This window comes from Electrophorus electricus, chromosome 14 (assembly GCF_041902795.1).
Source record: "Electrophorus electricus isolate QZ-2024a chromosome 14, ASM4190279v1, whole genome shotgun sequence".
Lineage (NCBI taxonomy): Eukaryota > Metazoa > Chordata > Actinopteri > Gymnotiformes > Gymnotidae > Electrophorus > Electrophorus electricus.
The window spans coordinates 20432224-20483836 of record NC_137510.1 but is presented as its reverse complement, the minus strand read 5'-3'; the positions used below and the strand labels follow the sequence as shown (position 1 = coordinate 20483836).

General features: G+C 39.1%; 2 protein-coding genes across 2 annotated transcripts; both read right to left on the bottom strand.

Annotated features, from left to right (window-relative positions):
- Positions 1–12456: 12456 nt before the first annotated feature.
- Positions 12457–24431, bottom strand: si:ch211-113g11.6 (semaphorin-7A). Its single transcript, XM_027006680.3, has 14 exons — positions 24159–24431; positions 21793–21932; positions 21433–21495; positions 20743–20838; positions 20148–20253; positions 19824–19931; positions 17872–18011; positions 17318–17493; positions 16997–17105; positions 16665–16866; positions 15647–15762; positions 15155–15327; positions 14983–15038; positions 12457–14538 (listed from the first exon to the last, which is right to left on the bottom strand). The coding sequence occupies exons 1-14, from the start codon at positions 24244–24246 to the stop codon at positions 14192–14194; spliced, it is 1920 nt and encodes a 639-aa protein (XP_026862481.2). The 5' UTR covers positions 24247–24431; the 3' UTR covers positions 12457–14191.
- Positions 24432–31989: 7558 nt separating this feature from the next.
- On the bottom strand, positions 31990–50409 carry lingo4b (leucine rich repeat and Ig domain containing 4b). Its single transcript, XM_027006703.3, has 3 exons — positions 50257–50409; positions 35676–35791; positions 31990–35278 (listed from the first exon to the last, which is right to left on the bottom strand). The coding sequence occupies exon 3, from the start codon at positions 35264–35266 to the stop codon at positions 33443–33445; it is 1824 nt and encodes a 607-aa protein (XP_026862504.2). The 5' UTR covers positions 35267–35278; positions 35676–35791; positions 50257–50409; the 3' UTR covers positions 31990–33442.
- Positions 50410–51613: the final 1204 nt, after the last annotated feature.

The window sequence follows — 51613 nt, the reverse complement described above, 5'->3', positions numbered from 1 at the left end:
ATTGAATTTAAGGGATGTGGCAATATTTCTTTGATTGTTTGAACTATGAATCCAATCAGTGACCCCCATTTTGACTTAATATCCATGTATGGTCCAACAATGAATTGTGATATACATAACAGTCCAAGCACACTTAATTTTGAATTAAATCTAACTAGCCATCACCACTCAACTGTTAAGAGACTTCCTTGCTCTAATTTTGTGTTAGCTTTCCTTCTGTCTTGACCCTATTATTGTATTATTTGCATGTTAACCTTACCACTTGTTACCACTAAGTGATTACCTCCTCATCTCAAGTATAATAGACAGAGGACAAGTATTTGAACTATTAATATTAGAACAGTTATAATCATGCTCTCTATCTTTCTCTGTGTCTGTTTTATGTTCTTCTATCTTTCTAAGTCACGCTTTCTGTCTCTAAGTACTATGTCCCTTGATAAAAATGTAATGACATAACTAATAATATAATAATTATAATTATAATTATCTTATATATAGTTGTGTGCTTTATATTGCTTATAAGAACATCTGCTCTTCAGTTAGAAATACGCGGACCAAGGGATCAGGGAACTTAGCGGACTACTATAGCTATATAGTATGACATCAATAATTTGATTTACTTATTAATCAATAAACTTCACATTTATTCATTAAGTTGGTCACCATGGCAACTATATTTGAAGCAATAGTATTTGGTCACTGCACAAAATATGAACTAATACAGAAATGAGACTTATAATGTTAATAAACTTTCAGTAATTAACTGGTGATGGATGACAGCTGTTTCCCTATATTTAGGCCCCCTTTCAATCATTCATAAAATGATGTATTTTTGCTACACTCAGTTATATTTAAAAAAAATCATTTTTATGGATAGGGAGCATAAAATAATAAACAGTCTTCTTAGACAATAGCTGTATTAATACATGCATGCGATATGAACACAAACCAATGAAACCATGTTGATAATATATTTTACTTTATAACACTAAAACAGGCTAGGCCCTCATCTTGTGTGGTCTCATCCAACGGACCTAGCATAATGGGTTTGAGAAGGGACACAAGGAATGCACAAGAGACTTGATAATGACTAGGTAAATGAAGTTGGTAAGTAACTTAATCCTTTTAGTCACATCAAATGGACCAATGCGTCTGGGTAATCATTTCTTACTGGCCTGAAAAAATCTGAAGCCCTTGATCAACAACCAGACACAGTTGTGATCACAATATGATGAGTCACTCTCCCATACTTCCCCATTCTGCTGTATCCACCTTTCCGTGGCTGGAACATCACAAGAAGCTGACCAGGGCATAAACGGGGTTGATATCCTAGAGTACACTGAAGCCTATAAATCTGTAGACAAGTGAGTTCTGAGCCATTTTAGCCCAAGGAAGATAAACAAAAAAAGTCTTAGGAAATTTTCCCAATTCTGGTTTGCACATTCACATTGAACATTAGACTGTGTCTCATAGTCAGAAGTAAGGTTAACAGAAACCTCCAAGTATTCAAAAAAGGCTAACCAAAGTTGGAATCACTATATCTTTTGGGATACTAAAAGAAAAAAAAACTGTTTTATTAGAGACTAGAACTTTGGGTGCACCCAGTCTCATATAGAAGCACAAAAACAATTTTTCAATGTAGACAATGGGAGGGTGAAACATAATGGGAATTTTTCCATGCTTTAATGTCACATATGGTGGTAATGGAGTGGAAAACTCCCAAGGAAGTTTTGAACTTTTTTTGGAATTAAGAATCAGTTTATTGAGTATGTTCACAACACTATGTTGCACAAGGAATTAAAATGTCTTGTTAGGAATGATCCTAATATTTCATTTTTAGATTCAAAGGGAAGCACTGCATTGGGTTGCAGAGGGGGAGCATCCAAGTAATTTCTGACCCATAGGTTTTTCATGTGATTCCCAGATTGAGGTGTCAGGTTATTACAATGTGAATGTAAATGCCATGGTAACCACCTCTAGTGCTGAACTGTCTGCATTAAAGGAGAGTTTTATCTAGACAATAGGTTCAACTGGATACTATTTTGAAATGTTTAGAGCCATCGCAGACATTAGGTGGGTATTGAACCTGCCGGTATTGTTTTGATCTGAATGATCAATATGTATTTGTTGTAATCAGCTTGGACCCTTTGCAAGGTTTTGTGAGACACACAAAGTTCTGGAGGGAAGGGGTTCTTCTAAGTACACTCCAACTAGGGGTGCAGGAACTGATCAAGCTATGCCACAGGGAAACTGAAACCCTCTAGTGTTCAGAGCCAGGTGCTGGGCGGTGGGAGTGGGGGTGTCTATATTGGCGAAGATGTAAATGGCCCCATTGTGAATAACTTGAGTAGTACTTTGATAGGCTCATGTCCTGTAGTGAATGTTAGTATGGGTGGTATATTTATTTCTGCTTTCCTTGATACAAAGTTGCTTACAGGCCTGCAGTTGGCTTCATCTTATGGCCACCAGTGGTCATGATATTTCCTTATTGTGGTTACATAAATTTGGACCCTGAGGTGCATGGCAGATTTTGCCTGGCATGGGTGTATTAGTGGTAAAAGTCTCAACTGACTCATGGCATAAGAAAAAATTGGTACCAGGCTTTTAAGGTATGAATGTTTAAACTGAGCTGTAGACCCTACTACTCATCCTTTGTGATTGTCTGGAAGAAGGATAGTGCCATCCTTCTCTGTGTGGACTATTGATAACTGAATATTACATATTGAAGAGTCTGTGGATGCTATGCCTGAGGCTCATTGATTTTCTTGTCTAGACCTTACTAGCAGTTACAATTAAGTACCAGTAGCTATGAAAGATAGAACCTTCTGTACGCCTTTTGGTTTATTTGAATTGCAGCGTGTGCCTTTTGTGTTATATAATGCCCCTGCAATTTTACAGTGATTCATTTTTTTACTTTTGTTTCTAGATGATGTACTTGTCTTTTTAACTTCCTTCAAAGATCGTCTAGAAAGACTGGGGCTGGTCCTGGCTGGACTAGCACAACATGGACTGAAAATGAAGTTCAGCAAATGGCACATTTTCTAAACAGAGGTTAAATATCTAGGGCATGTTATCACCGCACAAGGGATATCCAGAGATTCTGATAAGGATTATGTTCTTTCTTTACGCTCAGTTATGTTCTTTCCTTGGTTTTGCTTCATATTATCATTGATTTGTAGTAGAAGCTACACAATATGCTGCCCCTTTGCACAGGCTGGTTGCAAAACTGTAGCCTAAAAAGAGAGCCCCTTATAACTGACCTGTTGGGTCATTTTAAGATCATTGGGGCTCTCTAATTTTTTATGACCCTTAAGCAAAAATTGATCTCTGCATCATTTCTGGGATAAGCTGATTTTTCCAAACCATTTATTCTGTAGATTGATGCTAGCCATTTAGGCCTGGGGACAATTTTGTCACAGGAGCGAGGTACAGTGACATCCTATTTGTCACGGTAGGTCGGGCCAACTCTGAGAAGGAGACACCCACATTAGAGGAGGGAAGTACCGGTCATTTATCCCGATCGAAATCACCTGTTTACTGTTGGGAGACACCTGCTCGTCATCACTATGTCTCCCTACTAATATGTCCACAGGTCCCGAGGAACAGCGCTGTGCATTAACGGTCCTGGAGACCACTGTAAGTCTTCTGGACATTAAGACTCACATTTCAGAATTTACTCTCAGATAACTTTGTTACATGTAATTATCATGAATAATAAAAAGCACGTCAGTTCAAGTTCGCCTCTCGCTTCTTCAGTGCCGCCAACGTCACACTATTGCATATGTGAGCAGAGAGATGAGGCAACCTGAAAGGAATATATCAAATTATAGTGCAATGATGTTGTAACTGTTAGCATTAGAGTGGGCAGTGACTGAGCAGTTCAGAAAATATGTTTTGGGAGCTCAGTTTACAATCTATACTGACAGTAATTCTCTGTGCTCTCTTCCCCCATTTATGGGGAGTTTGCTTGCCACTAAGCCTTTAGAGACTTTGGCACTGGACTTTACGTTGCTAGAGAAAAATGACGGAATTTTTGAGTGGTAGGTGAATCATAGGGTATTAGGCCCTAACAGTGATGATAACTCCTAGGGAAGAACACTGTGTTGTGTTTCTGCTGCCTTAAATTCACCTGTGGCTCATTTTAAGTTCATAATTCATGGCATGCATATGTATGGAGAAGTCTGGCATTTGTGTGTTCTTTTTAACTGAATTGGCTTGCTGGAAAAGAGGATGAAGTCTGTTTGAAATTGAGATTGGGTGCTGCATTTATTTTAGATTCTGTTTAGATACGCTGTGTACTTTTTGATATTTCATTCTGTTTTGCCATTTCCGCTAATAAACACAGCCATTTTGCAGAATGTTTTGACACTCATTTCCTTTGAGGGGGCAGGAATGTGACATCAATGCACACCCTCTATAGTATTAATGTCTGAGAAGGGGGAAGATCTGTAACAAAATCCACTGCCAAATGTGACCATAGACATGCTAGCATGGGCAAGGACATAACTTTACTTGTTGGCAGTGTTTCAGGGACCTTGCACTGGGAGTATGTCATACCTGACGCTACAAATCTATTGATGTCTGGGTTTATATTCTCCCATCAGTATCTGTTAGATAAAAGCTGTTCTAGTCTCAACTGAATGACCAAATGTGAGTGATGAATGTGCCCAAGTAATACTTCTTTCCCTGCAGACTAGAAGACCTTTCTAAATATATGTCTCTTTCCTCATTAAATCTCACTGTGGTTACTACACAACCAGGTGAAAGATTACTTTCCAGTGTCAGTGTGTCCTATGCTTCGACAGTACCAGGAGTAGGACAACTAGTGGAGTTATTAAGGGTCTGTAACTGAGCAGTAAACTCCTTCATGCTGGTAGCAATTAAAGCTAACTGTCCCTACTGTACACCTTGTTGTTGAGTGTGAGAGCCAACAGATTGAGTGAGATTCTCTCCAGCAGCTTCTGATGTCACCCCAAAACCTGACCATGGTTGCTGACCATGTTGGTGAGTACCTCCAGACCTGCTGTCTTCATGATGACAAAAGTATTCTGCAGGACAACAGAAACCTGCCAGACCCCTACAATTAAAAGTATATATAAAAGGTTTAATGAGAGAGGGTTGTTCCAATCTCAGTCTAAAAAACAGCATAGGTCAAAATCCAGATAACCATACATGAGGATAAAAAACAGATCCAGGTCAAGAGATTCTGGTGCAAATCCTGATGCAGTGAGACAATAAACAATATATGAAATATGAATAATAGCAATAACTGAACTATGAATTTACACAATAAATACATTTATTCATAAAGAATACAAGGCCTTAGTTATTTCCAGAGGTGGGTAGAAACACGCATTTTAAAAAATTTGTTATTTATTTATTTATTTATTTTTTAAAGAGGGTACTTTATACTTTTACTCGAGGACATTTGCAAAGTCAAAAATTTACTTTTACTCCGTGATATTCGTCAACGTTCCTTACGTTACGTTTTATAATAGTTTTTACATTGTGTACGTTTCACCACAACCTGTCAAGCGTGGTTAGTGAAATACCTAAAGATGAGCACTGAGTGCCACCGCTTCAGTAAAATAGACAAGTATACAGTACACTGACATAATAAACAATGAACATCGTGGGACACAAATTATTACATTTATGAAAAGTACGTCACAATATATCCTTTTCCTTAAAGCTCATTGTGTTCTTAGTTCATTCGAATAATTACATTTTATTTTGTCCTGTAATTATGGGAGACCAGTGAAAAGCCTCAGATGACCAGTGTTCCTTTTTAATTTTAATCTGGTTGGACTTCCCTTGGAATTTTATTATTGTTTATTAGGTGACAAAAGGCAGAGATTAATGAGAAAGTGTTGTTTTTTTTTAACATATTATATTAAGTTTTTTAGTTAGTTTATTTAAATAAATTGAGTAGTGGTAAGATTTTTTTTGTTTGTTTATTTTCTTTTGTATTGTATTTATTTTAGAACCTTCACAACTATAATTGTGGTCTTGGGATGCTGGGAGGGTGTCCAGATGGTAAATAGCTTCTTCTAAGATGAGGCAGATAGCCATACAGGCATGGAGTGTTGTAAACAGTTGCCTAAGGTGGTAAAATGCCTGGAGGTTCTAATGGTTGTTTCTCCTTTTGGCAGGGGTGTATGGCATCTTAGCACTAGACACTGTTTTGCAATTTTGTTTTGTTATAAGTTTGCAATGTCCGTTAGCAGTTTGCAATTTCCCTTGCCGATAGTAGTGGAACCAACTGGTATGTAGGCGTGCTGTGTATTGGTGGGTTTTTTTTTTTTTTTTTGGTGCTTGTTTTATTCTGATACCATCCTTAGTATCGTGGAGGGGCAGGTCTGAAGCCTTTTCAGTTCTCATGGACTCGTGCGCAGCCAGAAATTTTTAAGATTCAAGAATAGTCACAATACTGGGAATACCTACCATATCCATAGATCCACCCTTGCGAATCCATTCTCTCAATGGTCAACCCATCAGACAAGGTTTGGCTACAGACATTTCCATTGTCTGTCAGATAGGACTGTTTAATTCTGCAACTATACAGTTTTTTTCTGATGCCACTTTTTCATGACAATATTATCTCAGGATATCCCTGGTTGACTACAACTCACCCCCACATATCTTGGTTTCGGTCTGAACTGCTAACATGGCTCTCACATTGTCATAAGAACTGTTTGAGTCTTCCACTTCGCTGTACCAAAGTGGAGAGTCCAGGAATGCCAGATCTCAAGACAATACCTTTTCCCTATAGAGAATACAGTGATGTCTTCAGTAAGACCTGATTTGCTGTTTTACCTCCTCACATAAGGTGGGACTGTGATATAGACCCCCTTCCCAGAGCACCACTTCCAAAGTGTGCTAAACCATTCCCTCTCTCTCGTCAGGAGATTGCAGCTATGGAGGAGTATGTTCAGGAGGCTTTTCAGCAAGGTTCTATCTGTCCTTCAACATCTCCCCTTGCAGCTGGATTCTTCTTTGTGGAGAAGAAGAGAGGAGGTTTACAACCAAGCATTGATTACAGAGCGTTAAATGAGCTAATCCCAATGGGCACATACTTCATTGTGTACTGGACATCTGGGGTTACACGTACTACCAATTTATTGTCGAGGAAGTATTGGTGGGAGTTCCTGGCTGACGACACACAGGATTATGTGATGTCCTGTGGAGTATACGCTCAAACCCGTACCCCGCACGCTCTCCCCACCGGCGAGCGTCATCCCATGCCTATTCCCAAACATCCCTGGTCCCATCTCTCAGTGGATTTCATAACCAACCTACCTGTCTCAGAGGTTAACACCATGATTATGTTGGAGGTAGACAGTTTTTTTCAAGATGTGTTGACTGATTTGCTTTCCCAATCTCCCTACAGCCAAGGAGACTGTTGACACTATATTTACTTTTGTTTTTAGGATTTATGGTTTACCTGAGGACATAGTGTCTGATAGAAGAACACAGTATACCTCTCAGTATTGGAGACAATTCTGTAGTAATATTATTGCCAATCTTTTTCTTTATGTCATCATCCCCAGTCCAATGGTGAGGTAGAGAGGACAAACCAGGAACAGTACCAAGACCTGGGAGGTAGCACATGTTTAGGTAAACTGGGCCATCTGCTCACAAAAAATGTTTGCGAACCGCCGCCGCCGTCCCGCACCTGTGTTCCATCTGGGTCAGAGAGTGTGGGTATCCAAGAGTAACATGAAATTGGGGCCTGTTACATCGGTCCCTTTAAGGTGCTCAGAAGAATCAACTTGGATTCTTATCATGTACAAATCCAATTGCACTATCATATAAATCTGACTTTCCATGTCTCCTTACAAAGACCTGTTCACTATAGCCCTTTTTCTGCAGGCTCTGCTGCTGTGAATCCTCCTGCTCCTCTGGATATAGATGGCCAGCCTGCCTATTTAGTGCAAGAGGTCCTGGATTCCTGCAGGCGTAGGGGTCATGTGCAATACCTCATCGACTGGGAGGGGTATGGACTGGAGGAAAAATCATGGGTGCCTCCTGGGAACTGGACCCCTCACTCATCTCCGATTTCCATGCCACCCATTCAGATCATTCCGGTCCCTGAGGCCAAGGGTAGTTCGTTCTCGGTCGTCTGGAGCTGCCCATCGGAGGGGGAGGGTTCTGTTACGAATTCATCCCACTAGTTTTGCCGCACCAAGATCTAGATCACCTTCTCCTGAGTACTAATGGGTGGCACCTGTTCATCTCCATCTGTTCCCATTCAAAGACTCCCATTCTTCCAGACCTCTTTGCGAAGTATTGCTATCCTAGTATGCATGCCAAACATTCTCTTCTCCTGTTGAATTTTCTGGCTACCGACCTCTGTTTCCTCCCCAGACTGAGCCTTGTTCCTAGCCTTTAGTTTCACTCTGGACACAGAGTTCTGACCCTGAATTTGATTGACTACTCTCTGCATCGTGATCTCCTGGTTACTAATGCTGATCCTACAAACCCCTCATACAGTCCCTATCTGTATTGTGATCCTATTAAAGCATTTTGCATTTGGATGACATCTAATTGGATTGGATGACATCTAATTTATTTTCATAAGTTTGTGTTCGTTGGAGTTTGCTCATCACAGCAAAGAATATGTATGAAGTATGTGTAGAGTATAATCAGAAAAATATATTAATTTATACCCTTGTCACGATTGGCCCCTCCTAGTGTCCTGTCTCAATAGTAACCCATTTTGTGTCCTTTTTTTGGTCACGGAACTCTCGCCTCCACTGAGTCACATGGTTTGGCCCGCCACGTGCAGTCAGAGGGCGGTTTTGTTTGTAACCACACCTGCACCTTGTTCATTTAAATGTATATAAACCTGTGTCAAAGTGTGCAGGGTGTTGGTTATTGTAGGCATAATGTGTGGATGTTTCGTGTTAATGTAAAATGTACTCTTGTATCTGTCTAACGTTAACCGTTTCATGTTCCTCGTGTGTGAATCTTGTCAGTGCCGTTAGTGTTCTATGTTAATAAATGTACATCCCAGTCAGTGGAGTCTGTGCGTCCTGCCCCTCACCCTGCGGCACTCGGACCACCGCACATTACAGTTTTCTTCCTGGTTTCTTTTCCATGTGCTCTTTTGTTGTCATTCCATTATATGCCCCTCGTTTGGTTTCGAAGCATCCACTTCGTGATCGCTCCACGTTACAACCCTCTCTGAGGAAGATAGCTCAGGGCCAGAGAGCTCAGAGGAGACAATGTATCTTATGCTATCAAGTTATAAACTTATTATCTTTTTAAAGATTCAGTCCAATTTCAACTCTGAAGTTCATGATTAACTGGCACTAAAATCTACAGCAACCAAGTATTTAATAAAGTTATACGCTTTATGCACTGACCAGAGATAACTACATGAAGCCAGAGTGACTGGAAAACTTTCAACAAAGAAATTATTGCAATCTCAGAATAAGTTGGCTTTACTGACCAAGTAACAAGTTAGAAAGAGTAAACCTTGACATATTAACAAGCAGAATCAGCTCAGCAGTTAAATAATAATAAACAACTTTATTTGTATAGACCTTTTCATACATGTGTGAAAGCATTTTACATATATTGCTTACTTTATTTTATCTATAAATGTTGTGTATTTGTCTGACCTATTAACCATTATGTCTTAGTTTAATAATTGCTGAACTTTAGTCTCACGAGATCTGAATAGCAGGAACCATATGCATGCTTACAGCTGAAGGCAAGAGTAAGCTGGCTGCCTTCCAGGAAGGAAATGCTTGAGGAGCAGCAAGGGGTGCAGGGAAACTACAAGGGTACAGAGGAAGTTTAAGAAAGTTTGTGTGATAATGTTCAGGGCTCGCTCTCCTGACAGTTTAAGATGCGTCAGAGGATTAAAAGAGATATACAGGGGTACATTCAAATCATGTCACATGAACATAAAAATAGGGGAAAACGTATCAATTATCTTTTTTTGGCAAGCCTATATTGTGTCAGACCCATGTGTCTTTTCCACAGAACCAATACAGTTCTTTTGGACCGTTTCATGAATAGCCAACCTCCTCCCTGTCTCCACCCACTTCCACACAATAACACCTTAACTGTGACTTCAAGATCTGATGGAATCTTCCAAGGACCCTCTGACTTTGTGGGTGATAATCATTAGAGATAATGTTGAACCCCCACTGTGATTTAGAGCCTCTAAAAAGGCAAAACACCTTCTAGAAAAAAGTACTGTGCAGCCCCAGTGTCTCTCAAGGTACATACTGACACCTTATTCTCATTATCAAGCAGGGACACAAATCCATGATTAATAAAAGGAGCATAATCTATCTTGCCCTCAATAACCACCGAAGAGGGAACAAAACCTAAAGTTTCTTCTTCAACAGTTAGGGACTGACAAGACTCGATTAACAGGTTTTACATTTTTACCTTTCTTAATAAGTGGAGGACAATCAGAAATTTTGTTCCCATGCTATTTCCAATAGAAACAAATCACCCCTGTTTTCTGACCGGGTGCTCTATTATGATTTACCAATGCCCGATTCCACAGTACACTAATCCAGATCTACCCTTACGGTAATCCTATAAGCACTTTTCTGCTCTGTTCTCATCTCCCCCAAAAAAGAAGTGCTATGTTAAAACATATTCATCAGTCCAAACTGCAGATCACAACCCTTCTGTTGATTTAAATAAACTGCTACTTTTCTCACTATTTTAAGATGTACAGCACCTATCAATTCAATTCTCTTTGTCTCGCAAATTCTAGTTTGATTTTTCCTACAGCTTCCTATATCTTCTAAAATGTTGTCAATATGCTTCAGATACTAACTCATTCACATGCAAAATTGCTTTTTTTCCCCCGTATTGCATTTTGTACATTGCTTGACTGTAAGTGAAGAATATACATCTTAGGCCTTCCCTGTAAACACACACTGCAAAAGCAAAGGCCAAACCTTTCCAAATTAAAAAAAAAAGTATTTTCATCTTCTTTTTCAGCATAGTGAACCATATTTATATATTTGCAAATAGCAAGTGGCGGTTCTGCTGGCAGTGCAGCCCTTTGCATTGCTTGTTCTGATTGTGGCACAGCCGCCGACATAGCTGTCAGATGAGATCACTTCTCAACTACATTTCGTTTTACCGCCAATTATAATGATCATTTATTTAATTCGAAATTCCTTTCTTCCCATTTCCGACTATACTCTGTGTTCATATCTAGCTTCCTCAGTGCTGTTCTAATTTCCTCTAATCAAACGCTTGTTCTTTTTCTCGAAGAACCCGACTGTCATGCCCCTGTCTAAAGTATGGCATTCCACATCTGCTTTTCTCGACCGTCGTCATGATTCATGTCAGTCAGCAATGACTGACGGACATGCATTAACCACAATGTGTGCGTCACATTCACCCTGACCTGACTACTTTGTTATTTTCTTTTGTCGTGGGGAAAATTAATTGCTGTCCAGAGAATGTTTTGCATTTCTGAGTGAATTTTGAATTGTCTCATGGGCCAGATCAAACTGACTTACAGGCCATATACATTCCCCAGCCCTACTCTAACCCCTAATACCACTTTACTGTATTAACCCCACTGGTACTTCTATTACCATCAGCTCTCTACTGGTAGCTCCTGATGTCAGTGCTGAAATGTCTATTCCAACTCGGATGTCCATTTCTGCGAATGAAATTTCTTGGGGTTTTATTTGTATTCTGTGACCAATTATAATCTGGTGAAATATCCAGTGAAAGATGTGGAGAATAAGCTTCCCTGGTGTCTCCCAAAAGCCTGGTCTCTCCCATGGTTTCTTCATGAATTCAGTTCAGTATATAAAATCTGGAGTTTTTCATTGCCAATCATCCTGAGCTTGCGCTTTGAGGTAGCACATGTTAAATTACATTCTCAGATGATTATAAGATATATTGTATTAGGTGCATGTCATACAACTACTGCATGTATTGCTTACAAAATTATCTAGGCTCTATATAATCAAACCAGTGAGTAGATTGTGTCTTTCAGAAATGTGGGACTGTTAGATTCTGTGGTTTCCCCAGTTTTATTCACATTTAAGCAGGTTGTCTTCTCATTGTTATTATACCATTTGGCAGGATGAGACACTACTTGGTTTCTAATGACTCACCATCAACTGTCTAGACAATCTGGGGCCCCATTTCTTGCCTGTGCATAACACCCCAACTTGGAACTGTATTAAGAGTTAAGCCAACTCACAGTAATCAGAGCCTGCTACAGTATGTCCTCATATGCTACTGTTCTCCCTGTTGGCCAATTGTATCTGCAAATAAACTATTTTTTCTTCATTAATCTATCTGTTATCAAAGTTTACTGTGACATTTCCAAGGTAGCCGACGCAGTGAGAATCTGCGATCTAACAACAGAAAGAACGTGTTATTTTATGAGTTTGTTTAAAGTGCTGAAGAGAGTATGGCTTTTATTGCAGCAACTTAAAAGTTATCTAGAAAGAATACAATATTTCAGATGGCTTTATTTGATAAGACACTTATCAAACATCTTATTGAATGGTTATCCAATTCAAGCATTGTATCCTGGTAGATGCCGCTTGAATAAAATCTAAATTACACAAATCATTTAAGATTCAGCAGAGACATTTTAGTCCATAGATCAAATCTATGAATCACAGGTCCTGGTAATGTTAGTGATTAGAATGGGGAAAATGTGCAAAAACATTTTCTTTATAAACAAATAAAACAATACATACATCAAAAGCAATGTTGACTATTAAAAGTAGAAATAACTGACAGCAAATGGCACATAGTAAATATTTTTTATATTAGTAACACTTTAAATATTAGTATGTTGACTCATTGCTCTGATATTTGAGACACAGTTAGATGAAATGAATGAGGTTAAAGACATAATTGGCATATGGGGTCAGTTGCTTTGGGAGACTTGGATCTGGGAACAAGACAATGAGGAATGCTCCACTTTAAACATTCCTCTAATAAGTGACTGTCTCACTCTCTCTTTCTTTCTCCCAACTTCTCTCTCTCCGGTATCCTACATGAGCAACTGTTTGTGTAGAAATGTGACACTAAGATATTTATTTATGTAAAAAAAAAAATAAAAAAAAATTTAAATCCTTCCCAAATTTAAGATTAAATTAACTGGATTCTAAAGATGTAGCACACATTGACTATAAAACTGTCAAGAAATCTTTCCATTTACATAGGCAGCAATGGTGGTGCAGAGCATTACAGTTACATCAATATAAGTAAGATTAATCACAAGCTTATTTCCACAGCAACTACAAAATGCAAGTCTACAGTTAATATATTCAAGCTTATTTGGCCATCATTTCATGTTTTAAAATGTAACACTTTTCTGTGAAAAAAAGTAATCACACGTGAGCATATAAGTATGAAATAATGTGGGCCTCTGTAATTGTAATATAATGCACAGGCGATCATGTTAGCAGTAATGCCGTTTTACACAGTGACACATTTGGATAATCCACATTTTGCTTGTGCCGTTCCTTTCCTCCTTCTGTCCAGCACAAAGATGAACAAACCCCAACATAAGGCCCAGCATAATGCAACAAGCCAAGCCAGATTCTGCGCAAATGGTGAATTGTGCTTAGGGTGAGGTCCCAGGTATGTTCTTAAGGCTTTGAATCTGTGATTATTTCAATGTATGAAAAATCCAATTTTAATATTTTGTAGGTTACAGCATTACCTCATCTTTAGATGTCCAAAATTTGAAAGTATTTGGAGTATGTAGATTTTGAAAATAGAAGGGATTAGCCTGTTTTTTTTTGTTTGTTTGTTTCTCAGGCTAGGTTCGCAAAGCAGTAACACTTAAAAGCATTTTGTTATTCAGTGCAAACCCTTTGTGTTACATATGTGATTATATATTTCCAATACAGTGGTTGTTATGTGGCCAACAACATGAAATATTTAAAATGCATGACAAATCCATGTCACTTATCTCTGATATAAATGTTACATCTTGTAAATGGTTAATTTTCAGGCATTTTCTATGCTCTCTGGTGATAAACAGAAAATGCTGTACCTGCTCGAATCACAAGCAAAAGCACAGTTTATGTGGCATGACGACCAGCTGTTTTCCTGCACCCTGACCATAGCAGGTCTAGTGTGTGCTCATGCTCTGCGAACCTAACCTTGGTATCAAAGTGCCTTGCCTTCATCACCAGTAAGACCCTGAGCTGGTGAGCCCAAAGGCCTACATGAGCCAGAAGCCAGCCAGAGCCAGCAGCAGAGACAAACCCAGTGTGGAAGCTGGCGAAGTAGGCAGCTGCCCGCCATTGAACACCAGCCTGTAGGACACCACCTCCTGTTTCAGGCCACCCTCAAGAACCATGCAGCGGAATACACCCTCTTTGAGGGGCAGATCAGGGGTCGGGGCCAGCACACAAGATGAGCCAGTGATAGTGCAGGGGTAGTGCTTAATGCAGTTGTCCTTCTCCCACATGTAGGTGGCGTGATAAGAGCGAACAGGGCAAGGCAGCAGGACTGGGCCGTCCTTGTCCGTTTGCACTTCCTTGGGAACTGTGCTGCGGTTCTTCACAGCTAGAAGGCAACAAGGTGATGTTTCAGAAACTAAGGTCTCATTTGCAATACTGTTTAACTGATTATTTGGTTCATCCTTTAAATGCTTACAGGCATACTGAAACAGAAACTTTCATGATTTAAGTTAATCTAAAAAGACTTTCTAAAGTGCCTTTTGACATTACAGAACATTTAATTCACACTTTTCTGTGTTAAATCTTACTGAACCAGGCATTAAATGAAATAGTTTAATTATTACTAAATTGTAGATCTGATCTAAATCTACCATCTTGTAATCTACACACTGCTATGTCTACAAGCAGAAAGATCATCTTGCTCCACAAGGGGGCACACATAACAATATACATACGTGTGTAGCAACAAATAGATGTAAACAAAAGTCAGAATGCTCTTTAAAATGTGCAAGATCATAGGTTGTTTTTCCTGTTGTTTTGCTACACTCACCAGTACTGTCACCACAGTCTGAGGCATTAGACTGGTCAAGGCTCTGTAGGAAACCCCTGTTGTATTTGAAATAAGAAAATAATTATCTTAATAAAGTACATTTACTGAGCAAGCAAAGCCAGTATCATTTGAAACATTTGAATTCAGTATTGCAAACAGAACTGAGCTGCACCCAGTGGCGATGTTGTAGTCTGCTGGAATTGCCATGCACTTCTTTTTGGCCAGATCCCACCCACAGTAAGGGTCTCTCGAAAGGATGCACTCACGACAACTGTTTCCATAGCGATTGCAGTCAGCCAGCTGAAGGCGCTGGACTTCCATCGCTGTGCCAACATAAAGGTGACCCTGGTGGAAAGCAGGACGGACAGAATGGAAATGGAGCTATCTGGGCCACTGTCAGACTAGGCCTGGATATGATATATGCATGTTTCACCATGTTGAAATGAATATTGCCACTCTGTCTCTCTGATTGCTTCTGGAAACAACTTTGGTTATATTGCCTAGACTGCATTAAACTATGACTGCATTATATCCATGGTTATATTGTCTATAGCTATTGTCTAGACTGCGTTCATCCTTCACGACAGATCTGGGCTCAAAATGACTTATTTCTTCAGGTCTTTTTTCTAAAGCTATTATGTGTGAAAGATGACAGTGTGTGTACCTTTTGAGAGTCGATGGCCATGCTAATGATGGGTCCCTCGTTGTGGAACAGAGAATACTGGGATATGATGAAAGCTTCCTCATTGGTATGGAGCACCTTTAAGACTTTACCCTGCTCTGTGGATATGCAGAGCAAAATTAGCACTTAAAAGGATCTTAGAGGTTTTAAAAAGGAGCTTCTTTACTACTTGCCTCCAGCCCCCAAAAAGACTATTATCAGCCTAATATAATAACTCTTGATGGCTTTTTGACTGCATTTACACCTGGTCTTTCATGAAATTAGTATGTGGATTGCATCCTGATAAAATTTTAAGCACATGCATTTGCATTTCATAGACATAAGTGTCTCTGGTTAGGCATTTTGAAATCTGATTGTTATGTGGTACATAACATGCAAATCAGCTCATATGCAACATATGTGTTTTTCCTGTTTTCTGCATTTTCCTGATTTGTATATGATGGTTGCTGCCTCAAAAATGTACATTTTGCAAGGTGCCACACATTTTTTAAACTTGGAGAAAGGCACAAGCTACACCAGTCAGTGTTGATGGAAAAACAACTGATTGGGTTAAGTAATACAGCAGTGACTCTGGTTGCACCTGTCGCAAATGTCACTATGATCCACAGATACATTTTTGCGCAAAGTATCTAATAAGCACTTAGTTTTATCCAGGGACTAAACGCGTGCATCCTCCATGATTAGCTTTCTTGTAGTAATGGATCACATGCACTGTGACGTACTTTATTGGACAGGGTTTTGCTTGTTAATTGTGGCTTGGATAAATGGATGCATTTATAATACAATAACATCTAGCTAAAATGCGCATTTTAGACCACCTCATGGAGTGGTTCAAACAGATCTGTTTTAAATGTTTGTTGGATACATTTACACCTGTATTTTTATGTGGATAATCTTTTTTTTAGTATCAGGATTATATATAGATAGACACATGAAATGACCAGGTATAAACAGGGTCTGTGTCTCTAGCCAGGTCACATTTTCTGCAGTTCCTTCTCACCTGTGCCCAGGTAAATAATGCTATAGTGCTCATCATTGACAGCCAGCACGGTGTCTGCCACTATGTGTGTGAAGTGGTCATCAGTGGGCAGGTCCAGAGGAGCGCCCCCTACTGGCCAGATCACGTCCTCAATCTCGGGGTGATTCATGATCACTCCTAGTGTCTTTGGGTTCTGAGCTGCTGTATTATTCTTAGAAGCACACTGGGTAAAGAGAGAAGTGATTTTCTGTACATTTACTTGTGGGAGATCAAATCTGACACATGACGCTAGAGGCAAGCAATACATTTACTTATTTAGGATTAAACTACTTGTAGATTGTAAGGAGATGTACCATTCCAGGCCGGTGTCCAGTGAGTGGGCTGTTGTAGCCTTTAAGCTTAGATTTAGCAAAGGCCTCATTAATTTCTTCAATGGAGTAGGCGCAGACTACAGTAGTATGCCTATTACATCATCACAGCATGACACAGAGAGTAGATGAGACAATTCAGTCATGTTTGAAGGAAAATGTAATGTACTTTAGAATATCCACTGACTAGGAGGGATTTCTTTTGAAAATAACCCCCATAATCACCATTCTAGTAAGGTATCTAATACATAAGTTAATGATGATAGTGAGGCCTTCCTTTTTTGGTCACACTTTACAGCCACTCACCATGCATTGGAGAAAAGCCCATAGATGACGCCAATGCGATGCTGAGAGGTCAGCACAAAAGCTTGTCTGATGTTGTTGTACTGCTGAGGGGTACTACCTATCCCACACATCACGCGTGCCTTTAGGAATGTAGTCCAAGAGTCTGGCAGCATATTCTTAATGCCCCCTTCATCATTCTAGATCAAACACACACATTTGTTTTTACACATTGTCAGGATGTGAAGTTCTGTAAATGTCACAAACATATTATTTATATATAACAAATGTATATGTAATAAGAGTTTTCTAAACCTAACCTTAAACATTTTTTTTCTGGTTGCTGAGGTTGGGTTTATAGACTTGTCATTTTGTTTTCAAAAGGTAAACATGTAGCTGTTGTAAGCACATTTTTCCTGTCAGAACTATTGTGCTGGGTCTAACTGGTTTTGTAGGTTACCACTGTTTTTCTTTTGTTTTCCTATGTAGTCAGGACATTAGTCAGGATGTCCTAAAATTTATAAAAACATAAAACACACAAGTTTTCTCAGAAAACGCATGTATAGACATTTGGCTACCATGCAGATTCGTCCAATTCGAGCCTTGTATGGTTCTTCATCCAAAGCAGCTGACTTGTTGACCTCACTGAAGAAAAAGTAGATCTCCTCATTGTATTTCTGTGTGGCAGGAATAATTGCAGCACCAGCAAACTGAGGGTCTGATAAAGAGCCAGAACAAGCAAGAATCACAAATCTTTTCAAAGTAATGTATTGTTTTATATACATCCATTTTGGAATTCTTTAAATCGCCCCCGCAGTGGTGTCAGGGAGTTCCATTTTCCGAGATAACATGATAAGATTGTGGATAAGTGATACCATGGAGAAAGAGATTGATTGTGCTTATTTCAAAGCAGAACAAAAACAGGGGAAAATCTGAGACAAAGTGTTTACACGTGTGAAGTTACAAAACTGGCCTGTGATGGCCCAACAACAATATAAAGCGGAAGTCCAGACTATTGCACTGCACATCTCTCTGCCATTAAGACATAACAGGATCTTTTACAATCTTTCTTCAGGTTTATTTGTAGTGAAGGCCTATTTAGATCTCCACTGGAGCCACCAGAGAGGGGGGCAAGACTCAGCTCCTGCCTCTCTCACAAAGAGTATGGTCAGTCTCCATTTTTTCCAGCTCCTGTTCATGTCATATTGCCAATCCTGAAATCTTTATTAAATGTTAATAAGCAAACATCCAGACAAATTATATTTTAAATGATTCGCTTAAGAGAAACTTAAAGCATGTGTAATGGGGGCACAAACCCAGGACAGGTAGGTGATGACACTGACACTCTGCTGGGGGAGCTACCACACTTTAATGATGCGGGGCCTGTGTGCAAAACAGTTAGATCTTAGAACAGGTAAACAAGACAAGTACAAAAAACAGCAGGGGGGAGTCAAACCCCGGCTACTTTGTTTGCAAGGTGAACGAGCTCCCGCTAGACTTGGGCAGCCATAGATCGACCGGCGCGTATGTCACACTTCAAACGAATGGAGGATGACGAAACGAGAGTTAAAACTAAACACCCTGCTGAGAGTGGAAAAAGGGTAAACAAAAGACGCCACAGGAAGAATGGCAGCCCCGATGCACTGGGGAAAACCAAACTCTAAAACTTCCCAAACAAAACCAGAAAACAGGGAGGAACTTTAGTGGCTAAGGGGAGCCTCGGGAGAGAGACAGACTTGAGAGAGGAAAACTGGAGAAGGGAGGGGACGTGTAAAAACACAGACACCCTCGCAGAGCAGAAGAGAGATGTAGCACAAGGGCTCACAGACCTCAATACACAGAGTTACCGGCTAGGAGTTTGGCTCAGAACTTTAGCAAAGACCCAGCACTGAGTGACTGGCTCACTGGGCTTATATAGACCTAGCCAAGTTGTGGGGCATCAAGCCTGATTGGTAGTGTGCCTGACTCGAGGCCTCCCCCTGGTGGCCAGAGGGGGTCCTTAGCCTGGTGCCAACCCTTACAGCATGAGTCTATGAGCATTACTGCTGTGACAAGGCATTTTACTTACAAAAAGCAAGTCTTTAGCAAATAAGGTAGTAGGCTTAGCACGGTCTCTAATAGGTGGCTATTGACCATCAATGCAAAATAAAGATCTCAACCACCTGTGGGAATTATATAGAGTGGAATTAAATGAGGGACAGGTGTAGGTGATTATTCAATGAATGGGTGATTGGGACCAGGGAAGTGAATGTGTGCTGTAATTAGTGGATGCGGTGTTGACGGCTGGCTGGGTACCGCCCAGGGCAGGTCATCTGCAAGTTTTCTGGCATGGTATGTTTGTCTACTCACCTACATTGAATTTAAATCATATAACTAAAAATAGAGCAATTATTAGGGTTTTCAAATGGAGCATAGCTATGTTGTATGGAACCTTTAACTACATAACCAGCAAGTATACCTGGCACAAAACAGCTGGCCTCATGAATGTGACCTGTTTTGAGTGTGGTTTGTAACACTTTAACCCACTCACCCAGAAGCCATTTGCTATCAGTCTTCAGCAGCTTGCTGGAGCTGTAGGTGCGACGGATAGAGCTAGACTGCTTTGGCACTGCTGACAGAGCTGAATACAGACTCCCATCTGAGAGAGCAAGAGAGAGAGAAAGAATGAATGAATGAAAGAAAGAAAAGCTTGTGCATCAGCAGTGCCTGTCAGAGGAGAGTAGTTTTGTCTAATTACAAAATGCCTGATTCAGAAACATGAGAATGCTGTACTTCAACAATGTCTGATGAAGAGACACTAACACGGACAGCTTTATACTTTCATGTTTTCTGTTTACACAACTGCCACCTTTACCTGCTGACAGACTGACAGAACGCTGTGATGGGAAGGGAGGTGAGATATCTGAGGCTGATATCCTCTGTGTATTGTTGGGTATGTCAGTGAGTACAGTTTTATTCACCTGGAGGAAGAGGTTCAGAATTTTAAAGACAATATCAGTATCACTGCAGTGTCCATATCTACATACATGGTGCACTTTGTCTTCGTCCTTTCAGACAGAGAACGAAATTCAGAGCTAATTATCTTACACCACCTGCACCATGTGACGTTATAGCCATTCTTAAGATGGTGCAATATCAGCAATATAATGTGCTAAACCACAACTGCAGCTGCAGATGTACACAGGCCCCATTGCCCTGTAAACACTTTCAATATATCATCTGAAAATTCAACCTTACATTTCCACCAAGGTTGTAGACATTAGTTCTGTACACTATGAACATTTTTAATTTAAAATTTTACATTTACAATGTGGAAATCAGTGGTTGTCTAGTTTGTAGTATTTTTATTATAATTGCAATGTGATCTGTTCCTTCCAGGATATGTTGAGATGCTTGCAAGTTTAGCTTTTACTTAGTATATCTGAAGAATTAAATATTTTGCACCTTACCAGTAGCCAGCACTGAGGACTACCTGCATTTGTCCCACATACCACAAAGGTCTCATTGACTTTCTCAATAACAGTGATGAAATTATCACACTCGAGCTAAACAAGAGGAGAGAACACATTACGACAGTTATGTAAGCATTCAGTGCTTGTATGTAAACATTAAGACTTTAGTGGTAAAGGTGTTGTGCACTGAAATTATGTCCACATCTTTAATTCATCTTCTCAGTAGAATTTGTTATTCAACAGGCAAGTTCTGTCTTTGCCATTAACCTTAAAACCCAACCCCATTCAGTCTACTATGAGTGATGTGCCACTCATCACATATGACTATTTCTGTAGATTTAGAATGAGGCCACTGTGCACTACTCTCTGATTTGACTGGCTCTGTTGAAGAAAAACTGGGTCTGTATATACAAAGCATCTTTTCCTTGATCAGTTTTGATTTAAGCTTTTAGACCCAAGGAAACTGATCACAGACCATTGTGCACAAACCAGCATTTCATTGTTAGACTGGAGAATTGCAGTAGGTTCAATAGGAACTAGCCAGTATGTCATCCATTTTCCTGAGAATTTTGATAAATTGATTATAAATGTATCAAGCCTGGCTATGAAGCACAAGATTTATTTGGAGACATTAGGTGTACAGGTGTGCACAAAAAGAGAACAGTCAACTGAAAGAATCTCTCTTACCTGTAGAGGTACTGATCTGGAAAGACATTTCTGTTTGGCAGATTCATCAGTCACTACAGGTATCTGAGTAGATGAAAATCAAAACTGTGTGATTTAATGTTTTGTTTCCTCTAAAATTCATATTTTTATAAAAATATTAACTATCCTTGTAAATTACTTTTTTGTAGGTCTATAAGTATTAGAGGTATAATCTAACCACCTCTTTTATTTTTGCTGAGCTACACTGAAGCACCTAATTTCTATACACAGCACTTTTCTGACATAAAAGAAGTCTTACACTGTGTTTTACCTGTGTAGGTCAGTCCTAGGAATAGTGTTTGAGTGCAGTGATGGTATTTTTTTGCTATGTCAGGCCCCTACCTGTGTATCTTGCACTCCTTTATGGGTGAATGTAAGCATGTAAATTACACCTTGGCCCCCCACGTAGAGAACATCACTCCCACGCTGGTGGTACACTGTCATGTAGTTCTCTGGTTTTGAAAAGTGAAACCTTGCTGGCTCTGAAAGGGAGTTTATGAAGGGTTAGGCATGTTTATGCAACTAGCATAAAGTGTAAAAAATGCGATTTTATTAAATGCAAATACAAGGGCTCAATGTATATTTTTCAACAATGCATCTGTTGAAATATTAGTTTAGTTTCTTTATAACGGATGTACATTCTAATTTATTTTGCATTACCTGCATTATTAAAAAATGTCAAGAGATTAATGTGCTTACACATATAAATGACATGCAGCATGACCACAGCAATACTATACAGATCTGTCTGGTACACATGTGCAGTCTTGTTGTCTCTCGTCTGTAGCATGACTAGTGTACATCCTCCAATGTCACAAAATGTATAAAGAATTTGTATACTGGTGTGAAGAAACATGCGTTATAAACTATTGATATTCCAAAATACAGGGGGATATTACTTAAAAGTATATATCAACAGGTGTTGGTTCTTGTGTATTGAAACCACATCAAAACCAAAAATGCTAGCATTAAAAATGGCGAGTAAAATACACTCTGTAAGCCTACTCTGTACTCTGCTTTCAAAAGAGAATACATATTTTCATAATGTTCTTTGGAAAATGTTCGGTCATAAGATCGTTTGCGTTTCTCGCGCCCCCACCCGCGCGAGTTAGAAAAGACGTGCTCTGAATTGAAGAAGCGTCTTCTTTTAGCAAATATAAAAACGATCGATAGACGCTGTCCGTGGTGCTGAAACAGGCAGCGGCAAATTCCAGTCACTTGGGACTACAAGTCAAAGGAGAAAATAAGGCCATAACGTCATTTCGGCTTGCACTTAAACAAATGGTTTCAATGCCTGGCACACTATGTATGCTTGAAGTATTAAGAGGAAATGCACGTCGAACATCACCTTCTCGGTTAAAATTAATTCCGTTTTTTATTTATTTAATTAATTAATTTTTTTACCGCGATGCTGTCTCTATTGCTTGTGGTTTAGTAAGAAGACTGAAACGTGTGGAGGCGTGCATAGAATAAATAGTTGTATTTTGTGGAATTTTCCATAGACTATTTTCCCGCGCGCGTGTACGGGTGCGTGCGTGTGTGTGTGTGTGTGTGCGTGCGCGCGGGCGCTGTATGTGTATTTTACGAGGTCGCATGTGCTTCTGGTCTGTCTTCGAAATGCCTCAGTTACCGCAATGCCATCATCTCCATTAGCTCGTACCTGCAATGCAGTTCTGCAGCTAACGCTGTGGCTACTTAAACATTACATGTAACATAAATTAAAAGATGCATATTATAATATGTTATATTACATGAAAATAACTATAGCTGCCTTAAGACATGAAAACTTAGGTAATGTTCGTATGTTCAGTAATCAAGTCCTGTTGTCCGTCAGTGTAAGCTACTGTTTTCTTCACGTATCTCAACAGCAAGTAGGTCTTAGCTATTATTAATCAAAGTTTACAAACTGGAAGAACGAATACGATCTTGTTACCATGGATACGATGTCATACAGTCCTATATATTTGAACCACACGCTCCAAATATTAACAATTCAGTTTTGACACTGACTAGCCTGTGGATTCTCCAGGCAATCAGACGCAGTGTACGCTGCATTCTCCGATTCTGACACGTCACTTTTCTTAAGTGTAACGCCCTAACTATAGATCAACATTTTATATATAACATAAAAAAGTGTATCTGTGTCAGGAGTGACGACACGAAAGCGTAACGTTATGAATGGGCTACTATCATATAAGTGTACAGGTGTTCTTACACTAATACCAAGATCTCTTAATCTTCACTTAACGTTTCATTTGAGCGTTTTAGTCAAACGTTTTGTCCAATCCTCTTCACCCAGTGGTAATCAAGACAAAGACAGCCTAGATTAATCAGCAGCACAGCCTATTCATACCGCACGCATTAGTGAAGTGACATTCCGAAAACAGGATACATCTTTCCCCTCCACGACGACCATTTAAGGAAACAGGCTCGCACTGCATCGGTTCATCACTACGGTCAATAATCAATATCTCATTACCAGCGATGCGTACCAGCCGTTTTCGCTTTTATGCGCGAAATACACATAACATTTCTGCGAAAGAATTGTTCATTATTTTAGAATGCTACTTTACAGTGTACAAACAACCGTGGCAGAAGACGGTGTTTTGTCCACCTATAGGATGAGATGTTTCTAGAATTCACCACAGATGACGTATTATGCTTATATTAAACATCTCATGGAAACGTATGACATAAAAAACGCTTACCTTGCACAGTAAATTTTAGTCGAGGTGACTTCTCAGTCAGAACTATTGAAAAGAGGGTTGCCAGAATAACTGGATTAACTGCATTCATGATGCTAAAATGTATTAATGACTGTTGTGGTAATCAGAAAGAGTGTCTTCCACGCGACACAAAATCCTTCCTGAAATTACTGGCCTGGTTTGTCGTAAAAGTCTGGTAGGTTATGTTGAATTATGAAACACTGGTGGCGATGTTAGTCTAAGTCCGCTTGTTTCTGGGATCTTCGAAAGGGAAGAGGGGTGACGGGCTACACGTCATACTCCTCAGAAGAGGAGGGATGAGAGAAATGTTCAGCCTCGCTAGACAATAGCAGATCATTCAAATCCATCTTTCCTTGTGTGGCAAATTATAATTAAAACGGAGGGAAAATCCCCTGTGTACTTAATATAGCATTTATTTCATAATATAGTAAATTAAGACTATTTTAAATCTCAAAGAAAACAAACACATTAACAGAGATGTGAAAATTAGCTAGACTATATAAAATACTCTCAACTGACTCTATACATTAAACGTATAATGTATAGCATATAGATGACTCCCTATAAAGGGTGTGGGGTGGTAAAGAAGTCCAGTGTTTATTATATGTCATACTATGAAATGTATATTTTCCATGTAACAAAGCATGATACCCTCAGTGCAAGATACAAAAGAAAGACAATTAAAAATAATTTAAAAAAGAAATCACACTTCACACATAGCGAACTGAGTCTGGCACTACAGTATATAAACACAGAGTGAGTCTGTACATCCATCAGGAAGTTACTGTGGCCTGCAGTGAATGCTGCACCAGCATGGAGGCAAAACCTTTTCACTAAAGAGCTATCTGATTTTACTGGAATGGTTCTAACAAAGAGTATAGCAATGATGAGGAATGTTTGTAGTAGAGAGTGTGACAAAGAAAACACTCCCCATGTGGGATTTAAATCCTGGTGTCTGCAAATAGGAGGCCTCAGCAAGTTTATTGAGTCACCAACCAAGACTCAGTACAGAACTCAGGAGGAGAGCAGAGACAGAGAACAAAAAACAGAGAAATAAGAAACAACTTTTTACTAGAATATGCTGAGAAGAGTAATGAACTAAAAAAAAACTCTTACAAAAAAACATGTTATAGTCTCACTCGTGACATCTAGGTTAGAGAGCAAACATGTTATGAACATACCACATGAAAAGGGTGAGTACTCAAACTCGCCTTATAGTACTGAAACTCACCTTATAGTGCTGAAACTCGCCTTATAGTACTGAAACTCGCCTTATAGTACTGAAACCCGCCTTATAGAAACTCAGAAAATCTTGAGAAACACGAGAGCATAGTATAAACAAATCAAATGAGTGAAATTTCAGAAAGTTGCTTAAATTAGAAATAAGCTTAATTCAGTTGGGGGAACCACTGAATGCTCACCATAAAGAGCTAACCAGAAACCAAAAATGTAATTAATTAATTTATTTATTTTTGGAAAATTAAGATTCACCTTAAAGACAGAGAAAGACTCGAGAAGCAAGAGGGAGATTAGGGGCTCAATAGAAATCTCTAGAGTCACTACCCAAATTAGCAGCCTCATTTTCTACCACACCTCAAAGAAAGTCTATGCAGAGACCAAAGCGCTCTGTTTAAAACGTTTATGTCCGCTAGTGGGCACTGTAAGCTTAGTTATCGTTTTCTGGGTACTTTTGTTTAATTTTATTCCCGTTATTCTTTGTACCACGTGGCAATTTCTGTTTGATTGTCTTTGTGAAGGACTAAGTAATTTTGTCTTTGGAAAAGCCCCCAAAGATTCTTTGTAATCCTAACTCATCCACATAAAAAAAGTCCAAGCAGGAAATGCATTTCTTCTGCACTTTAGGTAGCAGCCTAGTGGGTAGAGCTATGAGTTGCTAACTGCAAAGTTGCTAACTGTTGTGAATTCAAATCTCAGCTCTGCTGTGCAACTACTCTTGGGCCCTTGACCATTACAGAATTAAAAATCTGTGAAAAGAGATTTATACAAAGCCTGCAAGGATCATATGTTAAGCTCTATGCAGAAGTAGTGCACTGTCTGTGAAGTCCATGAGGATCAGATGACAAGTTGTACATAGAAATGATTAAGATTTGATTTATTGCCATTGCTCTGTACAAGTACAATGCAACAAAAAGCAGTCCTTGTATATGCCAGCTTCGTTGGGCAAAATGGGGTCAGGGCACAATGGTGAGCTTTGGCAGACAGATCCTGGAGGTGAGAGAGCTAAAGTCCTTGCTCAAGGGCCCAACAGTGAGCTGTGTGGCAGAGCCAGCATTTGAAATTACAACCTTCCAATTAATACCCCACTGGACTACCACTGCTCCAACGCACTAGGCTACTACATTTGAATGAGTGAAGCAGCAAGTAAACAATTGAAGGCTAAGCAAGCACATTAAGCTGGCATCTTGAAAATAGTGTGAGTACTTGTGAACCGCTGCTGGGATATAAATTGCTTTAGTATTTCCATTGTGCCCATTCTAAAGACAAGAGTGCCTTTTCCACTCATCTGACTATTTAAAATTAAATAGATGAGTAAAGGTTCATATACAGATGCTAAAATAAGGATAGAATTTAAGATGTCTGAATGTCACCTTTAAGTCCTTTGTGTATGCTCATAACTCAAGTGCATTGACATGATTTCTATTAAAATATCTGGGATGTAATGGTTCTATAGTTTTTATTTTATTTTACCAATATTATATTACAGGAGAGTTACCAAAAGTGATTGCTTACACTTTGATTTCAAATTACTTTTGAATACAAGATTAACATGCAAAATAGACTTGAAATGTCAGGTACAAGTTAGAATGTAGCGCTGTCCACTAAAGATGTTAACAGTGCAGGGCAAGAAAATAAGCTGAATGATCTGAAAAAGGATTTTGCAAGGATATGTAAGATGTGGAGGTATCACATTAATGGTTTAAAGAGATCCAAACTGTTAATATTTCAACCCTTTTTTTTCCATTTTCCACCTGAAAAATCTTACCCACTCAAATCTTGAGGCTTTACACTCAAGCAGTACATAAACTATATTCATATATTATATTCAAACTATAAAACATATTCTTGCTGTTATGTTACTTAAAATCCTTCAAAATTTTAATAGAAGCAGTTAAAGATATTGAAATGAATCTGAAATGGTCAAAATTGGATGAAAAAACAAAACAAAACAAAACAAAAAACCTAGGTATCCATTTTATAATCTACATTTTATTGACCACAAACAGAAAAGTTTGTGTCCCGTTCTGCTTTTGAAACTTGTCAACAGGAGTCTACTTTCATTACAATGTGGAGTTGATTTCTCCTACAGATTTGAAAAGATTCATGCTAGAATAGACAGTGAACAGGCAGCTTCTCCAAGTGTTCTTTTGTAGTCTCCAAAGTCCCCCTACCTCTCCTACCTGAAAATAACAAACTTTACTGCAGAAAAAAGTATATATGGCAGCCTTCTTTGACATACTAATGTCATGCACCTCTAGTGGTGTCTATAGGTAGTAGGGTGGGGATGGAGTGGGAAAGAGGGGATTTGGGGACCCAGTTGGGGGTTGGAGATCCAGAAAAAGGGGTGACGGAATGTCTGAATTTTGTTGTTTGAACTGGAGGCTTCCATTCCTCATCTGATCTAGAATCATTCCTATTAGACAAACAGATGTTACATAAGTGACAATAACAAATTCAAAGCGTTAACAAAATGCTTGATAGAAACATCTTTTTAAATCATTGTATTTTATTTTGACCTGTTGGTTTTTCCAAGTACTCTTTTCACAAAAATAAGGATTACTTACTAATGGACTGAAGGAAACACACAACTTTGGTCTCGTTTTGAAGTGGAAAGTCTAAGGTATGTGGTGGTATGAATTGTTTGGATATGACATATGTCTGTGCGTGACAGTGGTCATTAAGCAGCAGTGTTGTTGTTTGGGAGGAAGATGTATCTTATTTGGAATAACATTTTTCTTTTGATTTTAATTCACACGTCATTTGAAAGTATAATGACTTGCATTGACTTGCCCTGAGATTCAACACATTCATTTGATGATATAGTCCACATTGGCTAAAATATGGCTCTATAAAAAATTGTAACTAGTATTTTGTAGTAAAAACTTTCCTGGCAATGTATTTTTGTATTTTGTGACCAATATAGTTATATTTTAATGTATTTAAATGTAAAATGGCAAAATCGATGAAAAGCAGATTCTAAGCTTTAATATGGTAACTTGCCTATATTGGACCTGTAATGCTTCAAATATAGAGATATTCACAATTGTACTAAAGTACACAGAGTTTCCAGAGAAACAGAACATTTTGGACAAAGGTCCTTCATCAGCTGTGCAAGCTAAATGCTATTAAGAAGCTGTTGGAACAGAAACTGCATATCATGCTATCAGGAACATACTTGATGGATTTGGAAATCCTTTCATAGTCAGCCAGTCATATTGCAACAAAATGCAATCATAAGATTACTAGCAAAGACAGCAAAGATATTGATGAGGTTGTAAATTTCCTGAACAGTGTTGAATCAGCCATGTCTTGTTGAAGGTTTGCAATTAAAGCACAGCAACGAAATTACAAGAATGGTTGAGTTTGAGGTGGCACAGTCATGAAGTTCCCAGATGAAAACAAAATATTTCCTGATTTCAAATATTTTGCTACATTTCTCAACAATGAAGCTAGAATTGCATGTCTTCCTGGCACTTTGCTGCAAGTTGTAAGATCCACAGAAAAAGAAAGATCTAGGTGAACTGATCCTGATCATTTGAAATTTTAACAATATTGCAACTGAACTACTAACACATCCACTACTAGTTCCAGCAAGATGGCTAGAAGAATCGATGCATTTTGTAAGAAACATGTCACAAAATTATGGAGCGACCAGTTGAAGAAAGGGTGAACTTTGAACAGTTAGAGAAGTTGTGCTATGGCTGTCTGAAGGCCGGTCATAACTCCAAAGGCTGTAACTCTTTAAGGGTATGTGATAAATGCGGAAAACGTCATTTAACAGACCTACATCAAGATCAACAGAAAAGAGATCAAGAACAAAGACCTAGAATGAATCAAGAGTAGTTACAAATGAATTAATGGACCACAAAAAGAACCTCTGAACATCAGAAGATGCAAGAGTCCAAGTTAGTAACTTCCAATCAGGTGATTCAGGAAAGTTTCAGCAACAATAGGGTTATTCAACAACACTCATACATCACCAGTCAATGCAGTATATGCAATAACAGCCATAAAATCTTTGGTGACACTCATAGCGACACTACTTTCATTTGCAGTGATCTAGCTGAAACACTCAATTTTAAGAAAGAACCAGTTAAACTCAAAATCTCTGTGATAACATCTAAAAACCAGGTTGTATCTAGCCACCAGTTTAACATACTACAAGTAAGAGGCAATAAGTGAGCCTTTGCAATGAAAAACTATTTATCATCCATTTCCCCTTTTTGGGTAATCGTTTATTTTAGATTTTGATTTTGTACATCTTTTATAATGAAACTTAAACTTAAAATTATATTAAACTGCTAAATATTATTTATTTAGGCTTACTTTACTTCATTCATGTGGGCATTTAAAAATAAAACTTGCAGTACTCAAACTCCCATCAACTTATTCCTAAGACTACATACCCACATGTGACACTGCAATAAGTTGGCCTCATCTAGAACCTTTGGCAGAGGAGCTGTCTCCTAAATTTTGCAAAATGGGTTTGTTAATTGGCTTTAAATGTTCCAAGTCTTACTCCACAGAGGTGGTGAAAAAGATCAGTTATTTCCTCAGAAATCTGTGTTGGACTGAAGCATCAATTACTACAACAACACTGACAACCATGAAGATAAAATTGGTGTGAGCTATCAAATAAGTTTTACAAGCCTACAGAACAACCCCCAAACTGAAGTCTGGAGTTAAAGAGATGATCACACCATCCGAGATAATAAAGGTCCTTGAGTCAGATTTTGTTGAAAGGAATAATTATGAAGTCACTATTCTGTCTCAAGAATAGAACTATCACTATCTCTCAAGAGGATCTACAGTTTTTGGTAAGGTTGAGAAAAGGCATTATGCAGAAATGAGATGGACATTTTGAGATGCCACTCCCTTTTAAAGAAGTGAGACTAAAATAGCCAAATAATAAAGCTGGAGTAGAATCTCAAGTGAAATATCTAGAGACATCTGAAGAAAAATGAGTGGTACTACAAAGGCTATATAGCGTTTATGAAGGATAGTATGGCAATAGGAGATGCTGAAAGGGTTCCAGAGATGGAACTAAGCAACCACCCAACATGGTATATCCCTCACCATGGTGTTTAGCTTCCCCAGAAGCCATGCAAGATTCCCCAGCTATCTCTGGGTTCCACTGTCCCACAGCTCTCAACAGTATTCTGCGTAGGTTAAACAGAGTTGTGACACTCTACTCACTTTGAATGTGCTGTGATGATAAATGTGTTATAGTGTAGGGTAAATAACATATTAATGAGTTATACCTTCACACACTGTATTATTATTATAGTCTTTGTGCGTGACCAGTATTTTGTGTATGAAAGGGTGTGTTTTGTACATTTTCAAAACAAAAACCTTGGAAGGACTGGTGAAGGACAAATATCCTTGTAAGGACATTTCTTTTAGATACGGAAGTTAAATATATAGTTAGGTTTAGGGTTAGATTCAGGAAATTCTTATTTGCATGTAAGTAGTTGCATACACACAGGCCTAGTTGACATGTAGGATTACCCTATATCCTGACAATGCATGTGTGTATAATTAAAGTAATGGCAGGACATCTGTAGTCTGTTGTTCTATATTCTCATTTTACTATCCAGTGACATGCTTTGAAGTTAATGACATTCACTGTACTGTTGTTTATTCTCATAATTATCAAAACATTGGCAACCACAAAGCACTATGTTACTCCTGTTTAATCTATTGATAGTAATTTTTCCATCTTGTCTGTATAAGCCCCTGACTAAGGTACAGTGAGCAGTGCAGTTCTTGTTGAGAATGTTTATTGATATACATGTCAGGGCACTAATACCATAATGGAAGCTGTATTGCACAGTACTGGAAATATTCTCTGAATTTCAGTAATGGACTAGATCTCATTATTTCATTACGGGGAAAAATTGTTTCACAAAAACCACTGAAAGGTTTACCACCATGGAAAATGTAGACATTCTAAACCAATATGGGAATGAATGTCTGGCCTTTTTCATTGGAGTGAACCATAATGAAAATGTGAACACTGGATGGTAATTAGCAGATAATTATTTCCAATTCCATTGGTGATCTATTATGCAAACATTAGTTCAAAACATTAGGTAATTGGTTGCTGAGCTCCATCTACAAATCCTGGCCTTTGGCTCCACTCAGTGGACACTGTTGTCAATGGTACAGAATATATTTGTAAAGTTTTGCTTAAAATACTGTCTCTTTAAATGAATAAAGCAGAGATTAATAATGCTACATGTATCGAAGGATTTAACACAAGCATTCTTGTTAGTTTAAGATTATAATTATTTATAATTGCAAGCAATATAAAGCATTTCACTTTTTAAAAATACAGACACCAAGTTATTGTTGATGGAAGAGAACCCTAATTAGCCCTTTAATTGCATGAGCAAATTTTCTTACTGCAAAATCCCAGTAAAGGTGAGAAGGCTTAATTAATTTCTGCATTGTGGCAGCAGCATACAATCAACACTGATCTTCTGCTTCTGTCTTCTAATGAGATGTGTGTAATGCATTACATTCATCAACATGCATTTCGCATTGTTTGATCATGAAACCTTTTAGTCTTTAATGTTTTTAAATCAAACCACACTTTACAGACAAGTTAGCAAAACAATGTGTGACTGCAGTATGTACATTATATACATTTAATTTCATGGTGGCTAGCATGTTTGCGTCTCAGCACTAGGGTCTTGAGTTTGAGTCCTTATCTGGGTGGAGTTTCCATGTTCTCCGTGTGTCTGTGTAGGTTTCCTCGGACGTCTCCCAAAAACATGGAGATTAGCTTGATTGGATACTCTAAATTGTGCTGTGTGAATGTGTATGTGTGTGTGCATGTGTGAATGTGTGCATGTCAGGGCACTAATAATAATAAGCGCAGATAAGATAATAAGAATAAGCGCAGAATAAATGTAACTAATAATAATAACAACAACTGCAAAGCATCTTATTTCACATGAACACAATGTGCTTTATTATTAGCACATTTGTGTATTTCTGCTACACAATTTACCATAATTTACCGTGGTTGAAAAAACTTTACATAAAATATGTTATGCATTATTATGTACCTAGCAACAAAAATAATTTGACCACATTTCATCCAAAAAGATCACAATATTATGCTTGATTGCAAACAACACATTTTACACAAAGCCATTTTACACAGAATGGTAGTCTGAAAAGTAAATAATTAGTGTATCATTATAACACTAATATTCAATTGTATTAATGCTAAATTCTCAAACATATATAAATATAATAATGCAGATATCACCTGATGCATGCCTATTTTGAAGTGAGCTTTCTAAATGTGATATTACACAATAACTGTAAAATGGTAATGTACTTCCATCATGCCTTCTAGCAGAATTATAATTAGACTGCATTCTACTTCTAATATTAGGAATATTAAAATTATTTCTTTACTTTCACACTAAAATTATACAATAGAGAATGTTATACTGTAAGACATCATTATCTCATTTCTCATATACAGTATAATTGATATGGATATTATTAATAAAAGACATCCCAGAACAATACAGTTTATTGAGGTCAACATAATCTCCCTATTCATAATATTTTGATCATAACATCCTGGTATACTAAAATATTCATGCATAAAAGCTAATATGAATACCAAAGCAAAATAACAAAATGTCAATTTCTTAGTCCATTCTGCTATAATGAATTCAAGGCAGATACTATTTCATACTATTGAAGTACAGTAATATAGTTTCAGCACAAGGTATAATGTTCTTCCAACAAAAATGATATATAAAGGCTCATTTAACGTATATACTTACAGTAATGATATTAAAATTGGTTAAAATGACATGAGACTGACTCCAATCGTAGGTTAGCAGAAATTGCACTTATTGCTTTTAATGCAGCTGATCTGATTACAAGGTAATCCGCAGTACTGCTGACTTTTTTTTAAGTAAGATGACTTTATTTTGCTTACCTTTGCTACTGCTACCTTTGCTTACCTTTGCTACTGCTATTTTAGTCCTTACACTAATTCATATAAGTTTCATTGTAAATCTCCCACTGTCTGCACCATCTCCACCTCCACCCATAGATGTTCGTGGAACAAAGTCAATGGTGGCTGTATGTTTGATCTGGCCCTGACTTTGGCTCCAGAAGAACATGAACACAAAACAGATGGCCACTGAGCTCAGAAAAGAAAGGAAACCCATAGTAGTGGCAATGATAAGGGTCTTGGCGTCAAACGGGTAGGGGTTTGACACTTGACCTGACGAGTTAGTTGATGGAAGGGCCGAGGTTTCAACCCATCCCTCATCAGAGAAATAGGGAGTCGTGTAATTTCGCAGCACACTCTGCACCTGCAGAGTTGCAGAAATACTGTCATTCCCTGCAGAATTAGCTGCAATACACAGGTAATTCCCAGTGTCCTGTGCTTGGGCATAACGCACCTCCAAACTCCCATTGTTGAGCACCCGTAATCTCCCCATGGAGCTGAGTGGTGTCTGCTCGGGTGACAGCCAGGATATAGAGGGCGGAGGATACCCATCTGCTCTGCACTCAAACTGCACATTTGCTCCCTCCTCTGCTTTTGATTCTTGCAATTGCCGGTTCAGGATCCGTGCCTGTCTGCAAGCAAACACCACTGGGAGCTCCACCTCCAAAAACTCCCGGAATTCCCGCCTGCGTGCAAGAACAGGGCCAGAACATGCTGGCTGGCGACCATCAAAGTTCAGTCTCAGACGACGTCGCACTACCCACAGCAGCCGGCAGTCGCATGCCAGGGGGTTCCGGTCTAGCCGCAAGGTCTGTAGGTTCCCCACTGAGTGAAAGGCACTCTCCTCCAGGGTGGTGAGTCGGTTTGAAGACACATTGAGCAACCGGAAGTAGACTAGACCCTTGAATGCACCTGGCTCAATGCTCAGCAGGTTTCCACCAGCCAAGTGGAACTCTTGTAGCCGGAGCAATTCCCTCAGCAAGTTACCTTGTATAGATCTGATGGGGTTGTAGGACAGGTCTAAGTAGCGTAGGTAGACCAGGTGGCGCAGGGATGTGTATGGTATGCTGCTCAGGTTGCAGTTGCTGATGACCAGGGTAGTCAGGTTCAGTCCAATAAGACTGTTGCTGTTTAAGGTCTCCAGTGAGGGCCAATGAAGTATCTGCAGAGTACGAAGCTGGTGCAGCCGGCGGAAGGCATTGTTGGACAAGACGCTTATGGTGAGTCTTCGCAGGCGCAGTTTAGTCAAACTCTGTAACTGTGAAAATGCTTCAGTAGGGATGGAGGTCAGGTTACTGCGGTCCACATTCAGCACCTGTAAGTTCTTCAGGCCAAAAAAGGCTCTGTGAGAGATGAACACCAAGTCATTTTCCCCAGCATTCATTTCCATTAGGTTTCCCATCTCTTGAAATGTGAAGTCAAGAAAGACGAGTATCTCATTCTCACTGACATCCAGGCTACGAAGGTTGGGCAATCCGGAGAAAACGCCCACTGCGATGATCTTTAGGCGGTTCCTTTTGATTCGCAAGAATCGTAGGTTTTTAAGACCCTGAAATGCCTCCACCTCAATCATAGATATAATATTCTCACTAAGGTCCAGTTCCTCTAGCTTGGAAAGACCGTAAAATTGCCGCCGACCCAATGTCTTCAAGCGGTTGCCAGAAAGGTCCAGCTGCTCGGCATTGCCTGGCAGGCCTTCAGGAACAACTGTAAGGTGTTTTGAGGAGCAGTTGATTTCTAATGTGTTCTGCCGACAGACACACTTCTGAGGGCATGGCCAGGGCAGATCAGCTGTTGATAAAGTTAGACACCACAGCAGCAGGAGTGCCCACATCCCCAGCTGGCCAGAGAGCTCCATGAACATCTTACCTCCTGCCTGTTGTAACAACAAAAGCAGTCTCATGAGGAAAGATTTACATAGCAGATCAACATCAGATGAAAACCTGTGAGAAATAATTAGGTTCATTAACTATTAAGTAACCCTTAGTTGCTTAACTGTTATTGCCTAATGTTAGTAGGTGTTACATAAAAATGTTTCATGGTGCCAACCACAAAATGGTCTACAAGGAGTCAGATTAAACAAGTTGGATGCTTGTTACTCCTGAATCTCAAGAGATAAACCATGTAGACAACCATATTAGCAACTGGTCAAGAGGAATGTGTCACTGACAGCCTAAATATATAGCTTTCTATTGTTCTAAGGCAAAGGAACAAAGATCATCGCTAATATTAAAATATAAGTATAATTTGCAATGTATTGCTGTAAAACTTACCACTTTGCTTTTGTAGTGCAAGTTCTCATAACCAACTTCTTTCAGGTTCCAGTCTGGCTTGAGCTCAGTCCTATGACAAGCTTATATAAACAAGAAGATCCAGACAACCTACAACCCTGAAAACAAAACAAAAATTATGGTTCTGGCTTTCCTTATGCAAAGTGCTGCTAATAACAAAAATAACCAAAAGAAAAAAATGTCCTAATTCTGCTTGTGCCTTTAACAAAGCTCAGTCCTAAACAGCTGTCAGATGAGGTTGCATGGGAGATGTCTACAGTAACAAGCCCTGAATCTGACCAGTCATCTGGAGTGAAGCATGCTGTGAAACTTCCAGAGGGACTAATGTAAGGAAACAGGTCTGTATATCATGGTCACACTGATTTAAACTGATGCCAGAGGAACAAAAGGGACTTAAATTAGGACTTATGCAACTATCCATGTCTGCACACTGAACTGATTCAAAGCGAGTTCAAAGACATGCCAGTGTTACATGAATTCAACCCAGCCATTGACGTAATTTGATGCCTTTTGTTGTCATAAGTATATTTTGCAACTGTATACTTTGCTATGTGAAGCATATGAGTCCTCTATAGTTGTAAAATCAGAAAAATGTTTGTTTGTGCTAAATTTAGCATAAGCATCAGTGCATATGCTAATGCAGCTATAATTCACAAATGGATCCTTTAAGTTAATAGGCCTCACCAGCCAGCCTAAACATACACTGCTTTACACACCCTGACATTCATTTATGTCCCTCATATTCATAATGTGTATCATCCATAGTAGAGAAATGTACAAATAGTTCTTAAACTGATTTTTGAAACATGATAAAACATCTAAAATCTTAAAACATGAAAGTAATTCCATTTATATATATATATATATATATATATATATATATATATATAAAATTTATCTTTTATATATAAGCACTTTGTGTGAACAGCTGATGATGGACCTCTAAAAGTGCAAAAAATGGAAAATTTCAAAAGAGAATATAAGAGAATAGAAAAATCTGAGCAGGTGGCTGAATTAAACAGACTTCCCAAACCTGATGCTTAGTTCATAAAGGAGAGACTTAATAATTTGGCTGTTCTGTCCATTTAAAATGCCAGAGACAGGAATTTGGACATTATATAATGTCATGACTTAGATAGAGGTCCTACAGAATATTCTATTTAGGCCACTGCTTGTCAGTCATTTTTGTTGTTATCCACTATGCTAACATATTACATTACATTTACCTGTCACTTTTATCCAAAGCAACTTACAATTATGACTGAGTACAACTTAAGCAATTGAGGTTTAAGGGTCTTGCTCAGGGGACCAATACTGTTCACTTGGCAGTGGTGAGGCTTGAACCAACCTTCCAATTACAAGTCAAGTATATTACCCACTGAGCTACCAGTGCCCACTGCTAACACTACAGTATTCCTTTGTATCACTGTTTTGGTTTTTGCTATGTCTGGCTTTTGCTATTTCTGGCATCATTTCTTTGTCTCATGGCTATACAACCAGGTTAATGATTATGCATTTGATCCAAATAAAAATTGCTCACCTCCGCACGTGTCCTGCCTCTACTTGCTCCATGTTATAAAAATAATGATATAATGGATATATTATTTAAAATTATTTGTGGCCATTTCACTTGCTTCATTGCAGTGTCAATTATAAATACACAAGAAAAAACTGAATTAAGTCAAATTATGGCACAAACCAAAATATCACTGACACAAGTATCTAAATAACAGTTCCTTAAAACAATGTAAGATAATGTTTTACATAAGACTGACATATCAACATAAAACATAAATGTACTCTGTTTTCATTTATGTACTTGTTAAGGTCATATTGTAAAATGATTCTGTGTATCCATTTATTTAAGCATATGCACGACAGGCTATTCATCAAATGCAAAACAATTCATCTATCAACATGGATTTATACTATAAAAACAGCAGAGAAAATGAAAAAGGGAAGAGTGGAAAAAGAAAAAATCTGAATCGAACAATCCTAAGAAAAAACAATCAGTTTCCTCTCACTCAGACCCTTCCTGAGCACTGCCTAGGCACTGATGAAGCATCTGAGGGGTCTTTGTGACAAGATGCTGACTTACAGTACATTTACTGTCAGTTTTTGCTCTACCTCTAATTTATTTTATGGAGGCAGGAGGCAGTTGTGTGGATGATTAAGGATTATGAGAGGGAGCACTGAAGAGTTGAGCATTTCTGAACGTCGTGCAAATGAGAAGTGAGTTTGACTGGACGGCTTCCAATAAAGATTGAATGGCGTATTTTTTTACGTCACAAGTTGAAATCACTGTTGTGACAAGATGGGAGGAGAGGATTATTATTGCTGTGTCAGGTTTTCCTGTACCTTTCGACGTGACTCTGCAGGAATACAGAGATTTATTTTTTAAAAATGAAGCCTGGAAGGTTTCTGAGAAAGATGGTGCTACAGGACCAATAAATCTGACTGCATTTTTAGTGACACAGGCCCAAAGTGACAAGCAGGAGGTGAAACAAGAGTTTCAATATAAATTTACCATAAGAACATACAGCATTAAGGCACTGTATTAGTGGGAGCATGCACAATATTTATGTTGTGCATCTTGTGGTTAAAAATAACAAAAAACCCAACTGAGACACAAAGCCACTGTCTTGTTTCACTCTCTCTTAAAATGAGGTAGGATAAAAATATCCAGATGTTTCCAAATTAACTAAGTTTATCCTTCAACATATAGGATACCCAACTCTCTTTAGGTGTGGAGTTAAATCTGTAATCCACTGTCTAAATGAAGGTACTTATGCCTAACGACTGCACCTTTCTGTGATCGAAAGAAATATCAACATATAAAATCAATAGCAAACCATAATTTTTATAACCTTGCAACATGTAAAATCTTTATAATCTGGAAAATATGGGGCATGCATTCCTGCACGCCATGAGTTGAGTTCAGCGGCTGCATTTATTTTTCTGCTGCTTGTAGTTTACTAGCCATTTTTCTTAGAATATCATATCAGAACACACTTTACTTTCAAATTAATAATCCACATTAGGAGACAGCACAGATTTCACAGATAGATATGTGAGCCTTAAGGAAAAGGATATATTGTGAGCTACTTTTCATAAATATAATCATTTGAGTCCCACTATGGAAATTTTGGTTATTTGCTCTTCATTATGTTGGTCTACTGTCCAGCTGTCTAATTTACTGAAACAAAGCAATGGCACTCACTGATCATCTTTAGGCCCTCCTACACTTAACAGGTTGTGGCAAAACATACAAAATGTGAAAATGATTTTACAATTTATGGATGAACATTGACGAATATAATGGAGTAAAAGTACATTTTTGACTTTGCAAATATACTCGAGTAAAAGTACCCTCTTTTAAAACGACTCTTTAAAAGTACATTTTGTTCAAAAGGGTACTTAAGTAAATGTAACGGAGTAAATGTAGCCTGTTACTACCCACCTATGATAGACTATGACCCGTCTCCAAAAAGTGACTTAGAGGCAAGTAATGTTGCTCTGTTAGCTGATGAATGGAAGCAAATGCTCCCACTATGTATAAATCATTAGTTGTGCATATCCGTAATACACCATCCAGGCTTGAGGGTAGAAATGAAGGGTTTGATGCAATGGGGAGTAAGAAGGACAATGTCCTGAAGCTAAAGTGTGCCTTTAACTTTCCAAATTCTAAGGGTTGTCTTTGTAGATTTATTAATAGCTGTAGGAGACAAGAATATTGCTTCACTGGAGAATGGCAGGCACTCTTCTCTTTCTATCTTCAGCCAGTCAACATAATTAGAAGAATCCTCTAGGCAAAAAGCAACATTTCTCACATTCACAGCCCAACAGTAGTAAAAACTATTTGGTCAGATTCTGTTTACTGATTATACAGGATTTGTAATCCCAGATGAAGGGAACAATAATAGATCATTTAAAAAATGCATTTGGCAAAAAATAAAGGGATGTCCTATACAATATATAACACTTGTGGGAGAAAGAGCATTTAATTACATTAAACCTACTCAACAGAAAATTGGGCAATATCATCCACAACATTGAACATTAGATTTGTGTTTGGCCGGGAGTGGGTGAAAATTATCTTGAAACAAAATCATTTTTTTTGTCACCTCAATTCCTATGTAGGTCATTATTTCAGGTGAAACTTTAAATGAAAAAAACCTGAGACCAGGATGTATCCTCTTCATTTAAATGTGCTTCAACTCATTTTTACACAGAAAGCATCCCAAGGATATTTACTATTTTCAGAATATTTGGAATACTAATTTTTGATCTGATATAAATAAAAGAATATTATCAGCATACAAATACATTTTTTAATTGTATGTTCAGTGTTTTATTAAAAACATTAAAAAAACGGGTGTGCCCTGATGGACTCCAGCAATCTCTAGTATTTGAAACCTATTTGATCTGAATGTATTATCTGACTAATTGCTTTTTGGTTTATTGGTAAATTGGTTTACTAGGTCTGTTCACGAGGTTCTAGGCCAGTATCTCCTGATGTGAGTTTAAAAGTACAATTGGTTGGTAAGATCCAACTTCAGATCTTTGCCTTTTTGGGGAATTAATGTTATGACTGCCTTTTCTAAGGCTGAAGGTAAAATACAATTCTCAAATTCCTGCTTGTAGACGTTTTTGCACGTAGGGGGCAAATTTATCATATTTTGATACTTCATTGCAAAACCCACAGGGACACGATGTTTTTGAACATTTCAGAGTTTATAACTTTGGAGATCTACAGTAATTGTAATGAGTCACCCCATTACAGTGCTCAGTTTGGTTTAATGTGGCAGATTACAATGAGTTAAGAATTCACCTACTGCTACAGAATTTGTGTTTGATTTAGAAGTGTACAGACATTTACAGAATTGCTGAAACCCTTTTATTTATATCTCAAGGCAGGGCCAAGGTGCTGCTATCTTCTGACAGATCACATTCCAATTTACTGAACTGCCTTCCCAAAAACTTTGTATGGTTTATCACCAAACTCATAGTTTTGTTTCATATATTTCAAGGACTTGCAAATTCTTGCTGATAGAATCTGATTCAGTATGTATGTAAGTGCTTTTGTGCTTTTCAATTGAAGGATCTATTATTTGGATTTGATTTTCAAATTCAATCAACTCTGCTATACTCCTCCTACTCTGTAACACCTGATAGAAATTACACAACCTCTTAAATAGCTCTTAAACGTCTCCCAAAGCAGAGGTGCTGATATACCAGGTTTATCCTTTGTCTCAAAGACCTCCAGATACTTTGTGGTTTCTTCAGTCTCAGAGAGAGGGCTACAGGGCAGTGATGTGATATAATGATATGATACTTAGTAATCATAAAGCATAAGTCTACCATCTATTTGAAAAGAATCTATACTTGTATAGACATTATGGACTTGTGAATAGAAGAGTATTACCTTCCATAAGTATTAAGTATTCTCCACACATTAAGCAGGATTTAATTAGATATGAAAAATATTAGCGTTAGAAGGGGGATTATAGTAACAGAAGATTTATCCAGATATTCAGTTGAAGTGTCCTCCATTGATCAAATTAGAACTGGAAATATTAGGTATCTTGTCCAATATCTTTCTGAAAAAGTCAGGATTGTCATGATTTGTCATAGGTATAGACTGCAATTTCCCAGTAACCATTTTGTGGGTATTGTTAAAATGCATCTTTGTTAAATACACTGTTATTCAGTGTTATTACTTTTGCCTTGTTTAACATAAAATGTTAAGGGAAAATTGCAGGAGCTACTTAAAGTCTGTCTACCAACACTGGAATTCCTTTCTTCATCAGACCTAATTTTAAAACACTCAGCACACTATAAACCATTTAATTACATCACTCATAAAAAATGTTGAGCAAATTCAATCCTGAGTAACTCAAAGACTCATGCTGTTCTTCTCTCATAGGTTTGTTTGTTTGTGTTTTAGAGGGGATGCACTGCCTTGCAGAAGGCACATAGCTGAACCAACAGTGATCCTAAAGCATTTCAGTGTGGTTTAATCCTTCCTATTCACAAAAAAAAGGTTTTGAAGTGTATGGAAGAGCTGACTTGTGGGATTGGCGGAGGGAATAGACTGGCTGGACTTGACTGCACTATCTCTGGAGCACTGAGCACAGCTTGCTCAAATTCAGTGCTCATTGCTCTGTTCAGTTTTTGCAAGATGGTGACTGACAGGTGCACAAGATTAATTTGGGTAGTGCACAAAAATGGGCTCACTTTCTCGCCCTACCCTTATGCCCACAACATTCACACATAAATATACAGATGTTAATTCAGTGTAAGATGTTGGTGTAGTGTGTAAAATGCATATGGAAATTAGCATGCATTAATAGTGTAAGTGGCGCTAGAGTGAGGCACAAGATGTGGTGCATCATGCAGAGAAAGATCCTGCAGCAAGACTATGACATTTGACATCTTATCCTGTGCACTATGCCAGACAACCAAAGACCATGCTATGGTTAATCTGCTTCATAGCCCAAATCTCTTCTGAAACAAAACAAACATACACATGCACGCACGCGCACACACACACACACACACACACACACACACACACACACACACACACAAAATCACACAATCACATGCACACATACATATTCAGCTTTTTAACTTTTGGAATTCTCTTCCATTATTAATTTCACGGTTATGGCACCTTGTTCTCTAGCCTTATCAACAGATGAAACTCATTAGTGGGCAGCTTCATCAGACTGACATCTGACACGACTGTACAGGAACAGTGGCCACTCACTCTCACTATGCTCATAACACTCACCTAACTGCAGTACAGAGGGCTGTGTAATCATAAGAAAAGGAGAACAGGGTGCCTGGTAAGTGTACCCTTGCATGAAAAGGTCAAAAATTCTGCTTCAGCTAGTCTGACTTGAAGAAAATGCGCAATAACCTTCAACACTTGCATGCAGGATGTATTAAACTTTATTCAACTTATTCAACTTAGTATTCCATCTGAGCAGCACAGCTTCATAGACAGACAGTGGACTGGGGGTCATTGACCTCTATCGCAGGCCTGACATTTGACCTCAGTGTGTAGACAGGGAGTGGGCCGGGCTGGCACTCTTGCCCCCCCTTTGTCACAGTGGTGTATTCTTAACCTGAATGACTCAGATGGCGCAACAACAGTACCTGCAGGGGACTGTTCATTCCGTCACCCTCCAAAAATACAGCAGGGCAACACTCAGGAGTATTAAGGGTTCCCCAAGCAAAAAAGAAGTACCGCACAGAGTATGGAAAGATGGGAGTTCTGAAGGATGTGTGCACGTTTTTCCTCTCAAGCTTGTCAAGAGTGCAAAGACAAATAAATGCAAATAGATTGTTCTGAGAAAAATATTTAGGCAGGATTCACATTTGTAAAAAATTAGACCTATGCATTTTCTACATCCTATATTTTATACTACACTGTCTAGTGTTCAAATGTAAGTTTGAAGCAGTCACTCTAATGTATATGTTTTCAGATTTTTAAATATGTCATAGAGAGACTGATTTGAATGCCACAGACTGCAAGTGCATGAGAGATAAAGATGTATCTGCAGAGGCTCGAAGCCTGTAAAAACCTCAGCGTACACAGCGTACATACCCAGAATTGTCATGCATTTTTTGCAGAGGTGGGAGTGTGAACACAAGTGGGCTTTTGTATATGTATGAGCTTTTCATTAAGAGTCCGTTTAACACTTTGGAATATATAGGAGGATCCACTTTGTTTCTCTGAATGTTATTGATGGTTTATAGGGAGTTTATATCTTCCTCTGGAAGAACAAAAAGCTTTGGATTAATTGTTTTTGTGGTTGAACATGAACTAACTGTGTGGTAATAAATTTTTAAACATTATTCGCTAATGAGAAACAAAGTTGTGTTAATGGCTGTGAATGATATTTGATAAACTTATTTTTGTTTTTTCATAGTTTATGTACCTGAGAGAGAGCTGAATATGCTTAATTTAAACACAAACAGAATGCACTCTTAAAAGGAAAACATAATATAATTATTATTATATGAGCCTTGAGCAATGCTCTAGTGCTGACACTCTAACATCGCTGCTGTGGAGGGAGTATGACAAGTCCTTTACAGACGCAGCCCGAGACTCACATTAATCTCACAGAGATGGGAGCAATTTTCATCATAGGGGTGCAGACAGAAAACCACAAAAAGTGAAAAGGTAAATCCAGGTTAAACTGTATATTAGGCACTAATTTGGAAACACCACTTTATTGGAAATGGCTTATAGGTATATGGTTAGAGTCTATAGTCCCTCTGTGGGCATATGTAATTCAGGAGTTAGCCACTGTCGCTAATTCTATACTTAGAAAATGTATTATGAAATAGGATGGATCCAATAAATTGGCCAGCAGAGGTGGACAGTGTAGCCAAAAACTGTACTGCAATAAAAGTGTTGTTAATTTAAAATAAAAATGACTAGAGTAGAAATAAAAGTAGTCATTTAAATTATTTCTTAATTAAAAGTAAGAAAGTATCTAGTAAAAAGACTACTCAAATAGTGAGTTCCTTTATAGGATCTAATTTAATAATCAAAACAGAACTGTAAAATCACTAATTTAGGGAGCACATGTAAACACCAAATCAAATTGCAATGAAACCTCTTGTTGCCAACTTCAAATGATACCATATCTTTAGCTAAGGAACTTTGAATACATTTAATAACACATTAATAACATTTGTGTGACAGTGCACCCTGCCCCACTCACACCTGCTATTTTCCATTTTCAGAAGCAGCAGTGTTCTTTTTGCCTTTTTTTGTCTGCACATTTCATCGTCTCATCTCCCTCCTTCCTGCGGACTTGTCCGCCTGGAAGGTTTATGCATGGTATTCCCTGGAGCTCATTTGGCGCTCATTCGCCACGGAGCTCTCCATGCAGCCAAGGATGTTTCAGAGTTCTCCCGAGAGGTATTGACTGTTCCTCACAGCTTGCCGTGGATGTCAGAGCCACATCCATCCTATGGCAGGAACCTGTTCTGGCTTTCTCGTCAGAGGCAGCAAAAATGTAGGAACATGAACACCATCCGAGGAAGAAGAGCCCCAGGGCATATTCATGTGCATGGTGGCAGCCACTTAGTTGATGATAGGAACCCCATCAATTCAAGAGGTTGTCAAGTCTGTGGCCAGTCGACATGAGGGAGCTCCGTCAACGTAGAAATGCAACATTTTCACAATGTGTCCATTAAAAGAGTCCCAGCTGACATTAGGGGGTGCAGGAGGGGGACTCAAGAGGGGCCCTGGCAAGGAAACTAGGGTACTGTCTCCATATTTCCAAGTGCAGTTGCCTGTGAGTGCCCCATCGACAAAGCTGGGCATCATCTCCCTGCCTCCAATGTCACTCAGCGAGAGGGTGGCCCCCTCAAGGAGGATAGCCACCATACTCCTGGGATGTGCAGTGTCGTTGGGCCCCAGGCCATGTGTGACATGGTGCTTGCTGTGACCCGAGCCCTATGTTGTATGGGGTTTACTGTGCCCCGAGCCCCATGTTGAATGGGGGTTACCATGCCCCAAGCCCTGGATGGCGTGGTGTTTACCATGCTCCGTACTCTGAGTGGGATAGCACTCTTCATGCCCTGTGTGCCCAGGTGGTGCCTGCTGCATCTCTTTCCCATCTGCCTTTGCTTTGACACCTCCATGGTGTTCGATATGGTGGGGTTGCCCACTGGTAGCCCCTATCAGATGGCGGCGGCCTTGCATATGGTTTGTGTTTATGTTTGGTCTTTTGTTACATGTGTCTGTGTTTTGGTTTTATGTCACACCCTATTCAGATAGTCTGTGTGCCTCATTCACCAAACAACCTGTCTTATTGTGTTGATATGACAATGTTGTTTAAGGCTGATTTGCTCATTTCTCTATATTTTTTGTCCAAGACAAAGTGGAATGTGTAAGGTCCTAATTTTTCAGGACTGAATTGAACCCAAAATTATCTTTGTCAGTATTCAGCATTCTAGCTAGCTATGCCATGTGTTATAGCTACATGAGGTTCTTGGTATCAGCTAGATATTTTGCATATGATTGTAAAAAGTATTCCACTGACTACAGGTACAAGGTAGGTGTTAATCACTGATGGGTTTCAGTAAGGGGTTTCAGTAATGGCAAAAATATAATATCACAACTTGAAGGCATTGCTGTGGTTAGCAAACAAGTTATTGAGTAGATACCAAACCAAAATAGAAAATGTAATGTATCTTACCCGAGTGCCGATGGGTGTGGAGCAGGAAGCACAGACTTCCCCCTTCGTACAAAACATTTATTGACACTAGACACGTGAAACAGAGGTGGCACTCACATAAAACATTCACGATAAACATAACCATACATTTAACATTCAAGGAAGACATATGTACACTTAACAGAAACTACACAAACCAACGTTACCACAACACAGATCTAATGCCACACATGTAGCGACAATGACCAACAATGGGAGCACACATGGACAGGGGTTCAAATAGACATGAGACATTAACAATCCTGTACAGTTGTGTGCAATCCCCGGGGGGGCGCGGCTACAACACAAACAATACACACGTGTATGACCCGCACACGGCAGGCCATATACACGTGACTTAAGGGGAGGAGCAGTCCATGCCAGAACCCTCTCCCAAGGGGCACGACTCCTGAAGCATCCACCTCTGGGACTGCGAATCCCAGGCCGCCGTGCACACACACATAGACAGACACAGCACGGCCAAGCCTGGTGCCCACCTAATACAAGGCGGGCCAGGAACCGTCAACTGGGGAGACCTCCATACACTAGGGAAAAAGGCAGCGTCCCTGCCTCTCTTGGGGTATTCCCATATGCTCCAAGTGAAGGGTGTGGAGGAAGCATTCCTCGAAGACGACCCCTCTCTGGGGGTGTGGTTCCCGTCACTCTCCCTTCCAGGATAGCGAACTCCCGAACTCCAGGCCACCATGCACACACACAGACAAGGCACGGAATTGCCCGATGCCCACCCAGCACAAGGCAGGCCAGCAACCTCCCACCTGGGAGACCTCTCCGAACGAGGGAGAAACGCAGAGTGCCTGCCTCTCTCAGGTCCTTCCGGTATACTTCCCACAACATGATGCGCCTAAAAAGACACACGAGGCGCAAATACACAAACATTGGAGCCAATCAACATATATACAAGGCACTGTGCTGCAGCACCTGCTAACCCCGCAGGCACTATTAACGTGTCCTTGGGCCCATCGGACACGTGGGGGTGCACGTCTGCCCTGGTTCCGTACGTGTGACCTCCCTTAACGGTCCTCTTTAATCCTGCTGCTCTAGGACCATCCCAGAGGAACTCCCCATCTGGGACTTTGGGCGGACCCCTCCAGTCCTCCTCCTGGTGGGTCCGTAGAGGTGGAACAACTTGGGCTCTAGCATTTTTGGTTGTAGATCTCGCCGACTCTATCGCCCTGCCCCACCCCAAAACTTTCCAGGGGGTGTTCCTCTCCCACTCTGGAATTTTTGCGATCTTAGGTAGCGGTACTCTCCCCAATCTCCTGGGATCCAGGCTGCAGGTTGGGACGTGCCTAAGCACCGTTCACTAGGAGGTCCGTTTCTTGATGGGGAAGTAGGCGTCCTGTAGCGGTTGGTCATTCTGTAACGTTGTATCTGGCCCGAGTGCCGATGGGTGTGGAGCAGGACGCATAGACTTCCCCCTTCGTGCAAAACATTTATTGACACTAGACACGTGAAACAGAGGTGGCACTCACAACGTTCACGATAAACATAACCATACATTTAACATTCAGTGAAGACATATGTACACTTAACAGAAACTACACAAACCAATGTTAGCACTACACAGATCTAATTAAGCACACACATAGCAACAATGACCAAAGATGGGGTTTAAATAGACGCGAGACATTAACAGTCCTGTACACGTGTGTGCAATCCTGGTGGTGGGGGGGGGGGGTGGCGTGGCTACACCACAAACAATGCACACGTGTATCCCCCACATGACGGGCCGTACCACGTGACTTAAGGGGAGGAGCAGTCTGTGACAAATAATGTGTGATTTGTTGGAAAACGGCTCTTAAAAGCAGATCAATTATTCTTTTTAATCTGCAAAAGTATGTACAAAATATACAATTTAGCCAGAAACACAATAAATAATTTAATTAATTAATTAATGGGAGAAAAAACATTCCACTTGTAATTATTACTTGTTCACAATTTTTATCTGACTGTGCAGCATCACTAGTTGTTTATAACAAGCTCCCTAGTGGTCTGTTGTCTCGAAGTAAAGACAACAAGCTCAAACCAGAAAAGCAAGTGTGATGCAAAAAATGCAGATGTATTTTATTTTGTTGGTTATCCAAACTGTAAGAACAGCTACACATTCCATCTGAGCTTTGTATATAATGGAAATTCTAAAAGTATGACAAATTTGTATCACTCTACTTCACTTCCCTGCGTATACTAGTTTATTCCAAAAAAAAAAAAAAAAGTGTAAGCCAAAACAAAACTATAAGGTATCAGGCAGCACATTCATAACAATTGTTTAAAATAACACCTGGTTCTTATCACTGCTATTATCAACAATTTTGAATCAATATGATTTTCTAGAATAGCGCATTTCCAATCCAAACAATCTGAAGGAAAGTTTACTCCTCATCAAGCAAATTGTAGTGATTTTTTTTTTTTTTTAAATCAGAAGAATTCCATTATAAGCTTCTAGTCTGTATTGCAAGCCACATGGAAGCAGGGCCATATTGTGCCCTGAATAGTTATGTATCTGAGCTGCATATGGGGGGGGGGGGGGGGGTCTTGTTTAGAGGATTAGACAATCTGTATGACAGACAACTGACCCAAGACAGGCTGATTGCTACCAGCAAGCAATCACTCTCAAAACCTAAACCTAAACCAAATACAAAAGGGCAGCTGTCTTAATGTCACAGGATATGTGTGCTGATGAACTCATAAGTACATATTAACTTCTACCAGAGAAACACCTTGTAAAAATGTAATCGATTAAACATGTCTCATATCACGGCACCTCTAAGCACATCTTTTCTCATCTTTACAGTCACCCCTATTCTGATCCCCATTTGTTTAAAGCTTGTTTGGGAATACTGACATGGTGAAGCAGTGGTCAGATGAGTGCTCCATCACTTCAGCCACTTAGGCAGCATGGGTGATTTACAGGAGTCAGAGATGAATTAAGCAGAAGAGGTGACTGGTGCATTGTGGCTGTGCATTAAATCGCCTGATTAAAGTGTCCATTTGGATCCTTCCCAAGCCTACTCGCTTTGGCTCCTACTCTCATGCATATCGACAGAATTTGCTTTGCTGCAGGTTATGGGTAGTAGAGTCTGCTCTTTAAATGGCCCTTATCCTATATTTCTTTGGCTTTATCTTCCAAAATGAGTCATAATTCATTTTACATAACCATTGTCCAAGCTCTCTTCATTGTTTATAATTAAATGGGCTGTTTCTGTTACTGCATCTTTAAGACAGATATAAGATATTTGGCTGCCCTGTACTGTGCCTCATTCAAAAAATGTGAACTTCGATGTAAGTGGGAAGGACTAAACTGCTGTATGCTGAATAGGCGTAGACAGGTAAAGGAATTTGTTCTAGTAACATCAGAAAAACAGTGACTTCAAAATGGGCTGTTTTTCATCTTAGATTCCACATATGGACTATGTGGACTGGGGGAGAGAATGGTGTGTGGAATCAATATTTACATTACTTTGCATTAATTACTTTACATTCTTTAATTCAGTAAAGAGAGGGGAACTCAGTTTTTCATGATAGGGGCCTTTTCATTCTTCGCTAGAGAAAAAAAATAAGATAATACCCCAGATCATTACAGGGTTGTAGGGACTAAAACTGAATCAAGGAATCTGAGCTCATGAGAGGATTTTCACTTCATGAGAATGCACTGATCTCAAAGGTACCACATTTTCTGACAAGCAACAGTAGAAATCAGTAAGACAGAAGATGGATTGCATGAAATTTTGTTTTTATTGGGACTTCTCAATTTCACCCTGTTTGATAGTAGTGCATGAATAAATGGATGCATGAACGAATGAAAGAACGAACAAAAAAATGAATACACTGGCTACTAGCCTACTAATTTACATACATTTTAAACACTTTAAAATTGAGATAAAGAAACGTATGTTTCTGGACTTGAAATATAACCGATGAGAATGCAAGGACGTAACCCAGAAGCCCCTATACCTATCCAAATGTATTCTCTGTAGTACCAAAAATGATAACGTCCACACTGACACATGTGCTGCTGGATTATTTTTGTTAGCTGCGATAACCGACAGGCTTAGTCCACTTTTAACAGCAGCAATTAAGACAAAAGAAACTTACTGCCGACAAAACACGAGAATGCTCACAATGAACAGATAAAAAAATAAAGTAAGCAATGTGATCGTCTACATACATGAGAAAACTTCACACGTTAATCATAGCCACACAACACGAAGTTTGCGTGTCCTGTTCAAATCTAACTGCACTGCTTAGCAAGGCAAACCAAACAAAGCCCAAGAGGAAATAGAGGTTATAGTGGATCTCACCTGTTTATGTCGCAATTAAACCACTAACACTTTCCCAATGTTATTGTACCATTCTTGGTCCGCAGTTCTTTCCTCTCAGGATAACTCCTCCGCTTTTGGTCTCCTCTGTCGCGCTACTGAGCATACCTATCAGGAGACAAGACCCGAACATTTTTAATCGTTTTACTCCATTAATTTCTTCTGTGTACGACACTTTGTCCCTCGGGTCTATAAAGATAATTGCTGTGACAATTTAGGTCGACACTGCTCAGCACATGCGCTTTCACTCCCGCCTCACCTAAGTTCGACTGCACTTTCCATTTTGTTAGCTGGTACGAGATATCACAGACACGGTACTATTACATTGAAACAGTAACGTAATTTTTTATCCACTTTATGCATTTCAGAAGAAAAAAAACGTATTATCAGACTATAAGATGTAGGATTTAGAGTGTGTTCCTGATTGGCGTCTACCGTGGCAGGACTTACTGCCTTCGACAGATTCACCCCCTGTAGTTAAGCGGAGGAATAATGGGCTATTTGAGTGGTTTGAAAAGATGTCCAGTGTGCCGCAGGACGCAAGGACGCACAGACTCCAGCGACTGGGACGTACATTTTTTTACATAAACGACAACGGCACTCAGACGTATTACAAACGATAAATCAACATGTAAACACGATGAACACGCAAACGTCTTAAGAATGACGAAAAGAACATTAACACGTCAGCAATGACCATGCCTGCACATTTTGACACGGGTTTAAAACATTTAGAAGAACAAAGTGCAGGTGTGCGCAGGTGTGGTTACAAACAAAACAGCCCTCCCACTGCACGTGGCGGGCCAAACCACGTGACTCGGGGGGAGGCGAGTGTTCCGTGACAATAAAGAAATATATATATAAAGATGTCCAGATTTTACACACACACACACACACACACACACACACACACACACACACACACACACACACACACACACACACACACACACACACACACGTGTGTGTGTGTGTAAAATCTATTAATCATTAAATCTATCTATAGATAGATAGATAGATAGATAGATAGATAGATAGATAGATAGATAGATAGATACTGCCAAAGAGCAACAACCGATGGAGGTTTAGGCTTGCTGTATGCTAACCTGAATACCTCTTCAGATGAAGAGAAAGCTTATGGCTTTTGCATTCATACCCTGATGAAATACATGTGAAATGCTTGCTACATCATCAGTCTGCTTGTTCATTTAGAGCCCTCATTATTCTTAGATGACCTATTATCCTTAAATGATCTCTGTGCTTGACAGCAGCAGGTTCACTGTGCTCCCTCAGCAGAAACAGCATATGTCTGCCTTTTACTGTAGTACACCAAATTAAA

Coding starts and splice junctions, on each gene's coding strand:
- lingo4b (XM_027006703.3), bottom strand. CDS start 35,266: ATGTTCATGGAGCTCTCTGGCCAGCTGGGGATGTGGGCACTCCTGCTG.
- si:ch211-113g11.6 (XM_027006680.3), bottom strand. CDS start 24,246: ATGAATGCAGTTAATCCAGTTATTCTGGCAACCCTCTTTTCAATAGTT. Junction 20,839..21,432: donor CCAGATCAGTACCTCTACAG/GTAAGAGAGATT, acceptor CCTCTTGTTTAG/CTCGAGTGTGATAATTTCAT. Junction 15,328..15,646: donor TGGCCATCGACTCTCAAAAG/GTACACACACTG, acceptor GCTTTCCACCAG/GGTCACCTTTATGTTGGCAC.